Source organism: Emys orbicularis, chromosome 1 (genome assembly GCF_028017835.1).
Source record: "Emys orbicularis isolate rEmyOrb1 chromosome 1, rEmyOrb1.hap1, whole genome shotgun sequence".
NCBI classification, from domain to species: domain Eukaryota; kingdom Metazoa; phylum Chordata; order Testudines; family Emydidae; genus Emys; species Emys orbicularis.
The window spans coordinates 8,838,177-8,909,328 of NC_088683.1; the positions used below are offsets into that span (position 1 = coordinate 8,838,177).

A 71,152-nucleotide genomic window follows, 5' to 3' on the forward strand; every position below is an offset into this window, starting at 1 on the left:
TTATTAAATTGCTTGTCTGTGTGCACACTTGGATCCTCATGTCGGCGGTGCATATTCTTGCCGGGAGCGCTTGTCTCAGTTGCATTGTCCATGTGGGGCATTGTGGGATGGCTCCTGAAATCCAGTAACTGTCGATGTAAGTAACGCAGTGTCGACACTGACGCTGCGTCGACCTCGCCACGTCGACCATGACTCTGCGCTGCTCAGGGAGACGGTGTTATTAAGTCAGCACAGAGAGGCACTTATGCCAGCAGGATTCAAATTTAAGTGAAGACACTTCCGCAGCTCGGTGGACGCAGTGTAGACATACCCTGTGAGTATTCCAGGAGTGAAAGTGGAGCAATTTAGAGAGGAAGGAATTTTTAGGCAGCCTGTTTGAAACTTTGTCTTTTGTTTGTTTGACTCATATTTAGCTTTATTAAGGGGAGAAAGGAAGCCTTTGATAACCATTCATCTTCCTCCCTCCTTCAGTTAAGGTGAGAGAACTAACAAGGAGCAGCCTGTGAGTCATCCACAGATCCTTCTGCAATAGCCGGGACAGCCAGTTCTTTCCAAGTTACAAGAACAAGCAGAGGAAACCACACCTCTTTCAGGCCCTCTTTGCACAATCCTAATGAAGCAAGAAAGATCACAAGCCCTAGTACAGCGGTTCTCAAATGGTGGGTTGGGACCCCAAAGTGGGTCGTGACCAATATTTCCTCTAATTTTTCCCATGCCTGTGCAGAATGGATTTTGCTATGTGCACCAATATGGAGGTGATATGTGGCGGGGGTGGGGCCCAGAGGTTCGGAGTCTGGGCGGGGGCTCAGGGCTGGGGCAGAGGGTTGGGGGGTGGGGGGTGAGGGCTCCGGCTGGGGATGCGGGCTCTGGGGTGGGGCCGGGGATGAGGGGTTTGGGGTGTGGGCTCCGGGGTGGGGTCGGGGATGAGGGGTTTGGGGGGTGGGCTCTGGGGTGGGGCCGGGTCTGGGGCCAGGGCTGGGGGAGAGGCGCCTCTCCCCGTCACAGCACCTGTGGGACTGGGGGAGTCCTCCTCTCTCCCCACCATAGCCCTGGAGCTGGGAGGGAGAGGCATCTCTCTCTGTCTCAGCCCCGGGGCTGGGGGAGTTAAGTTCGTGGCCTTGGAAGTTTGATCATCTGCTTCCAGGCCCTCTCAGAGGTCCAGAGAGGCCCAGGCCACTTCCAGCTTTTGAGATCCCCTAGCCATAATAAAAATTAAAAATGACGACACATAAAAACAAAATAAGGGACCAAAATAAGGCAATAAAATGTAACAATTCTCTACCTCTCAACACGCACTTGATCCAGCACCAACCACTAGTAGTGGTTTGTTTATATAATCAGCTGATCGGAGAGGACACGTTCATCAAGATCTAATCTTGTGCCATCAGAACCGATATATTTTTATTAATATGTATGAACATTTTAAACTCTTTAATATGACAAAATCTGTGTCTTTTACCAAAACACCTCTCTTATTTGCTTAAATTTGCAGCTCTAAGCTGAAAGAGTGGGTCACATTTTGGTCCGATAGGGATGCGCATAAAAACAAGTTGCAACACTTACCCAATGCCAAAAAATTAACAAGTGTCTAAATTTGAGACTCTTGTTGAGCTTGAGGCCCAGGCCAAATGGTCCTCCTGGCCCCCCCTCTCATTGGCCCTGTCTGCTTCCTAATCCGTGTGGGGTAGTGGTGGAGTGGTCTTTAGAGGCTGCCGAGCCTCACAAAGAAGTGGGGGGATTGGAAAAGACTGAGAGGCAGTTGCAGATAAGAGGCAGCAGCCGGGAGAGAAAGGTAGATAGGAGTTGTGAGACCCTGTTATAGCTGGAAAGGAGCTGGAGGGAACCTATCACGTTTTATTTCTCAAAGGGCTCCATGAAACCTAGGGCCAGCCCTATCTAGAGTATTTCTATAGCGTCCATCACTGAAGCTTGTGAGCCTTGCCCCGAAATGCTTCTCATGCAGGGAGGGGTCTTCCTTATTGACTTGACCCGTGCAGTTTGGTTCAGCATAGTGCTAGGTTTCGAGCAGAGATGGGCCTGACTCAGTCAAATCCCCAGATCCAGCCTTCCAGCACCAGATCTAGGTTTCCAGGCTAAACCTCTCTCTATAGTCTCAGATCCAAACACTGAATGAACCAAAACACCTTCTCAGGTGGGGAAGTTCAGATTTGCATTTATAAAGCCCCCAGGTCAGGACTGTTTGTATCTGGGGTTTTAGTTCAGGCCCCATCTCTAATTTTTTTTTTTTTTTAAAAAGCAAAATAATATAGAGCTCATTTGCATTCCTCATTCAGTCACTCACAACTGGTCCTGTTCTAATGCAGCGCATGGATCCCTTTATACTGTTCCCCCAGTGCTTCAAATGAGGTGTAGATTCCTGAGGTGCTTTATAGGAGTCACTCTGACAACCAACCATTGGCTTGAGTGGAGCTTCTGGGCATCAGAGGAGGATTGGGAGCTGGTCGCTCACTCAGAACTGCCCGCTACAGTTGCTGGTGATCATTTTGTGGGTAGCGACCTACGGGCTGGGACCCTCTGGTTTAGTACAACAGACAGAGCTGTGTATAAAGAGCGACATTCCCACTCGCCTCTACCTTTATTGTTATGTGCATAGGGAAAGAAACAAGTCCTCTACCCAAGGAGCGGGGAAAGACACACAATGAAAAGCAGAGGACTTAGTTTGTCTATCACGTCCCCTTCCCCAAAGATCCACTATCTATCTTGCTGACAGGAAATACCAACCGGCCACTGCTACCTCTCCCCACTTTCTCCATAAAGCCATCCAATTTCCCTGTATGATTCTGATCCTGCAGGCCTCAGAATACACTTGGAATTTTGCCAGATTACAGTCTGAATTTGGTCCAAGTAAGACCTGTAGGTTTATTGGTGTGGGGGGTGGGGGTGGGGAGAGGTTGGGGGGGGGTCAGAATTGTTTTGTTTTTACCTATGCAGAGCAAGCCCCTCTGAAATAAAGCTGGTAAATAAAACATTCAAGAATCTTCTCCAGCAAGGGTTGTGAGCAGGCAGTTTCATTTAGACCAGTGGTTCTCAAACTTTTGTACTGGTGACCCCTTTCACATAGCAAGCCTCTGAGTGCGACCCCCCCTTATAAATTAAAAACACTTTTAAATATATTTAACACCACGATAAATGCTGGAGGCAAGCAGGGTTTGGGGTGGAGGCTGACAGCTTGCGACCCCTCCATGTAATCACCTCGCAACCCCCTCAGGGGTCCCAACCCCCAGTTGGAGAACTGTGCTGCGTGTTTACCACCTGTTTTCTGAGCATCCAGATCAGCTACAGATTTATTGCAAAGGACGGAGTCCAGATGAGTATTCCTTCTTGAGGAATAGTTTATTCCTTCCTCCCCCAAGCATCCTGCTTATCACATGCGTGATGTGTGTCTAGCTAGCTATGCACAACATATTTTAAATGCATAAATACTTGTTTGTCAAGATTCCTTCTTGCCTCTGCTCCTTGAGAAAGGCCAGCCTGTTCCATTACATCTGCCTGGAACACACCTCACTTCGGGTTTGCTGTAAATAGTATTGTACTTTGATTGCCAATATGCTATTTTCTTCACTCAAAGTGCCACATACGTGTCCAATGCTATTTAACAGTTAAGACTTCCAGTTTTCAGTTTCTGGTTTTATTCATTTCTGGTGTCTATTTCTGGCCGCCTGGTCACTTCCTTGGCAAATCGGCTTTTTAATTTGTTGTGAAAACATAGATTTCAGCAGAAATGGTTTGTTTCAGCAGCAGAGAAATAAGTTCAGGCCCCATTTAAAACAAAAAACTCGTAAGAGCTCTTTTTAAACAGTGTTCTTATCTGGGTTCTCATACTGCAAAAAATCACGCACCACTTCCTGTTGCCACCAAGACGTGAGCCAAAGAGGACATGAATATGAGGTGACACAGGTTGCCTTTTACAGTGGCCGGCATGTGAATTCTGCTTAAAGGCCCTTTGCCGTTTTCTGTGTTTTTTTCAGTACTTATTGTTTAAAAGTAGATTCTTGAAAAGTTTCAATCTGGGTTGGTTAACCAATTGTTTTCAGTTTGAAGCAAAACCCAGCATCTCTAACAACACAGTATGTAGTGTTTACTTAACACTTTCTAACCATTACCTTAGCACTCCTTACTAGGCATGAGATCAGAACTTGGCTACACTTGCGAGTTAGAGCGCATTAAAGCAGCCCAGTGCGCTCTAACTCACGACGCGTCCACACTGGCAAGGCACGGAGAGTGCTCTGACTCTGCGGCTAGAGCCCTCCTGGTACTCCACCTCGGCGAGTGGAATAACGTTTGATGCGCCCCCGCTGGAGCACCGCGGCGCCAGTGCGGACGCCCTGGTCTGTTAATGCGCTCTGATCAGCCTCCAGAAGTGTCCCACAATGCCTATTCTAGCCACTCTGGTCATCAGTTTGAACTCTACTGCCCTGCCCTCAGGTGACCAACTGTCAGACCCGCCCTTTAAATTCTCTGGGAATTTTGAAAATCCCCTTCCTGTTTGCTCAGCCCGGCGTGGAGTGCTCTCAGCGAATCTTTCCAGGTGACCATGCCTCCACGCGCCAGACGATCCCCAGTATGGAGCAATGGCGAGGTGTTGGACCTCATCAGTGTTTGCGGGGAGGAAGCTGTCCAGTCCCAGCTGCGCTCCAGCCGTAGGAATAACGATATCTTCGGGCAGATATCAAGGGACATGATGGAAAGGGGTCATGACCGGGACGCACTGCAGTGCAGGGTTAAAGTGAAGGAGCTATGGAATGCCTACGGCAAAGCCCGCGAGGCAAACCGCTGCTCCGGTGCTGCCCCCACGACATGCCGTTTCTACAAAGAGCTGGATGCAATACCTTGGGGCGACCCCACCTCCACTCCGAGTACCACCATGGACACTTCAGAGCCCAGTTCAACAAGGCAGGAGGAGGAGGAGGAAAGCGGGAGCGATGGTGCTGAGGAGGAGGAGGACACCTGGAATCCCTGGAGCCATGCAGCCAGGAGCTGTTCTCAAGCCAGGAGGAAGGCAGCCAGTCGCAGCGGCCGGTGCTTGGGGAAGGACAAACACCAGAGGAGGTTCCCGGTAAGCAGCTTTTATTTTGGGAAGGAAGTTATTCGGTGCGGGCTCTTGGGGCGAGGGAGGTTAGGGCTGCATGCATGCCTAGATGCGGAATAGGGCATTGATGTGCTCTCTCACATCGCGGTAATCGGCCTCGGTGATCTCTTCAAAGGTCTCAGCCAGAACTTGGGCAATGCGCTTGCGCAGATTTCTTGGGAGAGCCACTGTGGTCCTTGTCCCGGTCAGGCTAACATGTCCGCACCACTGTGCCGTGAGGGGTGGGGGACCATTGCTGCACACAGGCAAGCTGCATATGGGCCAGGGCGGAAGCCGCATTGCTTCCCAGGTCACCCTAAGCAGCGAGATATCGTCCAGGATGAACTCCTGTGGAAAATGTGGAGACAGTGTTCAGTATAGGGGCTCCCTGCAGCTGTTGGCTCTCCCTAAGGCACAGAAACCCAGAGGACAGTACAGCCGTGAAACAATCAGTCCCCCTTGACCCTGTGCTTACTCACCATTTTGGGGCTCCCATGGGTTATGTGCGCTCGCTTTGGGACGGGCAAATTATGCTATTGTGTAGACTGTGCTTGCCCTCCTTAAGTACGGGGGAATCATTGCTCTGTCTGGTGTGAACAATGATGCTTCTGTTAAGTGTTGCATTTTGCCTTTACAGATGCAACCTTGAGATCTCAGCCATCCGTGTTATCACCGGCCGAAAGACTGGAAAGACTCAGGAAGAGGCCACGTAGAAGCAAAGAAGACATGCTGCATGAAGTAATGCAGCAGTCACTTAACAAGAATCTAAAAGCGCAGGAGTGGAGAGAGAGTGAACCTTTCCGGGCCAGTCCGCGTTAATGTCAATGAAACGCCCACGGTGATCCACAAGCACCTGGAGAACCATAGAGAAATAGCCCTTCCGATTAACGTACTTGGAGGTTAGGTGGGCTGGTGCCAGAATTGGAATATGCATCCCATCTATCGCCCCTCTGCAGTTAGGGAAACCCATTTGTGCAAAGCCAGCCACAATGTCATGCACGTTACCCAGAGTCACGGTTCTTCTGAGCAGGATGCGATTAATGGCCCTGCAAACTTGCATCAATATGATTCCAACCAGGGCCGGCTCCAGGCACCAGCCAAGCAAGCTCATGCTTGGGTCGGCAGATTCTAAGGGGCGGCATTCCGTCCAATCCTAGGGCAGCACAGTTGCCCTATTTTGTTGTTGTTGTTGTTTTTTGCTTTGCCTCTGGGTCTGGCCGCCCTGCGCCCTGGGTTTTTGTTTTTGTTTTTTGGGTGTTTTTTTGGCTTTGCCTCCGGGTCCGGCTGCCCTGCGCCCAGGTTTTTTTGTTTGTTTTTTGGGGTTTTTTTGGCTTTGCCTCCGGGTCCGGCCGCCCTGCGCCTTTTTTTTTTTTTGCTTGGGGTGGCAAAAAAGTCAGAGCCAGCCCTGATTCCAATGGTCGACTTTCCCACTCCAAACTGGTTAGCGACCGATCGGTAGCTGTCTGGAGTTGCCAGCTTCCAGATTGCAATAGCCACCCACTTCTCCACCATCATAGCATCTCTCAGTCTCGTGTCCTTGCACCGCAGGGTGGGGGCGAGCTCCTCACAGTCCCATGAAAGTGGCTTTTCTCATCCGAAAGTTCTGCAGACATGCTCGTCATCCCAGATTTGCATGACAATGTGATCCAACCACTCAGTGCTTGTTTCCCGAGCCCCAAAGCGGCGTTCCACGGTGGTGAGCATGTCCATGAATGCCACAAGCAATCTTGTGTCATACGCGTTACTCGAGTCGATATCATCGTCACTGTCAGTTTGGATCTTAAGGAGTAACTCAACTGCCAAACGTGACGTGCTGGCGAGACTCGTCAGCATATTCCTCAGCAGTTCGGACTCCATTCCCACAGACCGAAAGGGAAGACAGAGCGCGCAGCATAAAAAAAACATTGAAAGATGGTGCCACATGTGGATGGAAGCAGAGGGATTGCTGGGATGCGAACCGATGCATCACGGGGCGTTGGGACAGGACCCAGAATGCCCCCACCCCCTTCCCACAAGCCACAGCGCCAGAATGGGAAGAGATGCTCTGTGGGATAGCTGCCCATAATGCACCGCTCCCAATGCTGCTGCAAGTGCTGCAAATGTGGCCACGCCAGTGCACTTGCAGCTATCAGTGTGGACAGACTGCAGCGCTTTCCCTACTGCGCTCTCCGAAGGCTGGTTTAATTCAAAGTGCTCTACATCTGCAAGTGTAGCCAAGCCTTAAGAGGTGACTCAAATTCCTTCCATAACACAAGCCCCATACACTGATGAGGCCACAATGAAATGCTGCCCACATTAGATTATTCAAATGTTAATACGCTTGTCCACTTCTTTCTTGTGAGCTTTGATCAGCAGTGAAAAGTTAACAAAGTTAACATTTAAATTGCCATCATTAAGCTTCAGTGTTAATATCAAATTGAGGTAAATGAGAGCAATTCACACTCCTCTCTGAGCTCATTCAGGCTGCCTGCAGACTCAGGCAGACAATGCCACACCAGTGTCTATTATGAAAGGCTAGAGCAGTGGTTCTCAACCTATTTATCATTGTGGGCCACATATGCATTATGTGGGCCACGTCCACACAATATATATACTACCTGTATGGCCCTGAGGATGTCACATGGGCCAAAGCTGTGTGTTGATTTGGTCACAGGTGGCCTGTGGGCCATAGGTTGAGAACCACTGGGCTAGAGATTTTTTTTTTTAATGAAAGTTTCGACTGTGGCCCATAAGATGGAAGCCTCCAGCGAGAAATGCTTGTGCTTGAAGGACTCAATCCAAAGCTGCTCAGCACCTTGGAGGATCAAGTCCCCAGCTGCCATGAAGCAACCCAACCCGTCCACTGATTTTCAAATACCTCCATGAGCCAGGTACCATAAGTAGGTAATATCCTCATTTTACTGAGGAGGCCCCCATTGGGTCAGACTAATGGTCCATCTAGCCCAGTACCCTGTCTTTGGACTCATTTTGACGGATAATACTGATGTTTATTTTTAAGTTTTTCTTTCAAAAAAAGATTTTTATTTATTTAAATTTTCATAATTGTGGGAAATTATGGAAGGGCCAGAAAATGGAGGGGGTGGGGTTTTGACAATAACTATTTAATGACAGTAGATGTTGATGCCCAAAAAGTTAAAGTTTTATAACTGTTAAACCATAAACTGTGAATTTCACAGGTCAAAAATATACCAAGTAAATATCCTTAAATCAAACTCTAAGTTCTCAAGCATCATTTTTCTTACTTTGCCTGTTTGTAAATTTTGATTATTATGGACAGAAATATTTGTGTTGGTCTGTGTGTGTACGGTGAAATCAATGTTTACCGACATTTACCAGTAAAAATCTAGTCCTTCCAAGCCTACATATAGGGATACAAATTTTAAAGTAACTAAACATCTGCTTGTAACTGTTACTGACCTAATCAGACTCAATCCAACACAGTGTTCATCTCTTCGTTTTACTCTGACTTCCTCATTTCATTTTTTAAAAACAGTTGCCACCTACAGTAGTGTCAGCAATTTGCATCCTCCAAATATATGTATTTTTAAATAATACAGCGTTTCAGTGGGTAGCGTCCTGCCATCAAATCCATAACAGACAATCATACACATGGGCATAAAGCAACAATTCCAAACATACTGTGCAACCCTACCCTATGCAGATCCTTGAAGCACTGAAACTATTAGAATCTATTAATTTTGAGCTGGCAAGAGCAAACCAGAGGTTTCAGAGAAACAAGTAGAGACTGTGCTGATGCTTTTTTCATATACATGGTAGAGTATGTGAGAGCTGCTGCAGGTCCATAGTAGAGCTGGTGGGGAATTTTCCATTAGAATGATTGTCCGACAGAAGAAATCACTTTCTGCAAAGTCAAAATTTTTCCACGGGAGAATTGCCATTTTGGTGGAAAATTTGGATTTGTCCATTGGAAAATGGTTCCCAACTCTGCAGTTCCCCCACCTCTTGGTGGCCTGCCAGCCAGGCTGCTGAGCAGTCAGGACTTCCAGGCCCACAGGGCAAGTTGCCAGGCTGCAGGAGCTATCCGGCTCCCTGGCTCTGTGGCAGCCTGCCAGGTGGGCAGCTGGGGAGTCAGTGACCCTGAGACGTATGTTTCATTTTGGAAACATTGCAATATTCCTGCTTCTGGGAATGTTTTAGTGTTTCCAGAACAAAAGATTGCAGGACTTCAATTCTGTGAAAAATGTTGAGGTTTTGGTTTCTCATCCTGACTCAGGATGAAAATGTTTCCAAAAACTCCGTTTTTAGTCCTTTCTTTCCCAGCCAGCTCTACTCCACTGTCTGTCCACTCCGTGTTTGTATCCTGCCACCATCACCACAGCAAGCGGCGCACCTTGCAAACTGTACAACACGCACACAGGATCCCTGTTTCTCTTTGTCCATTCCCCAAAGGGAGGGGGCGTTTTATTAATAGATTAATAGATTCTAGGACTGGAAGGGACCTCGAGAGGTCATCGAGTCCAGTCCCCTGCCCTCATGGCAGGACCAAATACTGTCTAGACCATCCCTGATAGACATTTATCTAACCTACTCTTAAATATCTCCAGAGATGGAGATTCCACAATCTCCCTAGGCAATTTATTCCAGTGTTTAACCACCCTGACAGTTAGGAACTTTTTCCTAATGTCCAACCTAGACCTCCCTTGCTGCAGTTTAAGCCCATTGCTTCTTGTTCTATCCTTAGAGACTAAGGTGAACAAGTTTTCTGCCTCCTCCTTATGACACCCTTTTAGATACCTGTTTTGTTTTGACTGGTCTTTGGGGGAAAGCTAGGATGAAGCAATAGGTTTCACATTTCTTTCTGAAAGGCTCCTCTTTTTCCTAGGGCCCTTGGGGGAAAGTTTCATCTTTTATCCTGCTGTGGATGGAAGGTGGAAACAGGTGCACCCCAACTTGCAATCTGAATTCATTTCAGACATAACACACAAACCAAGGGAATAAAAGCACAAAAGGTAAGGTGAGGTGAGGTGATGGGTGTGTGTGTGTGTGTGTGTGGAAGAGCTAGGACAAAGTTTGCAAAAATATGGTAGTGCAGCCATGTGGAAAAACCCTGCACTGGCCCCTTACCCCAACAGAACAACTAACTTCAGAGACTGAACTACTTTCGTCAATTTCTTTCTTTCTTTGTGTCTTTCACTTGCTGTTCTAACTCCCTTACTCCTCGCTTGAATTTTCCAGTGATTTGGGGGTGGGGATCAGTCAGGGAAGAGGAAGAGTGTTATGGGGTGGGGGATGGATTGTAATACAAGGACGACACAAAATAGCTGGTAATAGTCTCTTTCTTTCCCAAGCTGGGACCCAGACCCGGATCCGAATGACAAAAGGTTAATTAAGAACATGGTCACATGACAGGGATTAGTACCCACTCAGTCCAAGTGGCTGTTACCTCTGAAAAGGAGCTTTGTTAAGGTGGCAGTGATTTGAGTGCATATTACCTACTGAGAAAGTTAGAGTTTAAAAAACTATCCTCCAAACATTAGTTACCCAGGAAAGGCAGAGTCCAGGTTGCACGTCTCAAACAGGGCACCGAGACTGCCTGAACCATATCCCCATAGAGACACCAACCAACCACGGGCCTGGTTTGCCACTGCCAGCCACGCAGTGTAGACATTCATACCAGTGCAAACTGAATATCAAACAGGGAGATCTTCAAAGGTATTTAGCCACGTAACTCCCATTGGTTTCAGTGGAAATTAGGGCCTGGGGCTGTCTCTAACTCTGGGCCCGCAGCACCTTCCATGCTGGGACCCTGACTGCAGCTGGGGCTTCCAGCTGTCACCCTAATACAAATCACTGATCATGACCATAATTAAAAAGAACCCAGGAGTCCTGGCTTCCGGCTCTGTGCTGCAGGCGGGGCTGGGTGAGTGTTTTGGATTGGTTCCCAGCGGGGATCTGTGCCATGCCGCCACTGCAGGGTGCATTACTCCGCAGGGAGGTCTGCAGCTCGGCCCGCGGCCGGTGTGGCCAGCTGGCCTCAGCGATAACAACACCGCACCCCGTGCAAAGCGCCTGGGCAGCAACACAAAACTACAAGTCCCAGAGGCCTTTGCGGCGGCCCTTTGGCCCCTCCCTCGGCTCTGACGCAGGCAGGCTGGGCAGAGAGGTCAGCGAAGCCCCCCAACGCAGGAGCCGCACGCGCGGTGGTCGGGGTCCGGGTCCGCGAGCGGGGGGGGGGGGAATCAGCCCCCGCCCCTCAGTGAGCAGGGGCTGCTGGGACTTGTAGTTCGGGGCAGGGCCAGCCGCGGGCCATGGAAGGGTCGCTGGCCAGCGGCTCCAGGCTGGGGGAGATCGGTGAGTGAGTCCTGCTCCCAGTGAGGGGGGAGATTTTTGGGGGGAGCTCTACTCCCAGTGGAGGGGAAAAGGGTGATTTGGGGGCAGGGGGCTTGTTCCCCAGGATAATGGGGGGAACAATGGGGGGGCGCCTGTTTCCATTAGGGGGGTGGTCCCTGCTATCCAGGAGTGGGGGTGCCTGCTTCTGGGGAGGAAGGGGGAGTGATTTGGGGAGGCCCTGCTCCCTGGGGAAGGAGGGAGAGGAGCCATTGGGGGCCGGGGCTCTGCTCCCTAGAGAGGGCCGGGGTGTCTAGGGAGGAATTTGTGGAGCCCCAAGTAGACGTGTGGGGGTAGGGGAGAGAGCTCCTGCCCCCATGACACGACCTCCTGCAAGACAGGGCTATTCGGAGCAGAATAAAGGACATTGTACGCCCAGGTGCTGCTGCATCTATCACACGCTGCAGATGGATGGTATGCACCTGCTCCGGGGTGCGGTGGCAGGAGTCGTGGGACAGGTGCAGCAATCTGCAGGGACTCGGGTGTGTAGGCAGCAGGTCGGGTGCCGCTGGAGTCCGATAGAGCGGCTGCATTGCACCATTCGGAGCGTCAGCGCTGCCGTGTAGTCGTGCACGTAAGACTACAGTGTGCAGGATTGGTTTTCCAGGTGCTGAACGGTCTGATCTGTGCCACAAGAATAATCGCCTTTAAACACAGGCAGCTTGCTTGTCTTCCTTGCCTCCCGAATGGCCCATCTCCCCGCTTTCTCACCTCCAGTCCTGCTGCTAGCAAGAGAGGGCTGCTCATTAGCAAACAGCCTGCCCTCTCCTGGGCCAGTTTCCCCTGTCCCTTACAGTGATGTAAATCGGGATTAATGCCATGAAACACAAAATATCTTTGCTCCAAGTGGGGGTGAGGAAATGGAGGTCCCAAAAGACTACAGCGTATAAGTGTGCTGTGAAAACACCAACCCTTAATAACAGAAAAGAAGAACCAAGGACTGGGGCAATAATGCACACAAGGTGCAAATGCATCATATTGCTCCTTTTTGCTGCAATGTTCATGACTTTGCAGCTTTGCATTTAGCAGAGGTGCTTCAATCCAGTAGCAGCTACAGCTGGAAATTTTTACGGGGGGTCCAGCCTTTTCCGTGACGTGGGCACCTCCACGGGCAACATGCAGACCAGACAACATCTGTGCGGCACGTCCTCACGTGTACGGGCTGTGCAAGGTCAGGCTGTGCGGTGGATGCCGTTTTGTGGCCTGCAGAGGTGCCGTGCAACTGCATTTGCGGCCCATGTCCCTGAAAAGGTTGGAGCAGCCTGATACACATTCATTAGAACCCCCTGCGAGGCAGGCTTGCCACTTACCTCACCTTAAATCTCTTCCACCTGCCTGCCCACCCCTGGCACCATGGAGCGGTTGCTTCTCAGGGGCTGTGTGGAAGGATATTCCAGCATGGGGCTGATAGAATGGCCTGTCTGTTGGTGCCCTGGTAGTGGCCTTTATGCACACAGCTCCATGCAGGTTATTTCTGCCCTTAGCAGCAGTAATCTGTGGAGGGGCCATATGTGACGATGCTTGGAGATGAGCAAGACTTGCATGAAAACACAGCAGCAGCTGACTGAAGACAAAATTCATATGAATGCTACTGGCTTGTTTTGCGAGGATTCGGGGGGGGTGTCGTCCCTGTTTGCATGGAGGCAGAATGCGCCCTGTTAAAAGGCATCACATCTAGATTGAAAGAGCCCAAGGCTGTTCTGCGTTCGTCACTCACTCTGTAAGCAAAATATACTTACATGGAGACAGTGCCGCCTTTGTTTCATGCAGCAACCGTTTTAATAACAGCAATACTGTGTCGTCAGAGAGCATGTTCACACAAGGATTGCAACACGTTTGACAAATAGCAATGAAACTCTGTGCAATGAAACCCCCCTGGATTCCAGCTTTTATACATGGGGTCCCGGTAGCACACAGAAGTGAAAGTGACTTACCCAGGTCTACACATTGAGTCATTAGCAGAGGTGGGACCAGAACCCCAAACTCTTAGTTTCCTATTCAAGCCACTAGCCCATGCTTGTGCCTCTCCCAGTAAAGCGCGTTGTCTCCAGCCCACAGACTCTCATTCACAGTCTCTCCTTTCTCCCCAGGCTTCTGGGCTGAGAGGACGCCTGTTCACGAAGCGGCCAGGAGGGGAGAGATCCTGCAGCTGCAGCAGCTGATAGCGAATGGTGCCTGCGTAAACCTGGTCACCTACGACTCTATCACCCCCTTGCATGAGGCGAGCCTGCGAGGTCAGACGCAGTGTGTGAAGCTCTTACTTGCAGCAGGGGCCCAGGTTTGTGATAAATTCGAGTGTCCCCTCCCCCTCCCCCCTAGCCTTTTGCTCTTGATTATCCTTCTAATGGGGAAGTATATAGTGCTACAAATCCAATTAAATAAGTGACATTATGTCTCCCGAAGAGAATAATTTTTTAGCTGCACCGTCCTTGCTATGGGCCAAGCCTTTGCTGAAATCAGTGGGACGTGAGGTGCTTATAGTGTCACGGGAGAGTCTTGCCCTTCTGGATCAGTGCACGTCAGCTGTGCTATCCAAAGTGATCACTAAGGCGTGGTCTACACTGGGGGGGAGGAGGGGGGATCGATCTAAGATACGCAACTTCAGTTACGAGAATAGCGTAGCTGAAGTCGACGTATCTTAGATCGAATTAAAATTACTTACTTCGTGTCCTCGCAGCGCGGGATCGACGGCCGCCGCTCCCCCGTCGACTTTGCTTCCGCCTCTCGCCGAGCTGCAGTTCAGCAGTCGATGGGAGAGCGATCGGGGATTGATTTATCGTGTCTACACTACACACGATAAATCGATCCCCGATAGATCGATCGCTACCCACCAATCCGGTGGGTAGTGTAGACGTACCCTAAGCGGTCTAGGGAGCAGCAGGAAAAGCATCTGGAGTGGATTCTCTGGCAGGTTTTGTATTTTATTGCTACGTTCCCTTTAATACTTCCCTTAGCTCTGTTCTGGGAACAAAAGATCTGGTTAACCTTAGAGCGACGGGACCATACTCAAGCTAGGTTGGTGACAATATCCACCGGCTGGTTCCTGCCTTCTGCAGGGTTAGAGAGTGTGTGTTAAAGACCTAGGTAAGAGAGCACTGGCATACAGCTGCCCCTGAGTCAATACTATCTTTCTGCCTTCTAGGTGGATGCCAGGAACATAGATGGCAGCACTCCGCTCTGTGACGCTTGTGCTTCGGGCAGTATTGAATGTGTGAGAGTGCTCCTGTCCCATGGAGCGAAGGTGAATCCTCCGCTCTACACGGCGTCCCCTCTCCATGAAGCCTGCATGAATGGTGAGCCCTCGAGATCCTACTTGTATATTCATCGGGCACTCACACCCATGGCAGCTGCAAAGGGCCTGAAATAACCGTAAGAGTCTGTTGTTCATCAGACTGTAACAGCTGGAAAGCATCTCCTGTCATCTCTTTTTGTTAAGATTAGTTGTGTGGTGTTAAGGCCCATTGTGTCAGCAGAGATCCCGCTGAATGAAAAACTTTGCAGGACTGGGCAAGTAAAGACATTGTAGGTGTGAGGCAGTTGGACACCGTGTGACGGACACAATAGAAAATCTTAGCTAGGTAGGACAACAACTTCCATTATTTGTTAATGTAGCCCGGGAGGAGTCCCTCCCTACGTTGGGCCCACCCCATGGCCTCTCCGTTTGTTACACTCCCATCAAAATCAGATTTGAGTCGCGGGAAGGTTGATCTTCCGGTGAAGGTGCTGGACTGGAACTCAAGACCAGCGACCAGTTCCCAGATCTGGCATAGACTCCCCGGGTGACCTTGGTCACGTCTCTTATTTCCTCTGTGCCTCACTTTCCCCCTCTGTACATTGGGTGTGATAACACTTCCTTCACCCGCCCTTTGCCTGTCCTGTTAGATGGTCTGATGTTAGAGGCAGGGGTTGTCTCCCACTGTGAGGTCAGTGGGGACTCTCAGGTGCTTAGCACTTTTGAAAGCCTGGTGGGTGCTTAACTAGATAATGTTAGGCTCTTAATTTTTGAAATCCTTGGCATGAGCACTCTTATGAAGGTTCAGCCCGGTTAGATGACTCAGTCCATCCCCCTTGAAGCATATTCTGCCAATGTTTAGTCCAGTCTAGCTTCAAAGGACTCAAGCAACGGGGCTTCCACCTCTTCCTATGGATGACCGTGCCACTGCCCAATAGATTTAGCCCAACGGGGGAAAAATACACCCAAGCCTTTGTACTTTGCACTTAATGTCCCAAATGTTAATGACACTCATAGGGTAGGTCTACGCAGCATGGGCTAGCCTACCCGGGTTAGCTAGATCCAACCAGCGTGGATAACAGTACCAGTGAAGACAGCGTAACATGGGCTTCAGCCCAGGTAGTAAAAGCTTGGTGTAGACCCTGGGTACATCCTTGGGTCACAATCCAGCTCTGATGATGCCTGCACTGTGGTGTCTTCAGTGCTATTGTTACTGTACTAGCTGGATTCAAGCTAGCTTCTGCAGCATACACGTACTCTTAGGCCAAGCTGCTACAAAGCACGTGGAAGTTCCCCTCAAAGCCAGGCTGTTTCTCACTGATCGGTTCTCTTTTCAAAGGGAGTTCGGAGTGCGTGCGGCTCCTGATCGATGTCGGTGCGAACCTGGAGGCCCACGATTGCCACTTCGGAACCCCTCTGCACGTAGCCTGTGCCCGAGAGCATCTGGATTGTGTGAAGTTACTGCTCAATGCCGGTACAGCACCCGGAGGTGTTGGTTTTGGTGTACGCAGTACCTAGTGGCAGTGTTTGTGCAACGCTCACCTCTTGTATCTGTTCTTGGGCTCAGAAGAGAAGTGTTTAGAAGTTTATTAATTCATGGAGCCATTGAAATGGACATGATTATGGATATTTCTGTCCTCAGAGTGTCTGCCAGACAAGAATAAATATATACACAAGGGCTTTCTTCTGGGCAAAGCAATGCACCTAGTTAGCCATTTTCGGAAGGCTTGCAGCGTAGGCAAATTAATATCCATGTCATAAACTCTCCTATTTAGTTCAGTGGCATTTAGCTGTTCCTATTCTGTTAATAACCAAACCATTCCAGCCTCCTAGAATAATGTTTCAACTCACTCTTAATAATGATGTTGGATCAATATTGGTAGATTTTTTTTTTTTAAGGTTGGAGATAGAGGAGAGCTGGAAAGAGAGACATATTGGGGTTTGACGTACAACAAAACATGAGGTCCCTGGTGTGATTTGATTGGAGTTACACCAGAGATGGATTCGGCCAGGGGATATTCAAGTAACATTGTATGTTCCAAGTTTCACATCCAGGTTCCCCGGCCGTGGGAACCAGAGCTAGTTCTGAACCAAATCACCAGAGCCAAACACCTCCGAACTTTGTTGATATTGGGACATGGATTCGGACTTTGTGTCTTGGGTCCATCCTTGTCAGGAAGTCATGTGACTCGCAGTATTCACCTATCAGTTCAATGGAAAGGGTAATAGGAAGAGGTGGGGGAGTGAGGACACCCTCTGGCTTGAGTTTATCTATTCACACTTTCTTAGCAGAAATGAGAATGAACAAGACTTGGTACATGGTTGATGGATGCTGAAGGGCACCTAGATCTCCAGATCGCAAAATTCCAGCATAACGAGATGTTTCTGTTAAAATGACCAGCACTTAAATAGCTAACAACGTTGACATCAGTAAGTTTAGGTTTGAACAACCCATTGAGAAGAACTGGGCAGTTCCTAGCTTGTTTCAGACTGTGTAGATTCAGTGGGATGCATAGGTTACATTCAGAAGCTTATTTTCATAGCTTTATCAGCTAAAAATCTCTCTGTAAGGAAAACATATGCCTGCAAAAATACATGGCGTGCTAGCTCTGACTACTGGCTCAAGCCCATTCTATACTTAAAACGTAGGTCAAAATAGCTACAGTGCTCAGGGGTGTGAAAAATCCATGTCCCTGAGTGCCGTAGCTATCTGACCTAACCCCCAGTGTAGACTCAGCGAGGTTGACAGACCTACCATCACTTGGGGAGATGGAATTCCTATAGCGATGGAAGAATCCCTTCTGTCACCATAGGGTGCGTCTACACTGCAGGGTTATGCCAATGTAGCTTCGGCGCCGTAGCTGTGCCGCGATAGTGTAGACAGTCCCTCGGTCTTTCAACTGATTGGTGGAACTTCATTTAGAGGCTTCACAGCAACTGAGTGGTAATTTTCTCAGGTAAGAGATGACTTAACCAGAGTAACGGCGGCTACATCGGGGCCTTCATAAACTCATTTTGTTTATGCTCCCAGGGGCAAATGTGAATGCAGCTAAACTTCACGAGACAGCCCTTCACCACGCAGCCAAAGTGAAAAATGCGGATCTGGTAGAGATGCTGGTTGAATTTGGAGGAAACATTTATGCCCAGGACAACCGAGGGAAGAAACCATCCGACTACACGTGTAGGAGCAGCCAGACTGCTCAGTGCTTGGAGTACTATGAAAGTAAGTGGGGCTCGGTCCCATCTCCCACAGCCATGCTAGAACTCATTTCCTCTTCAGCAGGCTGGGTCGTCATCATGGTCCTTTCCGGCCTGAAAATCTGTGCATCTTGTGGCTGCCATTTTCTCCCCATCTCATAATCTGCTTGTTCCTCGTGGAATTGGAAAAAGTTCAGAAAAGGGCAACAAAAATGATTGGGGGTATGGAACAGTTTCCATATGAGGAGAGATTAATAAGACTGGGACTTTTCAGCTTGGAAAAGAGACGACTAAGGGGGGATATGATAGAGGCCTATAAAATCATGACTGGTGTGGAGAAAGTAAATAAGGAAGTGTCATTTACTCCTTCTCATAACACAAGAACTAGGAGTCACCCAATGAAATTAACAGGCAGCAGGCTTAAAACAAACAAAAGGAAGTATTTTTTCACACAACGCACAGTCAACCTGTGGAACTCCTTGCCAGAGGATGTTGTGAAGGCTAAGACTATAACAGGGTTAAAAAAAGAACTAAATAAGTTCATGGAGGATAGGTCCATCAATGGCTATTAGCCAGGATGGGCAGGGATGGTGTCCCTAGCCTCTGTTTGTCAGAAGCTGGGAATGAGCGACAGGGGATGGATCACTTGACGATTACCTGTTCTGGTCATTCCCTCTGAAGCACCTGGCACTGGCCACTGTCGGAAGACAGGATACTGGGCTAGATGGACCTTTGCTCTGACCCAGTATGGCCGTTCTTATGTTCTTATTCTGTTCTCCTGTGTAACAGTCTTTCCTCTAGCTGGGAGACAAGGTGGGTGAGGTAATATCTTTTATTGGTAATATCTTCTGTTGGTGGAAGGGAGGCGCTTTTGAGCTTTGCTTAACTCTTCCTCTGGCCTGTGAAGCTAATGCGTTCCTTTGGTGCTCAGCTCACACTGAGCGGGGCAGCTCACGCCTCTTCATTGCTGTGTCTGTCACGTGTCAATTCTGTGACCCCTCTGGACCGGGAGTCTGGTGACCCGTCCCAAATGCTGAGTCTCTGCATGGGAACCCGGTGCTGTCCCACATCGAGCTTCCCATGAGAATAGGTTAAAGAGTGTAAGAGTGTGCACCACGAAGGGCGGAAGAAGAGGAAGTGTGTGTGTTTGTTTCAATCTGAAACACACCTGGATTGGGGCCTGGGAGGCACCTCCTCTAACATAAAAAAGTAGAAGAGACCTAAATGGAAACATTGTGATTTATTTAAAATCCAACATCTGATTCTTTGTTTGAATTCTCTCTCCAAGTGCAACTCTCCCATGCCCACCTTTAAAGGGAACAGATTAGCCTTTCTCTCATTAATATTATTCTCTCTCTCGCTTGCGACCCTAAGCAAGAGGGAATCGGCATTTCGCCCATCCCTAACCTTCCCACAAGATTACAAAGAAGTGGTATGGCCTGCTAGGGAGAGAGCACCTCAAGGTTCTTCCCCTGGAATCCAGTCTCAAAGAACAGGGTAAAGTTTCCTCCCACTTCTCCCAGCTGAACTGTGCCTCTGAGAGCCAGCCCCATGCAGTACTGTCATGCACTCAACAAAGAGAAGAGCCACTGGTCCAGTACTCGCACTCTGAATGATCCTGGAATGGTGCAGTAGGGAATGATGTTGTATTTTTGTGGGTGTGGCGAGCAGGAACTGCTGGCTGGGAGTGTGGGCGTGGTGGTGAGTGAGATTTGAAATTGAGCCGTTACCACTGCTTTTCCTTGCAATGCAACACCCGCCTGGAATCCTGTGAACTTTGTGGATCGCGTCGAGGCCCGGTGTAAGCAGAAACAGCCTCGTGACTTTGATGGGAGCTGTGCCGGCTGACCCCTAGACTGAGTTTGGCCTCCATCCACAGGCACCGACTTTTACTTTTCCCTGGGGGTGCTGTGCCCTGAGGCCCCGCCCTCACTCCGCCCCTTCTCGCAGGCCCCTCCCTCACTCCGCCTCCTCACCCAAGGCCCCACCCTCACTCCGCCTCTTCCCACCCGCTTTTCCCCCAGGCTCCCTCCCACCCACTGCTCACTGGTCTCCACTTTCCCCCAAGTCCCTCCCTGAGCTGCCCCTATCAGCTGATCGGCAGCACCACCGAACAGCTGTGGCTGGTGGGTGCTGAGCGCCTGCTATTTTTTTTCCATGGGTGCTCCAGCCCCAGAGAACCCACAGAATCGGCGCCTATGCCTCCGTCGGTCTGCGAAGCGTTCTGTGCTTGGTAGAATTAAGAGCCTTCCGCGGAACTGGCACAGTGATGCTGCTGATCTTTTTTTATCGTTTCAGAAACACCCCTGAGCTTGTCGCAGCTCTGCAGAGTTAGCCTGCGGAAAGCCACCGGCCAGCAAGGGCTGGCGAAGATTGCCAAGTTAAATATTCCTCTGTCATTAATGAAATACCTCTCGTACAACTGACCGAAAGAAGGTGACATTGCAGGACAATCTCGTTAGACCCCACAAGATGAAGTATCTTGTCTCTTTCTCTCTCTCTCCCTCCCTCCCCCATCCCAAAAGAAGTCCCTTTAATTTAAGTTAATTGATGTAAATACCATTTCTGAGGCAGCATATCCCCCCCCATCCCATCGTGTGACTGAGAGTTTTGACAAAGACAATAATTTAGATCTTGTGTAGATCCAGGCTTTTAGCTAGTAATTAGGGCTGTCAAGCGATTAATTAAAAATTAATTGCAATTAATCACAATTAATTTGTTTAATCGCGCTGTTAAACAGTAATAGAATACTATTTATTTAAAATTTTTTAGATATTTTCTACCTTTTCAAATATATTGATTTCAATTACAACACAGAATACAAAGTGTACAGTGCTCACTTTATATTTATTTTTTATTACAAATATTTGTACTGTAAAACCAAAAGAAATAGTATATTTCAATTCACCTAATACAAGTACTGTAGTGCAATCTCTTTATCATGAAAGTCAAACTTATAAATGTAGAATTATGTACAAAAAATAACTGCATTAAAAAATAAAACATCAAACGTTAGAGCCTACAAGTCCGTTCAGTCCTACTTCAGCCAATCGCTCAGACAAACAAATTTGGTTACAATTTGCAGGATATAATGCTGCCCTCTTCTTATTTACAATATCACCTGAAAGTGAGAACAGGTGTTCGCATGGCACTGTTATAGCCGGCGTTGCAAGATATTTATGTGCCAGATGCGCTAAAAATTCATATGTCCCTTCATGCTTCAACCACCATTCCAGTCCATGCTGATGACGGGTTCTGCTCGATAACAATCCAAAGCAGAGCGGGCCGACCCATGTTCATTTTCATCATCAGAGTCAGATGCCACCAGCAGAAGGTTGATTTTCTTTTTTGGTGGTTCGGGTTTTGTAGTTTCTGCATTGGAGTGTTGCTCTTTTAAGACTTCTGAAAGCATTCTCCACGCCTCGTCCCTTCAGATTTTGGACGGTACTTCAGATTCTTAAACCTTACGTCGAGTGCTGTAGCTATTTTTAGAAGTCTCACATTGGTACCTTCTTTGCGTTTTGTCAAATCTGCTGTGAAAGTGTTCTTAAAACAAACAACATGTGCTGGGTCATCATCCGAGACTGCTATAACATGAAATATATGGCAGAGTGCGGGTAAAACAGAGCAGGAGACATACAATTCTCCCCCAAGGAGTTCAGTCACACATTTAATTAACGCATTATTTTTTTAACGAGCGTCATCAGCATGGAAGCATGTCCTCTGGAATGGTGGCCGAAGCATGAAGGGGCATACAAATGTTTAGCATATCTGGCACGTAAATACCTTGCAACGCCGGCTACAAAAGTGCCATGTGAATGCCTGTTCTCCCTTTCAGGTGACATTGTAAATAAGAAGCAGGCAGCAGGATCTCCTGTAAATGTAAACAAACTTGTTTTTCTTAGCAATTGGCTGAACAAGAAGTAGGACTGAGTGGACTTGTTAGTCTCTAAAGTTTTACACTGTTTTGTTTTTGAGTGCAGTTATGTAACAAAAAAAATCTACATTTGTAAATTACACTTTCCTGATAGAGATTGCACTACAGTACTTGTATGAGGTGAATTGAAAAATACTATTTCTTTTTTATAGTGCAAATATTTGTAATAAAAAATAAATATAAAGTGAGTACTGTACACTTTGTATTCTGTGTTGTAACAGAAATCAATATATTTGAAAATGTAGAAAAACATCCAAAATATTTAATAAATTTCAATTGGTATTCTGTTGTTTAACAGTGCAATTAATTACGATGAATTTTTTTAATCGCGATTAATTTTTTTGAGTTAATCATGTGAGTTAACTGTGGTTAATCGACAGCCCTACTAGTAATCTTTTTACACTAGAGATCCTGCCAGACCGCTACCCCCATTGGCGTCTACTCTACAATGCCTTGTGTTCCTGAAGGGGTAATGGCTAATCACAAAGGCAGAAGGGGATAATTATCTGGGTGCCCTAATTAGACACAAATTTCACTTTTAGGCCAGAGGCTGTCAGCAGGCCCCCCAAGTCATGCAATGCAACCCTCCGCAGGCCTCATCCAAAGCCCGTCAAAATCCCTGGGTGTCTTTCCAGTGACTTCACTGGATCAGCCTTCATGATTTTGGAGGTGCGGCCTACTGAGAGAACAACCAATCCCAGCATGCAGTGCTCCATCTTGATCTGAGCAACCAGTCTGATGGCAGCTGCAGCCATCTCAATTTGATGTAAACGTAGTTGCAGCCCACCGGTTCTGGCAGGTGACCAGTGCAGCAGCGGTGTTGGGCAATATCTGGGCACCCCGTCTACAGGCCAGATTTTATCCTCAGAGGAGCACTTTGCACGACCACTGTACAGTCTGATAACAAATCCATTCGTGCACCAGTGACCAGAGGCGCCGACTTTGAGAGGTCCTGGGGGGTGCTTGACCCCCAACCCCCGCCCCTACTCCAACCCTTCCCCCAAGTCCCCACCCCCACCCTGCCTCTTCCCACCCTGTTCCCCCCTTTCTCCCCCCCCCCAGCGCCTCCTGCACGCCGCCGAACAGCTGATCACTGGCGGGCAGGAGGTGCAGGGGGAGGAGTTGATCAGTGGGGCCCGTCAGGGGGCAGGAGCTTCTGAGGGGGGGAGGAGGAGGAGCTGGCTGCCAGTGGGTGATGAACACCCACTTTTTTTTTTTTTTCCGTGGGTGCTCCAGCCCCGGAGCACCCACGGAGTTGGTGCCTATGCAGAGACACGGATGCACCGATGAGCTCTGAATAGGGTTTTCAGATTTTTCACTCTGAGGTGGCCTCTTGTTTCAGCTGCTCCTTTAGATGTTTGCACTGTCACAGCTACGGGGTCTGGTCCCCTGCCTTAGAGCTGCATATTGTCAGTGTTGAATTCCTCTGTTCTTTACAAACTGTCACAGCGTCCTTTTGATATTGAATCCTTCTGGGTGAGGTTAGATTAGAAGCAGAGCAAAAGTCTTAGTCTCCCTTAACATGTGAGATTTCACTGACCTGAAGGCAGCTGGCCACTTTAGTGGGTACCGGGGATCTAGTCTCCTTGATGCTTGTGTGGTAAGTCTTAGCACATTGAGATGAGAATAAAACCCGTCCTCTTCATGGTACTGGGGTCGTGGAACCTTCTAAGGGTGTCTAACATGGCCTAAAACTAGATCAGTGGTTCTCAAACGCTGTCACGTGGTGGACTGCCATTTAAAATCTTATACCTTATTGCCCCCCCCGGCCATCAACCTTAATCTTACACTTTCCCTGTTGCAACTGTAGTGCTATGCTACATGGGGGAAAATAGTATTAGGGCAGTGTTAAGGAGATGAGATGAAAATATTTTCAGTGTAAAGGTGACCTACAAATGATTTTTTTAAACTTTGGGTTCATGCCCCCCACTTTTTTTTTCCTGCTGCATGGTATATAAAGAGAGCCTGAAGGGTTTTTCTTGTATATATAATTCTGCTTGGATTTTTACATTGGAAATATCAAGTTTGCCAGGTTTTGCTGGAGAAACTTTGGGAGGTCTTAGAGAGGTGTTTTGTGGGCTCTTTTCCCTTAATTGGAGGGACAAGGGAGTTGAGTCTTTAACAAAAGCTTCCTGTATCCGAAATGTGAATTAGTCATTGGAGTTTGACAGGTGTCAAGAACACTAAACGAAAACCAAACTGTTTTTATCAGTCTGGCTCAAAATCCCTCCCCATCTCAGCAGCTCAGTTTTCACTCTCTTGTCCCATTTCACTAGTTCTCCGGTCACCACAGGTATTCCAGCTCCGACAGGACCGGAATTTCCAATATAAAAAAATCAAGCAGAAACAAACAAATCCCTTTCACGTCATCTTTATTTTCCCCTTTGCAGGTCACCTCTAGTGGGGGTGCCACTGCTTGGTTATGTGTCTCTTCTATTTTATCTGCGCTGTTCATTTCCTCTCCCTGGCCTTCTGGGAACTTGTCCTCGGCCTCTCTCATCCTATTTGATCATAGTCGAGTGTACGCCAAAAAAGGAGCCAATAAAGACTTCTCAATAGACCCAAGCTCCTTTGCAGAACCCAGCTGGGCACAGGGCTCCAAAGGAGATCTGTCAGGGATACCCAGATGTGCACAAAACACGCTTCTTAGGGGAAGGCGGGACTGCTGCTTGTTCCAGCCGTGCATGCTGCACCACTGTGATGCAAAGCAGCTCCCTGGACCGCCTGGAAGTGTTTTGAGAACCACTAAACTAGGAGACAATCTGTAGTTGTTGACCTGTTTGTAATAGTGCTGAGTCAGGCACTCTTAGAGATGGGCTCAGGGTGATAACCATTGGTGACCTACCTGTTTGAGATAGCATTGACCTGAAGAGGAAGGTGCTTGTACTCAGGAATCGCTAGGCGAGATTCTCTGGCCTGGGTTATGCAGAGGTCAGACTAGAGATGATCATAATAATGGTTCCTTCTGGGCTTGGAATCTATGAATCTACCTCCAGTTAGCAAGCGGCAGTAGGGCAAGCTAATTGAACCAATCCCAGGTAAACAAGAAGCTTCAGAAGATGTCTTTTTATTCCCCCAGCTCAGGATGGCCCCAAAACAAGGGGAAGTGAGATGGACTCAGAACTCCATCGTCCGTCACAGCCCGGTCCCTTCGCTAACTATCCGCTAGCGAGAGCGCCCTTGTCAGCTGCCTGAGCAACGACGGCACCAGGCGTAAAGAACAAGATAGAGACTGCCCGGCAGATGTCTGAGCTGGTCACCCTGACCTTGGGAGCTCTCGCTCATTGCCTGATACCTAGCCTGGCTGGCTGCATGTGATGGCAGCCTGCAATAATAGTACCTAGCTCTTTATAGAGGGCTTTTCAGTAGTAGATCTCAAAGTGCTTTAGCATTATCCCCATTTTACAGATGGGGGAACTGAGGCACAGAGGGGTGAAGGGACTTGCCCGAAATCACCCTGCAGCCTAGTGGCAGGGCCGGGAACACAACCCAAGTCTTCTGCGTATTCTACTGCCATTTCAACAATGGGTGAAGTGACTCCTGATTTGTAAAGAGCTTTGGGGCGAAAGATGCAAGCGAAATGTCCACTATTAAATCTTTTCCAAGTCTCCTTGGCTGGGTCTGTTTAGGTTACACCCGTAGCTTTAAAAACAACAAGAAGTCCGGTGGCATCTTAAAGATCAACGGATTTATTTGGGCATAAGTTTTCATGGGTAAAACACCTCCCTTCCTCAGATCTGAAGAAGTGGGTTTTTTACCCACGAAAGCTTATGCCCAAATAAATCTGTTAGTCTTTAAGGTGCCACCGGACTCCTTGTTGTTTTTGTGGACACAGACTAACACGGCCACCCCCTGATGCTTGACCCGTAGCTTTGTTTTCATGCAGGGTTTGATCATTTAACTTCCTTTGCTTTTGTTGGTGATTAGGAATGTGCAATCAAAGCGCACATCCAGTGCAAATAAAATCAACCCCCTAAAACCAGCTCTTGCTCTGTATGTCCCTTTCAACCCGTGCCAGGGAAGGAAGAGATGAATTTGCAAATGCAGCTCAGCTTTCCACTCCTCCTCCCCACTTCTGTGCCCCACTCCCTGCTCCACCCCACACTGCCTTGCAGAGCCGTCTTTACAGGGAGAGGCCTGAAGAAAACCCCTCCAATCCAAACACCACTTGTGCTTTGGGAAAGTCCAGCTCCAGATGTGGCTCAGCTCTGTCTCTCTTTTACAGTTAGCACCTCTTGAGAATCCTCCCGATTGTGTTGCTGGCTGCTGCTAGCCGGGTGTATTAGCATTGGCTTGCAGTGCAGGCATTTGATCACAGCAGCTTCCCTGTAACTATGTCAAGTTGGTCCAATGAAAACAAGGTGTTGCCTGGATTTTGTGCCTGTAAAAACCTTGCAGGACTGAGGAATTAACTGTTTGTAGCACAGCCCTGTTATTTTTCCAGTCTTGGGGCTTGCACAGGAAGGAGACTCAACCGCTGAATCTCATTGCTAGTTGTATTAAGACATTGAGAGCTCAGGTGGGAGAGGAGGTGTCAAATGCAAACAAGAATAATTGAAACCTTAGAATTCAGGTAAATGTGTACAAGCAGCCTCAACCAGCAAGTCCCCTTGCAGGCTTTGGGTGGTCATTGGATCTTGAAATCTGCCCTTGTCTAGAAATGCAAGACAAAGATGGAGGAACCTTTCTGAGGGAGGGGCGGTTGCTTGTGGGAGCATGATGGGGGATGGTGTTGGGTGGGGGGGGAACCGAGGGAAGAGACTCATGACCAGGGAAGTGTGGTTTGCACGTTCCTTCTCTATTGTAAAGAGCCAAGGTGTGTGTAGGGTGTAATATCTTCTATTGAACCAACTTCTGTGGGTGAGAGAGAGACGCATTTGAGCTACACGCAGCTCTTCTTCCGGTCTCTGCTGGAGTGAATAGGACCAGGCTCTTAAATAAGCCTAGGGCGAATTTCTGCCCTGAAGGGACACTGCAGTCAGTGCTAACCACTGCAGGACCGGGTGGCTGCCGGAGGATGGGGAGAATGTGATTGGAGCGTACTTTGCTCTTAGAGGCACAGAGAGCATGAAGGCTTGGCCTGTTGCACCAAACCGAGCGATTCGCCCTGCTGCAGAGGCGTATGATTGCTGCCCTCAGCACCTGCTCTGCTGGAATACACTGCTCAGCGTTCAGCGAGGGGGGGGGGGTGTATTGACAGAGACAAGCCAGGGCCCGATCAAAGCCGGCTGAAGTCGATGGGAATGTTGCTGGCGCTTCCAGCGGGCTTTGGAAAAACACGTGACTCATACAGCCGGGGGGACCCAGTGCAAAATGGAACCTTCCCCTCTCACGGGCTGCTCCGGTAGCCCACAGCTTCTCAAAGTCTCTTCCCTCGGTTCCCCCCCAACACCATCCCCCATCATGCTTCCACGAGCAACCTGCCCCTCCCTCAGAAAGGTTCTTCCATCTTTGTCTTGCATTTCTAGACAAGGGCAGATTTCAAGATCCAATGACCACCCAAAGCCTGCAAGGGGACTTGCTGGTTGAGGCTGCTTGTACACATTTACCTGAATTCTAAGGTTTCAATTATTCTTGTTTGCATTTGACACCTCCTCTCCCACCTGAGCTCTCAATGTCTTAATACAACTAGCAATGAGATTCAGCTGTTGAGTCTCCTTCCTGTGCAAGCCCCAAGACTGGAAAAATAACAGGGATCGCTCAGTGGTTTGAGCATTGGCCTGCTAAACCCAGGGTTGGGAGTTCAATCCTTGAGGGGGCCACTTAGGGATCTGGGGCAAAATTAGTACTTGGTCCTGCTAGAGAAGGTAGGGGACTGAACTCAATGACCTTGCAGGGTCCCTTCCAGCTCTATGAGATAGGTATATCTGCATTACAAGAAAAAAAGCATGAATGGATTCGGTCCTTGTGACCCCCTCCGGGAAGTATTCTCCCCATTTTAGCTGGGGAGTTGAGGCCCAATGAGATTAAGGCTCCTCAGAGGCATTTTGGCTCCTGCCTCAGTGTCAATGGGAGTTAGGTGCCTGGGTATCTTTGAGGCACAGGGCCCATGTGATGTGCCCAATGTCACAGAGTGGCTGAGGCAGGAATCGAACCCGAGCCCCAGTCTAGTGGCCTACCCGCTAGGCCGCCCTTCCTGCCTCCCAGCCCTCTAGGATGCTGAGCCTCCCAGGGGCTCGGTATTCTGGGGATCAAGGGTGCTCGTCATGTTGCAGAATTGAGCTCGCAGCCTCTTACGTGAGGGTTTCACTATAGCCTGAATTGTCTTGAAACAAGGCGGGACGCCTCCCCCCATGCCCGCCCCTATCGGTGGAGTTTGACTGTGTCTCTGCCAACAGGCTGGGCTGTAGGCTGAGCTCCCACTGGGATTTGTGGCAAATGCTCCCAGGGGAAACACATGACCTGTCCTGTCTGTCAGGTGCCGCTTCAATGGCCCGGTTCTGGAGCTTACACCCAATGTCCCCGTCAGACCAGGCTCCGAAGCAGTAACAAGCCTGCCCCACAGCCAGACCTACTGGGCGAAGCTGATTCCCAGCGGGTGCCGGCTTTGGATCAGACGTGTGCTGAGTCGTGACCAGACATGTGCGTGCCCTTATGTTCTTAACCCTCTGCATGCCACTGCAGGAACCAAGGCAGCATAATGCTCCCACTACAACGCCGCCTTTCCTCTGGCAGCGCTTGCTCGGCTCTGCAGCGCTGCTTCCTTTCCCCGTCCTCTCCTCCTTTCCCCCATCGCCTCTTTCACCTCCTCGCCCCCGGCCCCTCCAGATGCTCTGAAAGCTCCTCTGCTGTATAGGGCTGTATTGCTGCCCCTCCTCCCACCAGCCTGTCCAAAACACTCCTGCCCCCCTTCTCAAATTTCCTGTGCCCCCGGTCTGGGCCTCATGGGCCTTGTGCTCAGTAGGCCCCTGCCAGGCACACAAGCAATGAGTGTTTGCTGGGTCTGTGGCAGCACCTCCTCGGTGGGATTTGGGGCAGGGGGTTGTAACTTCCAGCCCAGCAGTTTGCCGATGGCCGCGGTCTCTCTGGCAAAGGGTCTCCGTGTAGCCCCCAGCCTGGGTTCAGTAAGTCGTGTGTGGCACATCTCAGGCTCTGCGTTATTATTTTGTTGCCTTGGTCTGTGGGGAATCTCCCATCCCTCACTGCCCCATGTCACCGAGTGATAATCAAACAGAATCAACCCATGTTAACCAAAGCTAGCTCTCCGGACCAACTCAGCAGCCATTTCCAAAGCCTCGGCTAATTGGTTCCAGGGCGCCGTCTGTCCTGTGGATTGTCCCCTTGGCTCAAGGAGCTTTTATTTTTCCGGCGCTCACTCTTAACTCAGTCCAGCTGGCAAAGCTTTTCTTTCTGAGTGTGTCCTGACATTTGCTGCTTTATCCCTTAAGCCAGTCTTCCAGTGAAAGAAATGTAGATGTACCCTGACTGGGCTGGGTTATACGCCTCATACGAGCTGCTGGGACCTGCTTTATAGCAGTGATGCATGCTCCTGAAATGTCCTGGCTGTTCATATTGTGCAGTATCCCATCGCAATTTGTGCAGTACCCCATCGCACTCTTCCAACTTGTCCAAAGTTTCCCTTCTGTTTGGGGTGCTCATGTACACAGAGTGGCCATTGCGTCTGAAACATGTTGCTACAACTCTGGCACTGTATCCTGTAGGAGAGGAAATCTTTACCTTTGCCACTGGCTTGCTGGGCGAGCTCGGGCTGGTTATGTCACTGCTCCGTGCCTCAGTTTCCCCAGCTGAGAAAGGATGTTATGATGCCTTGTTACTGCAGTGGCACTGACTTTCTTTGTAAAGGGCTTTGAGATCTATGGAGAAAAGCACTGTGTAAGAGCTAGGTATTATCATGCAAAGTCAAGAAAGCTGGAGAATGGAGACTGATGGTATCTAGCCAACATGAGGGTGAGGCGCCTGGGTGTACCAGGCCTCTCTCTCGGTGGGTTAAAATCAGTAACACTTCCATGGATGCTTTTAACTGTTTGCGTTTTGCACCTGATTTGTTTCAATCAAATACACAAAATAAAGAAGAAAAAGGGCCACCTGGACAAACGTTGCTAGCTCCAGGCTGAGCAATCTCCGTTGAAGAAAACCTTTCAAGTTTTCCAGATATGTATGTAATAGAACATCCTCTGATGTCAGTGCCGAAGAAGGTGTGATGTGTTTTTCAGTAGAAAAGCAAGAACTGAATTCATGATCTGCATGTTCAGGCGATGCGTGCATGGAGAGACTTACGTTAGTCTGGGCAAGCTGCCGGAGGAAAATATATAGCAAAGCTACTCCCAGCTGGCTAGACATGTAGCTTTAGATGTATCTTGCTGTAATAGAGCAGGGTCTAAACTAAACAACTGGACCCAAACACTCCCCAAAACTTTGGGGAAGTTTGGACACAGTTCTCTAGGCTAGGAGCAACCTCTGCTCACAGCGAATAGGGCTTACTACACGTGAGTCCCGTTGAGGTCGATGCATGAGAGTCAGTTTTTCTCAGTATGAGGTGGGATGGTTGAATATGATCCTGAGGTTGGACCTTGTTTTTGTATTAAATAAACATCTGGAAAGGTGGTTTTTTAAAAGCTGCTGCCAGGTTTTGTAGACATCAGAGTGGAAAAAACGTGTGGTTCTCCAAGGCCCCGGTGTCCCGTTTCCAAGGTCCTTACGGGTGCTTTATTATAGGAACAAAGAGAGTCTGCAGCCTGTGGTGCGAGGTTATGACGGGGGAGAGCTGGAACAGTTCCTGGACCGCTCCCCTAAGTGCTGCTGCGTTGTACAGCTGCCTGCCCTCTTAGTGCCAAGGCCACCCCTCTAGCAACACGGAGACAGACCCAGACACAGCTACTGAAACAATAGATTGGGGGGCTTGGGCTCTGCAGTTTTAACTCTTAGCAGAAAAGCCTGTGTGTGTGTGTGTGTGCAAGTGTGTGTGTGTGCGCGTGTATGTGTGTACATGCCCTTGTGTTTGTGTGTGTGTGTGTGTGTGTATGCGTGTGTGTGCAGCACATGTGCGTGCGTGTGTGTGGGTGCATTCATGTGTGCATGTATATGCATGTGTGCATGAATGTGTGCATGTGTATGTATGAGTGTGTGCGTGTGTGCATGTAAGTGTGTGCATGGGTATGAGAGTGTGCATGCACATGTGTGCGTGCATGTATATGCGTGTGTGCATGAGTGTGTGCGTGCATTCACATGCATGAGTGTGTGCATGGGTATGTGTATATGAGTGTGTGCATAGGTGTGTGTGTGCATATGAGTGAGTGAATGCATGTGCATGGCTGTGTTTGTGTGCATATGAGTGAATGTGTGTGTGTGTACAAATGTGTGCATGTGCGTCTGTGAGTGTGTCTGCGTGCATAGGCGTGTGTGTGTGTGTGTGTGTGTGTTGAGGGATCAGGAGGAAAATTCAGCCTGGGCTGGCTGGTCCCTATCGCCAGCCCCCTGCAGCTCTTCCTCCTCTCTCTCTCCCCTCAGGACCCTCCATCTCCTAGTTCCTAAGTCTTCCTCCCCTTACGGGCAGGCTCTGGCCCCTGGCCTACAATCCTGCCCCCACTCACTCCTGCCCCACACCCCTCCGGAACAGCCTCCCGTCCACACCCATTTCCCACCCTGTAGGGGGGGTCATCCATGGAGCTCCCCCCATTGCACCATAGAGGCAGGTGAGGCTGCTGCTGCCTCGCTCTAGGGAGTACCAGGCCCTAGAGGGGCTCTGCCCCGTTCAGTTGAGCATTGCGCTGCCTGTATGGTGGATGGGCCAGCGGCTGCTTGTGGGCTTCACGGAAACTGCCGGCAGCTCTGCCCAAATCCCTGCCCGACATGCAGCTTTTGTGCCTGTTCCCCCCAAATCACAGCTGTCAGGGTACCACCCCAGAGCTGGCTGCATTTGAGTAGCTGGTGAGTGAGCTCAGTGTACAGTCTGAGGGGCTGTGACAATGCGGTTCTGGCGGAACCCAACTGAGAGTGCCAACTCAGGACAAATTGCTCAAACAGGGCAGTTACAGCCCAAGGCTGGGGTTTTTTCCACCTCTAAGGCAAACCAAACCAGCCAGACTAAGAGGACTTCGGTCTCACCCCACTGGCTAACCGCAAGTCTCACAAGCAATCTCCTTAGACACTCCAGTTTCCCAGTATCACCACCAGTGCCACTCGTTATGGGGACAAATGGTTATGAAAACCAAGACCCCAGTAAAAGAAAAAGGTTCTCCTGATCCCAAAGGACCAAGCCCCAGACCCAGGTCAATATACAAATCAGATCTTACCCACAAATCACGCTGTTGCCAATCCTTTAGAATCTAAAATCTAAAGGTTTATTCATAAAAGGAAAAAGATAGAGATGAGAGTTAGAATCGGTTAAATGGGATCAATTACATACAGTAATGGCAAAGTTCTTGGTTCAGGCTTGCAGCAGCGATAGAATAAACTGCAGGTTCAAATCAAGTCTCTGGAATACATCCCCCGCTGGGATGGGTCCTCAGTCCTTTGTTCAAAGCTTCAGCTTGTAGCAAAGTTCCTCCAGAGGTATGAAGCAGGATTGAAGACAAGATGGAGATGAGGCATCCGCCTTATATAGTCTTTTCCAGGTCTAAGAACACCTCTTTGTTCTTACTGTGGAAAATTACAGCAAAATGGAGCCTGGAGTCACATGGGCCAGTCCCTGCATACTTTGCTGAGTCTCAAGGCATATTTGCCTTCTCTCAATGGGTCCATTGTATAGCTGATGGTCCTTAATGGGCCATCAAGCAGGCTAGGCAGAGCTAACACCAGCTTGTCTGGGATGTCACCCAGCAGCATAGCATAAGTTTGAAATACAGACAGTATAGAGCCAATATTCATAACTTCAACTACAAAATTGATACACACATATATACAGTCTAATCATAACCAGTAAACCATAACCTTGTCTTAGACACCCCATTTGACCCCCTTTATACAAGATTTGCGTGCCACTACAGGACCTTGGTTGCAACAATGATTTATATGGTCCCAGATTATATCAATAACGTCACACCCCCAACGCAAAATTGATGCAGGAAGGGATGACACAAACATCACTGACTGCATCCCAAGAGCTCCCCATCCTTGGGTTTGTCTCACTACAGCTAGTATTGGGGTTAGAAGCCATATCAGAGTATAACAGAAATGGTTTATCAAAATTATGTTCAACAACATGATTGAACCTCTTTACAAACTCAAGGTAAAACTTGGTTAGAACAATAGTGGATTGGATCTGCTCTTGCAGCATGGTTCCTGTATGTCTCATGTGATCTTGCCAAGAGCTAAAGAAAACAGCTACTTTATCCATACAAGCTCTGGCAAATGTTTGGAACCCAATTAACATTAAATCAATGTAGATATTAATGATGTTCATAGTACAGGAATCTTGGCATTTAGCCGTGAAAGCAATATGGTAGTGTGCCTCAGTTTCCCTTTTCATACAGCACATTAGGTCTGGAATGTCTTTTCTCCTGTGAAAAGTTCCAATACTGTTTACAGGCATCAACTGTGAAACATCAGTATAACAAGGCCTTTTAACATAAAGTGTGTTCTCATGTATTCCTTTTAACATGTTCAAGGGATTTTCCAAAAGATTAGGAACATTGTACATTCTTACAGTTCTTGGAAATAGCAACACATTAGTTACAAAATCACCATTAGCATTAACAACAAATCCATTGCAAGTGTCCATCTACAATCATGGTTGTCATGCCACACCTTTGGCTCAATACCATTGGAGTTTGGGCATTTTAGGGTTAACCTGTTGCTTCCCTTTGCAAAATTCAGTTTTCTCTTTCCTCCTTGTCCTGCAGGATCAAACCCTGATTTATCTTGCTTAACAGAATTCACTGGCTGATGGGGTGGGCTCTCTGTGCTAACAGCTATTAGCAAGTCCTTCCTCTCCCAGCCAGACAAGTAATTTGCATTACCACAGACAGGAGCCAGTCCACCAGTTTTCATATCCTTAACTGCTATCATTTCCAAGGCTGGACTCTGTCTTAAAGAGATACCACACAAATCCAAAGAGTCTGAGGGTGAGAGTTTGCTTGCTCTCCCCTGCATCCTCAAGCATTCGGCCATAAGACTGTTCTGCTTTGAAACACCAATAACCAAATCTGTCCTCAGACCCTGAGGCACAGACTGCTCACTTAACGACTTAGCATGGAGACAGTCCTGTCCCAACACCATTGTCTTCCCAACAAGCTGGCCACACACAGCCACTTGGTTATAGGGCTGCTTAACTTTCTTAACAGCTCTTACTCCATCTGAGACCTTCTCAAAGCTACCCACACTGGATCTTTCGAAAGGAAAGTCAGTGGATCCATTCACAACAGAAAATTTCTGGCTGTTAGGAACTGAAACTTCCTTGATTAAATCACTCTCACACCCTTCAGTTGCAGGGAACTGCTTGCACAGATTACCATGAGGATTCCTTTCCCCAGGAGCTTTTCTAAGCAGCAAATCACCCCTCACAGAAATTTTGCCCTTACCCTCTTCACCTAGGGCTTGCTCTAAAGGAACACTTCCCTGAGCAACAACAGACTTTTTTTGGGTCTTACTTACATCCAGGATCACCTTTGGCCCATCAGGCAGATTTCTACACAATCCCCTTTCAGGCCAACCCATAGACTTCCTAGATAAAAGGTTAGAAACATTTCCCTTCCCTTTGCCACACACAAGTTCAGGAATCTTTTCCTTCTTGCTACAAGTTTCCACACCATCAGTAGGTAACACAACCGAATCACCTTCATGCTCTCCTTGTGCCCTGGCTAGGGTATTACCCTGATTAGACAGAGTTGCTACACCCTTTACCAACCACACATTAGCAATAGGCAAAATATAAGCACCAGAATTGTCTGGTCTCTGGGATTTTGCTAAGACACTAACTGGATGCAACTTAGTTACAGTGCCATTCTCCCCAGCAGATACAGACTTAGGACCATTCCCTTCCTGGGCTTTAGTTGAATTCAGAACCAACTCTGAGACAACTGCACTATTCTCAACCATCACAGGCTGAAAGGCACCTTCTGTCTGCTCCACAGACAAAGAAGAGCTGGAGACACCTTTTTTACCAGACACACAGCTCGGGATTTCATTTCCCTTGTCCCAGCACACAGGGCTGTTCACAGACAACTGCTTGGAGACTGAGGTAGCTTCCTCCATAGGCAAGTCAATACCCCTGACAGATACAGGCACATTTCCTTCACTATCAGTATTCTCCACACAGGAAACAGGTAAGGTATAGGGACATTCATCTTCCACTATCCCTGCCTTCCCAAACTGCTGACTAGACAAAGCCATCAGCTCACAAGGCTGCCTTGGCTCCTCCAAACTTTTCCTGCCTTCCTCTCCTTTGTCCCAGCACACAGGGCTGATTACAGACAAAGACTGGGAGAGTGGGGCAGCTTCCTTATCAGGCACCTTGCCACTCCCAACAGATAAACTGCTCTTCTTACTACACTGAGCCACGGCCAGCAAATCACAGTTACCCTTTTCAGGTTCACTTTTACAAGCTGTACTAGCCACCAATGCATCACCCATCAAAAATCCACCCTTTCCTTCCTCAGTTAGGGCTTCCACCTGACCATCCACTTTAATCTGCTCCAGAGAAACATTTTCCTGCCCAGTAAGATTTTGCTGCTCTTGATTTAACTCCAGATTCACTTCTGAGACACTAGACCGACATTCAGAAACTTCATTTACAGACAAATAGCTCTTCTTAGACAAACCTTTGGAGCAACCCTCCCCAGGCAAATCATTGCCCACAATAGACAGAGGTTTAAGATCATTCCTGTCCTGTGACTGACTACCTGGACTGAACAAAGCTTTAACATTTTCCCCAATCAAAAGATCTTTAGGCAATAACTTCCTTACGCCAGCTATAACCTCATGCTTAGCACCATTCCATTCAAGGTGGATTCTGGCTAAAGGCACACGTACAGTAAACTCATAGAGGACTACAACATTCACACTCTGATTTGGTAAATAATCTTCCTCTTTGACAAGATCTGCTTTAACAAGAGTGATGTTAGAAGCCATCATTTGCCCTAAACAGCTTTTCCCATTGACTTTTACATTCTCTGTGAATTTTTCACTACCGCTCCCATACAGAGCATTGGCACAAGTTATGGAGCCACCCTCTACTGAACACACAGTAAAAGCATTTATATAAAAGGTGGCAGTGTTGGGGTACATTTGGTTACACCCAGACAACTGCTCAGAGCTATACAACATACCAGCATTGTTATAAACTGGACTTTCAAGAGGATACAATTTCTGCTTTTCTTCCCTTGCTTTTTGGACTTGGAGCTGAAGTCTTTGCACCTTTGCCTCAGCTTCTAGTTCCTGCAATCGAATTTCTGCCAGTCTTTGGCCTGGTCTACACTACGACTTTAATTCGGATTTAGCTGCCTTAATTCGAATTAACGCTTGACCCGTCCACACAACGAAGCCAGTTAATTCGAATTAAAGGGCCCTTTAATTCGATTTCTGTACTCCTCCTCGACGAGAGGAGTAGCGTCAAAATCGGTATTGTTAATCCGAATTAAGGTTAGTGTGGCCGCAATTCGATGTTATTGGCCTCCAGGAGCTATCCCACAGTGCACCATTGTGACCGCTCTGGCCAGCAATCTGAACTCGCATGCACTGGCCAGGTGGACAGGAAAAGCCCCGGGAACATTTGAATTTCATTTCCTGTTTGCACAGCGTGGAGAGCACAGGTGACCACAGAGAGCTCATCAGCACAGGTAACCATGCAGGCTGATAATCGAAAAAGAGCACCAGCATGGACCGTACAGGAGGTACTGGATTTGATCTCTATATGGGGAGAGGATTCAGTGCTAGCAGAACTGCGTTCGAAAAGACGAAATGCCAAAACTTATGAAAAAATTTCCAAGGGCATGATGGAGAGAGGCCACAATAGGGACACAGATCAGTGCCGCGTGAAAGTCAAGGAGCTCAGACAAGCCTATCAAAAAGCAAAGGAGGCAAACGGTCGCTCCGGGTCAGAGCCGCGGACATGCCGCTTCTACGCTGAGCTAAATGCATTTCTAGGGGGGGCCGCCACCACTACCCCACCTCTGACTGTGGATTCCGAGCTGGGGATAATCTCATCAGGTACACCTGATGATTCCGTGGAAGGGGAAGAGGAGGAGGAGGAGGACGAGCTGGCAGAGAGCACCCAGCTCTCCGTTCTCCCCAACAGCCAGGATCTGTTTCTCACCCTGACTGAAGTACCCTCCCAAGCCAGCACTCAAGACCATGACCCCATGGAAGGGACCTCAGGTGAGTTTACCTTTTAAAATATAAAACATGGTTTAAAAGCAAGCATTTTTAATGATTAATTTGCCCTGAGCACTTGGGATGCATTCGCAGCCAGTACAGCTACTGGAAAAGTCTGTTAACATGTCTGGGGATGGAGCGGAAATCCTCCAGGGACATCTCCATGAAGCTCTCCTGGAGGTACTCCAAAAGCCTTGCCACAAGGTTTCTGGGCAGTGCAGCCTTATTCCGTCCTCCATGGTAGGACACTTGACCACGCCATGCTAGTAGCAAGTAATCTGGTATCATTGCCTGACAGAGCCTGGCAGCGTATGGTCCCGGTGTTTGCTGGCATTCAAGCAACATCAGTTCTTTATCTTGCTGTGTAATCCTCAGGAGAGTGATATCGCTTAGGGTAACCTGGTTGAAATAAGGGAATTTAATTAAGGGGACAGAGGTGGCCGTTCCTACTGGGCTGTTTGCCTGTGGCTGAAAAGAAATCCTTCCCTGCATTTAGCCAAGTGCAAAGGGGGGGGGGAGGATTGGCCCAGAGCTTTTCGCGTTTTGCTAGCAGGGATCTTCCCTGATACCAGCCACGCGGTGGGGGGAGGGAGAAAGCACTCATCCCAGAGAATTCATGGCGGGTGGGGGGGGGGGTGTTAGTTTGGTTCCTGCAGGGATCTTCCCTGATACCAGCCACGCGGTGGGGGGAGGGAGAAAGCACTCATCCCAGAGAATTCATGGCGGGTGGGGGGGGGGGGTGTTAGTTTGGTTCCTGCAGGGATCTTCCCTGATACCAGCCACGCGGTGGGGGGAGGGAGAAAGCACTCATCCCAGAGAATTCATGGCGGGTGGGGGGGGGTGTTAGTTTGGTTCCTGCAGGGATCTTCCCTGATACCAGCCACGCGGTGGGGGGAGGGAGAAAGCACTCATCCCAGAGAATTCATGGCGGGTGGGGGGGGGGTGGTGTTAGTTTGGTTCCTGCAGGGATCTTCCCTGATACCAGCCACGCGGTGGGGGGAGGGAGAAAGCACTCATCCCAGAGAATTCATGGCGGGTGGGGGGGGGGGTGTTGTTAGTTTGGTTCCTGCAGGGATCTTCCCTGATACCAGCCACGCGGTGGGGGGAGGGAGAAAGCACTCATCCCAGAGAATTGGATGGGGGGGGGGTGTTAACCTTCAGCAGCAGAAAACAAGCTAACAGGAAAACTGCAGCACAACGGGCTTTGCTTGGTATGTGGGAAAGCAGGGCGCAGAAGCCTAAAGACAGTGGCTTACCATGGCAGCATGCAAGGTGAATTCTGTTGCCCGGACCTGCGTCTGTGATCTCTAGCAGCAAAGCCACAGGCACTCAATATTAAGAGGCAAAATGCGACCTTGCACAGAAATCACATGTGCTATGTAATGTGAATAGTATACACCGTGAAAGAGTATAAGCATTGTTCTGAAAAATGTATCTTTTAAAAAAATTCTCTCCTTTTTTCACTCCCTCCAGCAGGTGCAAATGTTTCAAGCCTCCCTCCTCCTTCCCGAAGGCTATCCCAGATAAGGCGTCGTAAAAAAAAGACGAGAGAAGAGATGTTTTCCGAAATCATGCAATCCACCAGGAATGAAAGAGCTCATCTGAATGAGTGGAAGGAGACGGTTTGCAAGTATAGGAAAGAAGCCAGTGACCGTGAGGACAGGAGGGACCAACGTGAGGACATGAGGGACCAACGTGAGGACAGAAGGGACCAACGTGAGGAGAGGAGAGACGCTCGAGATGAGAGGTGGCGGCAGGAAGATCAGAGGAGTCGGGAAGCAACGCTGGGGCTGCTGCGTGAGCAAACAGACATGCTCCGGCGTCTGGTGGAGCTTCAGGAACGGCTGCTGGAGAACAGAGTGCCGCTACAGCCCCTGTATAACCCCCCTACCTCCTCACCATGTTCCATAGCCTCCACACCCAGACGTGTAAGAACACGGGGGGGGGAGGCTCCGTACACCCTCCCATTCCACCCCAGTGGACAGCCCAAGCAAAAGGCTGCCATTTTTTTAACCTTTTTTTACTGGGCTTTTCCTTCCCGCAGATCCTCCTCCCAAACCCCACTCAGGTTCTGTGCCGCTACAGCCCCTGTATAACCCCCCTACCTCCTCACCATGTTCCATAGCCTCCTCACCCAGACGTTTAAGAACACGGGGGGGGGGAGGCTCCGTACACCCTCCCATTCCACCCCAGTGGACAGCCCAAGCAAAAGGCTGCCATTTTCTTAACCTTTTTTTACTGGGCTTTTCCTTCCCGCTGATCCTCCTCCCAAACCCCACTCAGGTTCTCTCCCTCTTTTTATAATCAATTAATAAAGAATAAATGATTTTTAAACAATGGTGACTTTATTTCCTTTGAAAGCAAGCTGGGGGAAGGGGGAGGGTGGGTTCCTTACAGAGAATGAGTCAATAAAGGGGGCGGGTTTTCAGGAAGGATAAACAAACATAAATTTCACACTGTAGCCTGGCCAGTCATGAAACTGGTTTTCAAAGCTTCCCTAATGCGCAGCGCTTCATCGTGTGCTCTTCTAATCGCCCTGGTGTCTGGCTGCGAGTAATCAGCAGCCAGGCGATTTGCCTCAGCCTCCCACCCTGCCATAAAGGTCTCCCCCTTGCTCTCACAGAGATTGTGAAGCACACAGCAAGCAGTAATAACAATGGGGATATTGGTTTGGCTGAGGTCTGAGCGAGTCAATAAGGATCGCCAGCGACCTTTTAAACGGCCAAATGCACATTCTACCACCATTCTGCACTTGCTCAGCCTGTAGTTGAACAACTCCTGACTCCTGTCCAGGCTGCCTGTGTATGGCTTCATGAGCCATGGCATTAAGGGGTAGGCTGGGTCCCCAAGAATAACAATTGGCATTTCAACATCCCCCACGGTTATTTTCTGGTCCGGAAAGTAAGTCCCTTGCTGCAGCCGTTTAAACAGATTGGTGTTCCTGAAGACGCGAGCGTCATGAACCCTTCCCGGCCAGCCCACATGGATGTTGGTGAAACGTCCCTTGTGATCCACAAGTGCTTGCAGCACCATTGAGAAGTACCCCTTGCGGTTTATGTACTGGGTACCCTGGTGCTCCGGTGCCAAGATAGGAATATGGGTTCCATCTATTGCCCCACCACAGTTAGGGAATCCCATTGCAGCAAAGCCATCCACTATGACCTGCACATTTCCCAGAGTCACTACCTTTCGTAGCAGCACCTCCGTGATTGCTTTGGCTACTTGCATCACAGCAGCCCCCACAGTAGATTTGCCCACTCCAAATTGATTCCCGACTGACCGGTAGCTGTCTGGCGTTGCAAGCTTCCACAGGGCTATCGCCACTCGCTTCTCAACTGTGAGGGCTGCTCTCATCTTGGTATTCTGGCGCTTCAGGGCAGGGGAAAGCAAGTCACAAAGTTCCATGAAAGTGCCCTTACGCATGCGAAAGTTTCTCAGCCACTGGGAATCGTCCCACACCTGCAACACTATGCGGTCCCACCAGTCTGTGCTTGTTTCCCGGGCCCAGAATCGGCGTTCCAAGCCTATAACCTGGCCCATTAACATCATAATCTCCAAAGCACCGGGGCCCGCGGTCTCAGAGAATTCTGTGTCCGTGTCCATGTCCTCATCACGCTGGTCGCTGCGCTGCAATCGCCGCCTCCTCCTCCTCGCCTCTTTTTTCTGGTCCTGTGTAAGCATAAACTCCACGAGAAAGCGTGAGGTGTTTATAATGTTCAAGACTGCGTTCTGGAGCACAACGGGATCCATGCTTGATGCAGAATGGAGTCTGCAGAGTTCACTCAGGAAAAAAGGCGCAAAATGGTTGTCTGCCGTTGCTTTCAGGGAGGGAGGGGGAGGCTGTACCCAGAACTACCTGCGACAATGTTTTTTGCCCCATCATGCACTGGGGTCTCAACCCAGAATTCCAAGGGGGGTGGAGACTGCGGGAACTATGGGATAGCTATGTAAAAGCTACCCACAATGCAACGCTCTGGAAATCGATGCTACTATGGTAGCTTGGACGCACACCACCGAATTAATGGTGCATAGTGTGGCCGAATACATTCGAATTTATAAAATCGGTTTCCTAAATTCGAATTATATAAATTCGGATTAATCCTGTAGTGTAGACATACCCTTTGTTCATGCTCAAGTTGCAGTTTACTTGCTGCCTCTTGCATTTCAATTGCTTCTGCAGCTTCTGTGGCATCTCCTGCCTTCTGATCACTGGCCATTAACAGATCTCTCAGTTCTTGATTTGTAGCTTTCTTTCTAAAGCTTATCCCCTTTTCTGAACACAAATCTTTCAGGGCTTTTTTGTCAAGGCCCTCATATGCTCTTTGCTCAGCCCTTGCAACTGTTCTTTAACCAACCAAACTCTCAATCCCAAAATTCCAATTTGGATAGTGCGGGGTTCTGACCCAAAGCTTAATTGACCTGGTTCTGTGGATCCAAGCACGACTACGCCACTGTGACAATGCGGTTCTGGCGGAACCCAACTGAGAGTGCCAACTCAGGACAAATTGCTCAAACAGGGCAGTTACAGCCCAAGGCTGGGGTTTTTTCCACCTCTAAGGCAAACCAAACCAGCCAGACTAAGAGGACTTCGGTCTCACCCCACTGGCTAACCGCAAGTCTCACAAGCAATCTCCTTAGACACTCCAGTTTCCCAGTATCACCACCAGTGCCACTCGTTATGGGGACAAATGGTTATGAAAACCAAGACCCCAGTAAAAGAAAAAGGTTCTCCTGATCCCAAAGGACCAAGCCCCAGACCCAGGTCAATATACAAATCAGATCTTACCCACAAATCACGCTGTTGCCAATCCTTTAGAATCTAAAATCTAAAGGTTTATTCATAAAAGGAAAAAGATAGAGATGAGAGTTAGAATCGGTTAAATGGGATCAATTACATACAGTAATGGCAAAGTTCTTGGTTCAGGCTTGCAGCAGCGATAGAATAAACTGCAGGTTCAAATCAAGTCTCTGGAATACATCCCCCGCTGGGATGGGTCCTCAGTCCTTTGTTCAAAGCTTCAGCTTGTAGCAAAGTTCCTCCAGAGGTATGAAGCAGGACTGAAGACAAGATGGAGATGAGGCATCCGCCTTATATAGTCTTTTCCAGGTCTAAGAACACCTCTTTGTTCTTACTGTGGAAAATTACAGCAAAATGGAGCCTGGAGTCACATGGGCCAGTCCCTGCATACTTTGCTGAGTCTCAAGGCATATTTGCCTTCTCTCAATGGGTCCATTGTATAGCTGATGGTCCTTAATGGGCCATCAAGCAGGCTAGGCAGAGCTAACACCAGCTTGTCTGGGATGTCACCCAGCAGCATAGCATAAGTTTGAAATACAGACAGTATAGAGCCAATATTCATAACTTCAACTACAAAATTGATACACACATATAGACAGTCTAATCATAACCAGTAAACCATAACCTTGTCTTAGACACCCCATTTGACCCCCTTTATACAAGATTTGCGTGCCACTACAGGACCTTGGTTGCAACAATGATCTATATGGTCCCAGATTATATCAATAACGTCACAGGGGCACTTGGGGATCCCCTTGGCCAAAAAGCCCCGTCTAAATTGATCATCACAGCATGTTTGCTAAAAGAGGGGCATCCTGGCTTCTATCTCCTGCTCCCATCAAGAGCCATTTCTTTGCACACACAGTCTGCTTTTCCCGGAAATTTTTGATTTTTTCATCCAAAAATACAAATGCCTGAAAAATGAAGGATATCAATTTGGTTAGCCTGCCATGGTGCCTCATGGGAGCTCTTGTTTGGATTCCTCATGTCCCCATTCTCCTCTTTGGGCCAAGCACCCCAGCTGGACTACATCTCCCATGATGCACCATAGCTGAGGACTCTAGTGATGCAACCACCTCCCCTCAACAAGTGGGGAAACTGAGGTGCATCATGGGAAAAGCAGTCCAGCCAACCACTTTAGTTTTAAGGAAAAGCTTTATAAATTTATGAGTGGGATTGTATGACAGTCTTGCCTATGGTGGTTAAAGAACATAAGAATGGCCATAGTGGGTCAGACCAAAGGTCCATCTAGCTCAGTATCCTGTCTTCTGACAGTGGCCAGTGCCAGGTGCCCCAGAGGGAATGAACAGATCAGGTAATCATCAAGTGATCCATCCCCTGTTGTCCATTCCCAGCTTCTGGCAAACAGAGGCTAGGGACACCATCCCTGCCCATCCTGGCTAATAACCATTGATGGAGCTATCCTCCATGAATTTATCTAGTTCTTTTTTGAACCCTGTTATAGTCTTGGCCTTCACAACATCCTCTGGCAAGGAGTTCCACAGGTTGACTGTGTGTTGTGTGAAAAAAATACTTCCTTTAGTTTGTTTTAAACCTGCTGCCTATTAATTTCATTGGGTGACTCCTAGTTCTTGTGTTATGGTTCAGGGCTCAGCAGCCCTGGGGGTGGCTTCTGATTCAGAATCACAGTAATGTTGGGCTGGAAGGGACCTTGAAAAGTCATCAAGTCCATCCCCCTGCACTGCGGCAGATCCAAATAACCCTAGCCACCCCTGACAGGTGCTTGTCCAGCCTGTTCTTAAAAACCTCCCGTGATGGGGATTCCACAACCTCCCTTGGAAGCCTGTTCCAGAGCTTAACTACCCTTATAGTTAGGAAGTTTTCCCTAATATCTAATCTAAATTGCCCTTGCTGCAGATTAAGCCCATTTCAGCTTGCCCTTATGTCTTATGTTCCTAAAATCTCATGCTTCAGGGCTTCAGCCAGACATCTGTAGAGGTCAGGAAGGGAACTTTCTCCTCACAATGTGGTCTGGCTTTTGTGAGGAGAACATTTTCTCCTCATAGTGTATTCGGGCTTTAATGTTCTTCTTCTGAACCAACAGAGATGGCCATGGCTGGAGAGGAGACCCTAGACATGGTGGGCCGGCGCTCTGAGGTAGTACCAAGCATTCTCTTTCTCGGGTGTCTGGCTGATGGGTCCTGCTCATGTGCTCATGGTCTAACCGATCATCGTATTCAGGGTCAGGAAGGAATTTTCCCCTGAGTCAGATTGGCTGGGACCTTGGGGGGGAGGGGGGAGTTCACTTTCCTCTGCAGCATGGGCTGCGGGTCACTTGTGTATCTCATTTAATCAATTCCCTGCCATTGCAGGGCCCTCTGGCGTCGGTGCACCTTGGTGCTGCCTGTTCTCTGCCTGTGGCACAGAATAGCTCTGTCCTTAGAGGCAGGGGCAGAAGAATTGCGGGGATGGGGCAGCGGTCCATATTGAAACCCAAGCACCCCAGCACCAGATGGAGATACAGAGCCTGTATTCCTCTGGAGCCCCAGCACTTTCTACCCACGACATATTCTGCACCAAACGGCGCATTCCTCAGACCTGCGCCCCCTGTTCATTGCTGCCACACTGAGGGTGATGGACTGTGTGGCCGAAGCCATAATCAGTGCAGCCTTGTGAACTTGTGAAGGGCCGGGGTGTGGCGGGACTGAAAGAGCAACATTTGCTGCTTCTGGTTTATTAAAAAATATGTGAGACAGGAAAGAAGCAGCTGTTTCCCCTTCTTGTCTCTGCATGGGGCGCAGGGGGCGTCCGGGCAGCGGGGAGTGGAGGTGTCAGGGTGTCAGGGATAGGAAGGGGAGGGGTGGATGCTCTGCGTGAGGAGTAGGGGGAGATCGGGGTGTTAGGGATAGGAGACAGAGGGGGTGGGTGCTTTGCTTGGGCAGTGGGGGAGTTGGGGTGTCAGGGATGGAGGGGTAGGGGTAGGTGCACTGCCTGGGGCACTACAGACACTTGGCTGGGGCAGGCAGGGGCAGCTGGCTCCAGGCTGGGAAGGGGGGTCTCGGCGGTTCATGTCTCTGTCGCTGAGGGTAGCTGCTCCTGGCCCCAACCTGATCCCCCGCTTCCCCCCCCCAGTTTCTGCCTGCTCCTGGGTCAAGAGTGGCCACTCTAGCCCCAGCATGTCCTGTTGTCACCCAAGAACGAAGCATCAGGGTGAAAACATGGATCAGTTCCCGCACTATTTCCCTTATGAGGAGGCCGAGCCCCATCCCCTGTCCCGGTCCTGCGACCGCTGCTCTGAGGGCTGTAATGCCTTGGTCCAATCAGGCTTGTCTGAGCTCTGCATTAGTCCCATTTCGAACAGTCCTACATTAAGGTGAACGAGGACCTTTCAGTGTGCACCGGCATGGTCCATGCGGGCCAGTGAGCATGTGACGCCCTTGTGACACTCCCTAGTGCGGCCTAATGCACAGTGTAGACGAGCCCTAATTCTGGTTGTTGGGGTGGGTGAGAGGTTCTGCGTAGTGGTGGTGGCCGGTGAGATACAGAAGGTCAGATTAGCTGATCTAATGGTCCTTTCTGGCCTTAGACTCCATGCCTAGGGAGCCCAGCCTGTCCAGAAGAATGAGCCCATGAGGTGTCTGCTCTACGGCTCCCATGTGGTACCACCGCAGCATTTCTGAATCGAAATATTTCAGGATTTATTTTTTTGGGGGGGTGAAAAGTCAAAAATTTCTATTGGAAAAAATGATGGCCCATATTCCAACTAGCTTCAACCTCCAGCAGCCCTGAGGAGGCCAAATGCAGCTGCCCCCAACTTTTTAACAAAAGAAACATAAGCACAGCATTCATGTCCCTCACAGATTTTTTTTCTCCCTGCAGAATAATAGATTCTGCTGGGAAGGCACTGCAATTACACCTTTTGCCCACCAGGGGCTTCTGTGGTGCCAGAAGAGTGGGCAGCTGGCTCACCACTGGAGCAGCCAGCCATGGAGAGGGAGGGGGCACTTTGGCCTTGTCCCCCCCACTTCTACAATGGTTCCGGGGCCCTTGATCTGAGGGCCAATGTCCTTGATAGTGGAGGATGTTATAAGGGAGGCAAGTTCTGCAGTGTAGCTTTCTCTTCCTACCAGCAACACCTCTGCTTTGCCTGGGATCCCCTTAAGCGGCTTCTCTTCAGCCACATGCTGATCTCCGCCGAGCTCTGGGCAACCAGGGAAACTAAACTTTGTACAGGGTTTTCTTGGGTTGTAAAAATTCTTTGTGCTGTTTTTGAACTGTGTCTGCTCCAGGGTAACACACTGCATGCTTCAGAATAAAGCACGAGCCACCATAAAGATATGGAGGCTGGCCCAAGAATTTTACACAGCTTGTTTATTTCCTAAGTGGATGATTTAACATACCTAAGATGCTGTGTTTCTTCCACTCCATAAAAAAAACAAAAGGTATGCACAGTGCAGGGTCATTTGAGTCAACTTTTATAGCCAAGATTAGCCAGAATTCACGGAGTGGTTTTGATGATCATAAGTTAAATAAATGCACCACAAAAATCTTTAGCTAACAGTTGCTGCAATGACTAGTAGATAGAACCACTATACACATTGCCTCTGGTATTAACAGAAGACATCAATTTACAACAGTTGAGGCTCTGGCCCAATATATATGAGAAGAACAATTTAAAAAACCCCTAAGCATGACAAAGACAAGGACTGGCCGTGTTAGAGAGCTTGTGTAACTGTTCCCAGCCCATTATATCTTCCAGTAATGACAATACCCATGTGCAAATTTACCTTACAAACTGGAACGAAGATGCAGGTTAGCAAGGAGGGTAATTAACCAGTGGAACAATTTACCAAGGGCTCTGGTGGATTCACATCACTTAAAGATTTGAACTCAAGTCTTTCTAATAGATGCACACTAATTCAACCACAAGTGGTAGCGCTTGATGCAGAAATCACTGGGTAAAAATCTACGGCCTGTTACACAGGAGGTCAGACTAGATGATCACAACAGTCCCTTCTGGGCTCAGACTCTATGAATCTTACATGTTCTGACTGAAACCCTGACGTGTAACATAATATGACCTGAACGCTGATCATAACCTTCTCTTGAACGGTGTTTGGGCCACCATCACAAAAGAATTAAGCCTGGATGCAACTTTCCTTAGAAATTCCAGCTCAGAGAGCTCAAAGCCGACAGCGTTAGCCAGGGGCCACGTGAGCTCCTACATGGTGGTGGCACGGACAGCGGGTATAATAGGTAAGGGAAGGCATTGCCTCCCCTACCACAGCCGTTCCTGCCACCTGACACCTGGGCTGTGGTGCCCCTCACCCAGGGCTGGCTCCAGGCACCAGCTTACCAAGCAGGTGCTTGGGGCGGCCACTTCGGAGAGGGGCGGCACGTCCAGCTGTTCAGCGGCAATTCGGCGGACGGTCCCTCACTCCGCCTCGGAGCGAAGGACCTCCCGCCGAATTGCCGCCGCAGATCGCGATCGCGGCTTTTTTGTTGTTGTTGTTGTTGTTTGGCTGCTTGGGGCGGCCAAAACCCTGGAGCCGGCCCTGCCCTCACCCCGCCGCTTCCCCTCCCTGCTCTGACCCTTCCCCGAGGATCCCACGGGTTGCTGCTGCTGCCTGGAGTCTTCCTCCTCTCCTCTCCTCTCCTCCCCCCCATCCCCTTCCCCCCTCGGAGGTGTCTCTCCTCAACCCCCTCCTCGCGGAACGCGGGGCGGTGTGTGTGTGAGAATGCGAGTGGGGAGTCAGTGGCAGACGGGGGGAGTGAGGAGGCGAGCGAAGGGGATCCCTGAGTAACTTTACACAGTGAAAAAGCTTTCCAGAGACCTAGTAGCAAAGAGCACCGACACTGTTAAAGAGCCATTAAAGTGGTAATGAAGCCATGTAACAAGCATTTGCCAATCCCCAAGAAGCCTTTGGCCACATTCATCTGGCTTTTATATTGTAGGAAAACGTGTTACTGGGGTTAAAAACAGTTTCCAAATGACCCATCAGTTATTCTCTGTACCCAGCAGAAGTAACTGTTGACCTGGTTCAAGGAGGAGCTGACATAGCCAGTGAGTTTATTGCTTGATCTAGTCGTTTTATTCAAACCCAGTTTAAGTCAATGAGCCTGGCAGGGAATTCTGTGTAAGGAAGGTGATCAAACTACTGCCTGAACGCAGGCTGTCACTGACAAGCACTTTTTCAAAAGGAGAGATCCGGCTTCAGGTTGGCGCAGGTAGCCTGGCTTTTCGTCTCTCTCTGTACAGCGTATCCCAAACTCCCCACCACGCAGAAGAGAATCTATCTGGCAATTGAGCTATGCTTGTTGCCTGTTCAGTTCCCTTGGGGAATGTTGTTAGTGCTTTAAGGTGAAAGGGGAGAGGGTGTCACGGGGGGGAGGGAGGGGGCAGTAGCAGGGTGAGGAGGCGAGCAGCAGGTGGGCAAGTGGTAGGCGGGCAGGGGAGGACATGATCGGAAGGAGGGATCTCGGGGGGCGTGAAGAGGTGAGTGGCGAGTCAGTGGTGGGTGGGGGTGGGGCCTGGGGCAGAGCAGGGGTGGAGTGTGGGCAGGGCTGTGAGCGGAAGAGGCAGGACAAAGAACTTGCCTCCCCCAGGGGAAGTTTCACCCACCGCCCATGGGTGGTGGCCATTTTGTTTTTTCCCACAGTTCCATTAGCAAGCGCCAAAGGCCTCTGTTGGACTCCTAGTGAAGGCAGAGTGGGAAATGCCAGCCGACAAAAAGGAAAACACAGATTTTAGCAGGCCGCTCACGCTGGCCTGGCTGGAGAGAACGGACTGGGCGCTAGGTGCCTCAGACGCACCCCTTCTGTTGTGTATTTGGTTGCCGTGGTAATAGAACCTTGTGTTGCTATGGCAACTGAGTTAGATTATTAGGGGATAGCCCAGCCAGTTTCGGCTGGCTGCTACAAGGTTTACAGCTCTTTGTGTCTCCAGTGATATCTTCCTAAAACTGTTGCCCCCAAGGATATAACACCTTCCCAGCCCAACTTGTCTGTTAGGGAGCGAGGGAGCGTTCTTCAGACTTACCTACCACTTTCCATGCAGGGGACAACACCTAGCACTGACCTTACCTGGACCCACAGGTAGTCTCTCCTCACACCTGGGCTGGAGCTCTGCACCCTTGCCAGGTCCAGGGAGACAGAGTAACGATAGTGCGAGCAGGACTGCTCATGCCGGAGTAGGGGATGGATCACTTGATGATTACCTGTTCTGTTCATTCCCTCTGGGGCACCTGGCATTGGCCACTGTCTGAAGACAGGATACTGGGCTAGATGAACTTTTGTTCTGACCCACTAGGGCCATTCTTATGTTCTTAGGATTTAAGGATAGCCGGTGTGCCACCTCTAAGTGTCTGGGATGGGATTGTACTTGGGGCAGCTAGCCCCTTCTGCTGCTGTCGCTACACTTCTGTTTTCTGATCCGGTCTCCTCGAGCTGGAAATTACACCTTCTAGCTCCAGTGTAGACATCCCCTAAGCACCACAGGCGGTGTCTCCTCAGCCTGGGAGCTAGAGAGCCAGGGAGAACCAGAGGGTCCGTCCATGTCCAGCGGCCCCGGTAAAGAATCGCCTTTATGTTCATCATACCAGAATCCGTCTCTGCTGAGAGACACGCAGCAATATTTAGCAGACTTCAAAGGCGAAGTTAATTGTGAGGCTGAAGTTTGCTGCTTCTTGCTTACAAGGGACTAACAGGTTAGGCTGGCTCTGTGGTGATATGCCATTTATTGCATGACATTAGTCTTCTTGGTCCTGAGCCAATGGGGGGCGGGGGTGTTCATGGCAGAGTTAGCCCAGGCTTTTACCCAGGTGTTCCTACAGCCCTCCACCTTCCATCCACATACACAACCCACTCACCAGAGTTTAGTGGTGCTGTCAACCTGGGCCAGTGGAAATAGAGGTTGGAGCTTAGATGCTGCTTGCACTTAGACTGGTAATCCACCCCTTTGGATGCAGGCTAAATCACTATAATGCTGGTAGGCCTGCAATGCCTTCCCACAATTCCCCTGGGTGCCCAGAAGGACACACAAGTTCTCCCACTGGGAAAGAATCACAGAGCAGCTCGGCTAACTGCAGCACAAAGGACTATGGGATATGCCCCCAGAAGCCCTAGCAACACACACAGGTGAGTGCAGCCCTAGAGGGGACCCAGGAACCCTGGTAGGGCTTTGCAGTGTGGCTGCTGCTATCCAGACTAGGCTAACCTGCGTGCTGATCACTGGGGCTAATTTCAGTGAAGACATACCCATGGAGGAAGACACAGGTGCTGCCCGGAGAGAGCTGCCAGACAATATAGCTCAGATGCAGATCCCTTCTCTTCCCAAAGCATTGAAATGTTGCCTCAGAGCTGACCTAAGGTAATGTAACATGACTAGGGTCAGAACCCAGCACATTTAGCTACACAGTGCAGACTCTACCACTTGAGCTAAAAGAGTAACTCCATTAGCAAGCAGCAGTAGTAGGCTGTTGCACTCTAGTGGACCTGCTTCTAGTGGGGAGACAAGACCCATACGTAAAGAGCAACAAAGAGTCCTGTGGCACCTTATAGACTAACAGACGTATACGTATACATCTGTTAGTCTATAAGGTGCCACAGGACTCTCTGTTGCTTGTTATAGATCCAGACTAACACGGCTACCCCTCGGATACAAGACACATACGGTGAATTATCTAAACAATGAAAAGCGGAGGACAGCTTTTGCTTTTAAAAATTCCTTCAGAGAAGGGTCCTTAAAAATGATTCTCCTTCATCAAACAGGTGCTGTCACATTCAAGTCGATCTACAGATGCTTTTCAGTAGAGAGACCTTAGAATGAGCCATATGCTTATGTATCTACGAGGGGAACTTCAATCTAGCAGACAAAGATATAACCAGATCTAGTGGTTGGAAGCTGAAGCTAGAAAGATTCAGACCAGACTGGAAATAAGTGATAATAGGTAACCATTGGAACCATTTACCAAGGCTCATGATGGATTCTCATCACTGGCCAGTTTAAAATCAAGACTGGATTTTTTAAAAAAAGGTATCCCCTAATTCAGAAGGAATTATCGTGGTGCAGTTCTCTGGCCTGTGCTATACAGGAGGTCAGACTAGATGATCACAGTGGTTCCTCCTGGCTGTAGAATTTATGAACCTATGAATAAAAAGATCCCTTCCAAAACTACTGTAACAGGGAAGCCATTAAAAAGGGATTTAAGGATTTTGGCCACTAGGGGGCAGAGGTGCACCAAACTGCCTGCAAAACTGAGACTCAAGCCCTGGCATATCCAGTAGGGTGGCTGACTCAGGTCTGAGTTGGCCAGGCGGATTAGCTCAGGCAGGTTTGTTTCCAGCAGCCGGGCCTCACTCCCCCAGCCCTGTCTCAGGCCTTGCCCACACTGAGCTGGTTATTGGGACATCCCTTGGCAACCACAGAATTTAAGCCTGTGGAGGTGAGGAGCTTTGCAGACTGGATGGGCCGGACCGGACGTCCTGCGTAGCGTGGAATTTATACCTTGATTCATTGATTTCTGAGAGGCCCTTTCCACCCTGTAACTGACTCTATGCCGAGATTTTCCCAGATCATTTGCTTGGATGACAAATTCCCAGGAGGAAATCACTGTCCAGAAAACAGTTTGCATTGTGCAGCCCCAGGCACCTGCCTGGTCTGCCTCTCCTGTGACTTCATCTGTGCATGCGTCTCTTGCTTGTGAGTGGTCACTGATTCCCAACCTGCCTCAGGTCGCTGACTCTGCTCAGGGTAGCCAGTGGGGAGCAGCAGATCCCCCACAGGTGTTACCAAGTTAACCTCAACTGGTCTGTTGTAATAACCAATTTTCAGGATCCACCCTGGTTTTTAGTTTCTGGCCCTGGGCTGTTTGTTCCAAGCAGGAAGGCACAAACCCAGAGCAGAATGATTGTAAACTGCTGTTTATTCCAAACCACGCAGAATGAGGGGTACGATTCTTCACTCACCCATCCCAGGTTACACTGGGAAAATGCCACTGACTTCAGTGAGATTACGCCTGACTTATTCATAATAATCATACTTACATCAGTGTATTGCAGTAGCACTATGCCGCCTAAGGCAAAGTGGGTTTGGGCCACACTGATAAGACCCAGGAAAGGCTGCCTGCCCCAATGATCCTGGGCTTTGTTTAGCTGAATTCCTCCAGCTTTCTTTGCCTCGCGCCCCCATTAAGAACGGCCATACTGGGTCAGACCAAAGGTCCATCCAGCCCAGTATCCTGTCTACTGACAGTGGCCAATGCCAGGTGCCCCAGAGGAGTGAACCTAACAGGTAATGATCAAGTGATCTCTCTCCTGCCGTCCATCACCACCCTCTGACAATCAGAGGCTAGGGACATCATTCCTTACCCATCCTGGTTAACCGCCATTAATGGACTTAACCTCCATGAATTTATCCAGTTCTCTTTTAAACCCTGTTATAGTCCCTGCCTTCACAACCTCCTCAGGCAAGGAGTTCCACAGGTTGACTGTATGCTGTGTGAAGAAGAACTTCCGTTTATTTGTTTTAAAGCTGCTGCCCATTAATTTCATTTGGTGAACCCCAGTTCTTGTATTATGGGAACAGGTAAATAACTTTTCCTTATCTCCTTTCTCCACATCACTCATGATTTATACACCTCTATCATATCCCCCCTTAGTCTCCTCTTTTCCAAGCTGAAAAGTCCTAGTCTCTTTAATCTCTCCTCATATGGGACCCGTTCCAACCCCCTAATCATTTAGTTGCCCTTCATTTCCAATGAAAGAATGAATGCCGTTGAGATCAGTGGGCTCAGGCCAGGGCACAAATGGAGCAGCGTGGTGGTGCTTCATACAGTTGACATGCATTAGGCCAGTGGGTTGGGTGCTCAGGGCGTATAGGCTCTGCCACAGACCCCGTGTGTGACTTTGGGCCAGTCACTACAGCTCTCTGTGCCTCGGTTCCCCATCTGACACATGGGGATAGCGCTTCCTTGCACCCACCCTTTGTCTTGGCGATATAGACTAGGAGCTCTTCAAGGCAGGCGCGGTCTCTCACTATGTGTTTGTACAGCACCTGGCACTATGGGGTCTCGGTCTCATTTGGGCTCTCTGGGCGCTACTGTCACAATGATAAGGAAGAAGAAGATGGCGCCAGAGAGAGGCGCAGGCTCTTGGACTCACAGAGGTGACGTTGTGGGGCAGGACAGAGGGAAGTCAGGTGGCAGAGAAATGGAGAGGGCAGTAGAAAGGCCAGATTCTGATCTCCCTTACACTAGTCCAACTCCATTAACATGAAGGAAGTCACTCCTGACTGCCCTTGCCTCCAGGAGGTCTGACACGGGCTCAACACCTATGAGATGATTATGATGTGTTTGTTAAGTGACGTGCGCTCGGCGCTGTACAAAATACAAGCAGAGCCCAGTCCTTCCATGAGCTCTACACAGGCGGATCCCAGCGCCTGCATGGAGCCCCGCTGATGTCGGCTGGGCTCCCTGCAGGCCTCATTGCACTATATGGCCCAGCATGGAAATAAAGAGCAAATTTTTAATAGCGAGGGTGATTAACCATTGGAACAGCTTGCTGAGGGATTCTCTATCGTGTGGAGTCTTTTAGCAGGAGGTCTCCACTCTTGATTTAAAGAGACTCTAGCTCAACTAGAAGTGATGGACTCAGTGCAGGGACCACACAGGGAAATTCTCTGGCCTGGGGTATGCCAGTCAGACTAGATGATCACAGTGGACCCTTCTGGCCTTAAAAATCTGCGAGTGTGGTAGACTCAGCCTCTACAGCACCCTCTTGTGGCCCACCACGGCACTGTTTGCCCTGCCTCGGTTTCCCTCCATGTCTTCAGTACTCTGCAGGCACCAATATGGTCTGGTGCTGTAGCCCTCTGCCAGGGTATCAAGGTTCCAAAACAAATATCCCAAATTCAAAGAAGGCGGGGGCGGCATTCATCCATTCCAACCCTGGGCTGGGCCCAGCCCTTCCACTCAGGCACTTCCCTGGGCTCCCTCTCCTCCCTCCAGCTCCGCGAGGCCCTGACTGGCAGCAGTCCTGCGCCGCACCACCAAGCAAGGCCCTGGCACAGAACTCAAATCTTCCCGGGGGGAGGCTCTATCGGCCAGCAGTCCCGCTCCCTGGAGCTCCCTGGTCTTCTCTCACTGAGGGAGCGCCAGGGGTCTGCTCTGCTTCCCCATCAGCCTCCAACTGGGCTGGGTCCGCTCCTGCCTCCAGGCCTGATGCCTATGGCCGGTATAGCAGGGTGGGGCTGTTTGAGCCCACAGGCTCCTGTTATCCCCTTCTTAGCTAGTGTGGGGTCTGTACACCCCTCCCCCCCCCCCCATGCTCTGTGAAACATCTCTGAGTTGTTCGTTAGCCGCCATGGTTCCCATTCATATAGCAGTGTTCCATTCGAGGCTATGGTAACCAGACAGCAAATGTGAAAAATCGGGACAGGAGGTGGGGGGTATTAGGAGCCTATATAAGAAAAAAGACCCAAAAATCGGGACTGTCCCTATAAAAAAACTGGTCACCCTATTCGAGGCACTGCGCTCCGCCTCTCGGCACTGGCACCACGGTTACTGCTTTTACCCTGTTGATTTGGGGGCGTGTCAGTTCTTTCCACTGGCCCCACCTGGCAGCGTACGGGCCATGGAGCTCTGCCCGTCTACACCAGTTCACGCTCTGGTGCTGTATCAGCCAGGCCTTGCTTCTGCACCCGATTGCCAGGGATGCTGTGCTAATTAGCCAGCACAGAACTCGGGCCCGGATCCCCAAAGCTATTTTGGTGCCTATTGATTTCAGTGGGAGTTAGGTGTCTAAATACCCTTGAGGATCGGGGCCGTGGCGCTCCCAGTGCCCAATGGGGAAAGGCTGGTGTGTAGGCCCCACAAGGAACATGCCTGAATAGCTATTAAGGAAGAGGAGGGAGGTATGAGTTCAATCCTTGAGGGGGCCATTTAGAGATGTGGGGCAAAAATCTGCCTGGGAATTGGTCCTGCTTTAAGCAGGGGATTGGACTAGATGACCTCCTGAGGTCCCTTCCAACCCTGGTATTCTATGATTCTTGAGAAGTAGATCAGCCGTTTATAGTGATGGCCAAGTTTTATCTGCTCTTCCTCTCTCTTGTCCCACCCTGGCTCGCTGCCTGGCACTTGACCCCAGCGTTTCTCACGCAGCTGCCATGGGAACACTTTGAAACATTGCCAAATTTCCATTGATTTGCCCTCTGGCCTTTTAATACACATCAGTTTCTTCCCAAGGGGACCAGATGAATGTCTGGGTAGCATATGAACCGCATGTACCTGCCAGCGATTGAAAACCAGGGGGAAACTTTTATTGAAAGCCCTGTCATGAGCTATGAAATGGCTTGAAAGCTTTGAAGCTTCCTTGTCCCGTAGGGCTGGAGGGTGGCGGATGGCTCCTTGTGGATGGCTGTTGGAGATGTTTGGCTGAGAAGCTGCCATAGGGATGGATGAAACTGGCATCGATAGTAGAGCAGAGGTGGGGATGGCGACACAGTATCAGGCTACAGCAGACAAGTAAGGACAGGAGGGCCTTGATGGGGAAGAAAAGATGCGTGAGCTTGATGGGGGTGAAACGGGGGTAGCCAGTGGGAAGCATGAAAATGGAGGGGTGCTGTGGTTAGAGCGATGGATGTTGGCAGCTGTGTTCTGTGTGGAGCAGAGGGGAGTGATGTGGGAGCAAGGGAGTGAAAGAGGAGGAGGTTACAGTCTTGTCCAAATTCCACTGCCTACCTGCATGCTCTCTGCAATTTCAGTTCAATACATTAACCCTGTCAGGTAGTATATTGTTAAACAGCTATCGCCTGCCACCCCAGAACTGGCTGCATTTCTGTGCTGGGTGAAGAGCTTCCTGTGTGCAGTCTGTAGAGCACTCTTGGATCCTTCTGGGTGAGAGGTGCTACATACAGTAACTAAGTCACTGTTGCCATTCTCCTCTCTCTGTGTTCTTTGTACTCAGCTATGGGAGATGGAATCACAGTCTGTCTTGAACAGGAGGCATTTATTAAAGAAAACTGCAGGTAGAGCCACACAAACAGGCTTCCACACAGCTCGACCTCCAGCTTTGTCTCCCGTGTTTACCAGTGACCACCCGAAGCCTGGAACTCTGCACAACTCACAGAGCTATCTAGTGGCTATATCATGTAACTGCAAGCATATGGGTCAAGTGAGATCTGCTCAGTTCCCCCAAGCAATGACATACCTGCAGGCCTTTATCCTGAGGTGACAACTGAACTAACATGGATCACAAAGAATTACTGTGGCTCTCAGACTTTTACTACGGAAATCATTTAATGATGTGTCAAAGCCTGACCCTTAGAGGAGGTAACTAATGCCCACAATGAATGACGGGGCTCAGAGAGAAGGTGAAGTGAGAGTGTGCTAAGCACTTATTATTCGTGTATATATCACAGTAAATGTACACAGCGCTGTACAAAGGGACAGCAGTGCCAGAGAAGGTGCTTAAATACAACAGCAGGATGCACATCAGCGGTGGAAGGAGGAAGAAACCTTTGCTAGGCCAGAATGTCATTGGAATATGAACCAGACAATCTTATTTGGAAGGCCGGAGAGATGAATGCTTAACAAAGTTGCGTGCTGGGCAGCCACTTTGGGGCTCTGTTTCCAGACCCCACTGCAGCAATTACTCCTCCTTCTGCTCTTCATACACTGCTCATCTGATCGGTTTGATGGTGGCTTCCTTCCAGACATGTTCATGCTCCTCTGAGTGGAGTGCTGCCAATGTCGAAGCTCTTGAAGGAGCCGGAGTGCTGGCTTATTTTAATAGTTGGTAGCTGACATCTGGGAGGTATGCACGCTCTGCAACAGCTCTGCCCCTTTGTTACCCCATCCCCGCACAGAGCCTGTTTAGAGTGAGAATAAGCACCTCGTTTGTCACTGGTCTCCTTATGCCTTGTGTTGTGGGTTGCCCTCCTTAGAAGGTGGGGGTGGGCTAGTGATGTTAGTACAGGGGCTTGGAGACAGGGTCTGTGGGTTCTGCTCCTGGCTTGACTTCTGATTTGTTGCCTCTCTGTGCCTCAGTTTCCCCATGTGTAAAATGGGGATAACAATATTCACCTTTGTAAAGCTTTTGGATGGAAGGCGGTCTAAGTGAGAGCGCTGGCACAGACCCACAAAAATAACAGGAGTACTTGTGGCACCTTAGAGACTAACAAATTTATTAGAGCATAAGCTTTCGTGGGCTACAACCCACTTCTTCGGATGCATCCGAAGAAGTGGGTTGTAGCCCACGAAAGCTTATGCTCTAATAAATTTGTTAGTCTCTAAGGTGCCACAAGTACTCCTGTTATTTTTGCGGATACAGACTAACACGGCTGCTACTCTGAAACCTGGCACAGACCCAGTGCCCCTAGAATGAGCTACGTCGGGGAGCTACAGCTAAAAGAATGGGACTTACCAGGGAAAAATTTTCTGCAGGTTTTTGTTTCGTTTCTTTTTTTCTTTATTAGGTGATCTCTGGGGAGTAATGGCCCTGTCTGTTCAACTGGGACCTTTTCCTCACTAGGGGATTCAGCCATAGGTGCAGCTGCCCCAGAGCAAACCCCTAGTGTAGATGGGTTAAACTGCTATAAGCTGCAATTGGCACTGGTGCAGTTTAGCGCTGCTTGAATTAGCCTGTGGAACTCACTGCTACTGGAAGTCATAAACCAAGAATTTAGCAAGATGCAAAGAGGGACTGGACATTTATATGGCTAGCCAGAATTGACATAATAGGAGAAAAATGTTGGTAGGGATATTAAACCTCATGCTTTGGGGTTTAAGCCAAACTCTAATGATTAGAAACCAGGATGAGATTGAATGTGGGTGGCAGATTATTCCACATGCTATAAGGTTCTTATACCTTCCTCTGAAGCGTCTGGTATGGGCCTCTGTCGGAGACAGCAGATTAGCCAGTCTGGCAATACCTGTGCTAACACCAGGGTAAATTGCAGCTTGTCCTGTCTACCCAGGAACTATTCACTAGTGGCTGTCACCATTGCAAATTCCCGGAGTGCCCAAGGCCTGGGCCTGTCATGGAAACCCACAGCCGGCTAGCAGGCTCCTCCGACGAGGTGCCAGGAAATCCAGTTTGGGGGGCGAAACCCCCCTCAGCATGTTGACAACAATGACCATAGAAAAATGAAATGTTGTCAGCCAGCCAGGCAGTGCCAGAGCGCCGACGATACAGATGGCACGGTTTGCTTGCTGGCGGTGGAATTGCTTGCCTCAGTGTGTCTAATATCTAAGCCTGGGTCCCTGGGCAACGCCTCCTGCTCTGGTGTCATCTCCACCGGGTGCTGGACGCTCCCTCTGAAGACATCTGGGTTTGCCTTCCCCTCGCTGCTTGCTGTTTACATCAGAAAGCCCTGGGGAGTGATTGTCCCCCTCTCCCGCTTGGATTGGAAGCTCCTTGGGGCAGGGACTGGGTCTTTGTACGGGGCAGGACAAGGCATTTCAGGGCCGGCCTGGGAATGGGAAGGGGCAGGCTGGAGGAGGGAAGGCGCTAGCTGGGACGTTCTCTGCTCAGGCTGCTTGGCCCAGGGCCGAGAGGCAGTGCTGTGATCTACACCTAGAACCAAGGTGTAGAACTGGTCTCCAGTCTCCTGGCCTTTTAAAATAGCTCCCTCCTGCATTGGGCTCAGTACCCGCACAGGGCTGAACTGGGGCCTCTGCGTCTTGGGGTATGTCTACACTACGGGATTAATCCGAATTTATATAATTCGAATTTAGGAAACCGATTTTATAAATTCGAATGTATTCGGCCACACTAGGCACCATTAATTCGGTGGTGTGCGTCCAAGCTACCGTAGTAGCATCGATTTCCAGTGCGTTGCATTGTGGGTAGCCAATAACATTGAATTGCCAATAACATCGAATTGCGGCCACACTAACCTTAATTCGGATTAACAATACCGATTTTGACGCTACTCCTCTCGTTGAGGAGGAGTACAGAAATCGAATTAAAGGGCTCTTTAATTCGAATTAAATGGCTTCGTTGTGTGGACGGGTCAAGCGTTAATTCGAATTAAAGCAGCTAAATCCGAATTAAAGTCGTAGTGTAGACCAGGCCTTGGTTTCACTGTCTGTAAAACGGGACAATGATTCCGACTGTTTTTTTGCCATGAGCAAAAGCCAAAAATTAACCGTATTTAACATGCTGCATTCTTACTTCCTGGCCTTTTCTGTGGCGTTCCAGTGTGCTGGTAAAACCGTCGCCGCATTTCACCCCAGGACCAGCTGCATTTCGGTGGCAGATCCCTGTGTACGTTTGGCTCAGTTTGTCACGTGCCTTGGGCTCCTTCGAGCTGGACGGCGTTATAGAAATGTAAGAGGAGAGCGATGGCTTGGTGATGGCCTGATGACATAGGGCCAAATCCCCAGCTGGAGTAAACCAGCTGTCACTCCATTGACACCAATGGGCCAGATCCCCTCATGGTGTAAACCAGCCTAGCTCCATTGACACCGATGGGCCAGATCCCCTCATGGTGTAAATCAGAATAGTTCCTTGACACCAATGGGCCAGATCCCCACATGGTGTAAACCAGCCTAGCTCCATTGACACCGATGGGCCAGATCCCCTCATGGTGTAAATCAGAATAGTTCCTTGACACCAATGGGCCAGATCCCCACATGGTGTAAACCAGCCTAGCTCCATTGACACCGATGGGCCAGATCCCCTCATGGTGTAAATCAGAATAGTTCCTTGACACCAATGGGCCAGATCCCCACACGGTGTAAACCAGCTGTCACTCCATTGAAACCAATGGGCCAGATCCCCCACATGGTGTAAATCAGCCTAACTCCATTGACACCAATGGGCCAGATCCCCACATGGTGTAAATCAGCCTAGCTCCATTGAAACCAATGGGCCAGATCCCCACATGGTGTAAATCAGCCTAGCTGCATTGAACCAATGGGCCAGATCCCCCACATGGTGTAAATCAGCCTAGCTGCATTGAACCAATGGGCCAGATCCCCACATGGTGTAAATCAGCTGTCACCCTGTTGAAGTACTTGGACCGATCCCAGATGGTGTAAACCAGCCTAGCTCCATTGAAGTCAATGGGCCAGATCCCCACATGGTGTAAGTCACTGTACTGCCATTGAGGTCTTAGGGCCAGATCCGCAGCCGGTATAAATCAGTACAGATCCAGTGCAGGCCTTGGGCCAGATCCCCGGGTGGGATACACTTGCATAGTTCAATTGATGCCAACAAAGCTACCCCAGCTGACTGTCTGGCCCCAGTTTTTTCACAAGGCCCAGCGTAGCTATAAACCCCTTGGAGTGCAGAAGGTGTTGACAGGAGGCACATCTGGTATGTGCTTTTTGTAGCTCCATGTCCTGATGCATTTGGCAGGAACCCCTCAGTTCCAGACAGCCGTGGCTTGTCAGAGGAGTTCTCATGAATTTGTGATTCCCCCTAGAACCGTATGTTCCATTCGAACACTCGCCTCTTTTATCCTCGCTCAGGTTATAAATCCTGCTCAGATTAAGCATGAATCTCGGGAAAAAATGCTCCTAGGCCGTAAAACCTTCTGGTAGCTGCTTTTACTCACAGCAGTGTCCGGTTCCATTGAATTGAAAAATAAAAATTGCCCAGATGCCGGCGGCATAGTTATTTGGCTTCCTCGTGTCAAAGGCATAAAGGCTACGCAAATGTCAGGTTAGAAAGGAGATAGTTATGGCAGTGACGTATGTAACCTTTCCTTTCTCCCTTCAGCCCTAATATTTACCTGGCTTTGTTGAACCCGTCTCTCTGGGGAAATGGGGCTTTCAGTGGAACGGTAGCAGCGATGCATTGGGACATCCCATGGGGGAAAACAGAATTTAGCACTATCAGTGCAGGGTGAGTCGGATATCCTGAGGGTACAAACTCTCCGGCCTGCTCCGCAGACCCACACGCAGGAATTTCCTCTCCTCTGCATGACTGCCTGAAAAACCTTCCCCTGCTCCCAAGCTAGGAAACGTTTCAGCGCCTCGATGATAGCGATGCTCCTACCAACAAATCGGGTTTCCGGACACGCGACCGGCGCTCTCGAAGCTGACACATCAGCTCATTGGAAAGAACAACCCCAGCCCATATGGGGTGGGATCTGATTGTTCTGGAGGAGGATTGATTGTCTGGGTTGTAAACAGCGCGCAGGGCTGGCGAGTCTCTGTAAAGTCACGGGTCATAGGGGTTGGTATGAATGCAACAGGGGGAGACTCTGAGGCGTTCTGGCTGACAGGCCCAGAATTCCCCCAAGCACCACTGGAACGGGAGCTCAGCACCCTTTTACACGGAGCAGCCCATTCTCTGGTGGCTGGCGCAGAAGGAAGTGGAGTCATAATCTCACCCTGGCCCCAGCCCCACTGAAGAATCTCATGCTAGCACTAGGTTAGAACAGTCCCTTGTCCTCCCTGATGGGACAGTGGCCAGACCCTGCTTGGGGTGTAAGGGGAAGAAAGGTGTTTGGCACCCATTTCTGACACAGATCAGTGTGTGCCATTGCAGGACACACGCGTTCCAAAGGGATTGTAGCAAATGTGTAGAATTCTCTAATGACCTGGATAGTGCATACCGCTGCCTTCTGCTGGAGGGAATCGGAACTGCACAACTGTGCTTGCCACAGACTCTATACTGCTAGCAGCTAAGAACTGATTCTTCATTAGCTCAAGAGTAGCTTCATTACCTCTGCTTTCAAAGTATGCGCATCTGCGGTCTAGCCCTGCTGTTGCTCTGATGAGCTGTAGCGCACTCAGAGAAGTTTTTAGGCAGAGGTGGGCTTCTTAAAATGCTCTACGGTCAAGCCCAGACTGCTTTGCAAAACTTGGCGCGCGCCTGCTCTTTAGTGGTATGAAAAGAACCGTTACAAGAAACAAAGCCCAGTTGTCGTAACCTTTTCAAACAGACTGTTGTTTGTGGCCCTGAGCGCTGGTAAATTTACTGCTGCGACAGAAAGAAAAATGGAACTGATGTTTGCTTTCATATCAGGGTGATCCAGCTGGAGAGCTTTTCCAGACCCGGGAAATTAAAAACGATTCCAAATGAAATGCTTTCATCACTCCAGCAGCCGACACTGTGCAGCCTCAAAATGCTGTAATGCCTTTGGAGGTGTAATATATGCACTGCTAATCCTGAGCTGGCTATTCATAGAAACTGGAGGGGCTGGGTACGCCTGGTCTTTAAACCGAGTTACAAAATGTATTTAATGAACTCTGCTTTCAAACCGGTTCTGGCTCAACTGGTTTCTTGCAGAATGTGGTGCAGTCAAAGGCCCAACTGTCAGTGGTTTGAGCATTGGCCTACTAAACCCAGGGTTGTGAGTTCAATCCTTGAGGGGGCCACTTAGGGATCTGGGCCAAAATCAGTACTTGGTCCTGCTAGTGAAGGCAGGTGGCTGGACTCGATGACCTTCAAGGTCCCTTCCAGTTCTAGGAGATAGGTATATCTCAGTATATTATTATCTCCAAATTACAACTGACCAAAGTTTTCAAAAGCGGCCAATGACATGGGCGGCGGGTATCACAGGCCAGGGGAGGCTAAACCTCCCCAAGCAGCCAGGTATGGCCCCACACATGTTCTGCCCCAAGGCCCCCTCCTGTTTCCCGCTCTTCCCCCATGGCCCCAGCCCAAGCTGCTCCTCTTCCCTGAAGCGGGCGGGGGCAGGTGCTGGTGCTCGGGCTGGCCAGCACTGAGGCCGCCGGTGTTCTAGGGCTGGGGCACTGGGGCTGCCCACCGCCTGGCACTCTGGGGCTGGGGGCACTCAGGCGGGCCAGCTGGGGCGGCCCGGGGCTGGGGTCATGGGGCTGGTGGCTGGGGCTGGCCGGCAGCCTGGGGCCTGGGACTCAAGGCGGCTGGGGTGGGGCTCCTCTGGCCACGGTGGGGGGCTTGGGGCTCTGGAAGGGGTCAGGGAGTGGAAAGGGGGTGGAAGGGGGGAGGGGCAGGGCCTTGAGCAGAAGGGGCTGGGGAGGGGATAGCTTGATTTGCCAGGTGGGATGCTCAGCACTTTCTGAAACGTGGGTCCTGTTAAAGCGTCACAGGTCAGGCGTCCAAAACTCACTAGTCAAAGTCTTTGCCTGCACTGCACAAAAAGGTGCATCGCAGTGGGAAAGCCTAGACACGGGTAGTTTTTAACCTTGATGTAGCTAGTCAAAGTCAACCCTATCCCCCCCACAGGGGCTTTATCTGACTAGCGGTGATAACTAAAAACCACCGGGGTTTGTCTCCACGGGGATCTTACGCTGAGATCACTGAATCGCTGTGCAACACGCTTTTTGAAGGCGTAGCCGAGATGTGGGCCCCGTTGCGATGGAGCCCCGTGCTGCAGAAAATGGATGTGCTCACCAGCTGAACGTTTCACTCACGTGCTGGTGCTTGGGGAAGTGAGAGTAGAACCCTGGGCTGTCTGCTCCAAAACTGCAGACCTGGCTCACTTGCTCTTAAGGACATTACTGCTGCCTGCTGTAGTAGTATGTGGGGGGGATGGACAGAAGCTCTCTGCAAATGGGGATAGGAGTGGGGCAGTGAGGGGATGTAACTGAAACTCGGGGTAGCCACCTCCAGGCTGGGAAGGAAGGTTCTGAGGGTTCCTACCTGCTCCCCAGCTCAATCCTGAACCCTGCAGCAGCCCCTCCAGATCCCGCTCTCACCTCTGCCCCCCTGGGTATATGTGAGCCCCCATAATATTTCCATTGTGGGGTGCTAGCCATCCCCATGGTTCTACTGTCCCTGTAGTCCGAAGGCCCCATCCACTCTGGTGGCAACGTGACACAAAGACAGCACGTTGTGTCGTTTGCTCTGAACCCATTCTTGTGGCAGGGGTGCAGTCCCGCGGCAGCTGCTCTTCCTCCTGACACAACTAATCAGGTCACAGTCTTGCAGTGCATTTTGGGTGGAGCTGGGTTTTTATCCACAAACCTAAGCTGTGCTAAAGTCCAGCGTCGCAGCGTGGTTTGAGAAGAGGGTTGAGGCTGGGCGTGATCCATTCTTGCCTCTTTCCAAACAAACAAACTGTTTGGAGCCCTTCTCCAGGTAAAACACTCAGGGATTTCTTTACAAAGTTCAAGCCCACCAGATTGTGCAGCAGCTTTAACAGACTCAGCATGGGGAGAGACCTCCTTTGGCCTGGGCTCTACCAGCCAACAGTTCTTTCACGTTCTCTTCCCCCTTTCACACTTCCTTTCTGTGCCTTTGTGTCTTCTAAGTTAATGAGGCAATTAGCTTTGACCTCTCTCCAGCCTATCCTCAATCTCTCAATTTGGCGCAGTTCCCATATTCACGCACGTGGGGGCCAACTAATGGAAGTTTCAGTGATCGGAGTGCTGGATCAGCTGCTGTTGCCCAGATCTCTGTCCATGTTGATTTGGCCTCAGCTGGAGTATTGTGTCCAGTCCGGGTGTCACATTTCAGGAAAGATGTGGACAAATTGGAGAAAGTCCAGAGAAGAGCAACAAAAATGATTAAAGGTCTAGAAAACATGACTTATGAGGGAAGATTGAAAAATTTGGGTTTGTTTAGTCTGGAGAAGAGAAGACTGAGGGGGGACATGATAACAGTTTTCAAGTACATAAAAGGTTGTTACAAGGAGGAGGGAGAAAAATGGTTCTCGTTAACCTCTGCGGATAGAACAAGAAGCAATGGGCTTAAATTGCAGCAAGGGCAGTTTAGGTTGGACATCAGGAAAAACTTCCTAACCCTCAGAGTGGTTAAGCACTGGGATAAATTGCCTAGGGAGGTTGTGGAATCTCCATCATTGGAGATTTTTAAGAGCAGGTTAGAGAAACACCTGTCAGGGATGGTCTAGATAATACTTAGTCCTGCCATGAGTGCAGGGGACTGGACTAGATGACCTCTAGAGGTCCCTTCCAGGCCTCCGATTCTCTGATTTAGGCCGTTGGAACAGGTTTACAAACTGTTGCCATGTAAATATCAGAGACAAAACCCATAATCATTCCAGCAGTGAGCTTTTGTTTGGAGAAATGTTATACTGTAATGTCATCAGCTCTCTCTGTTTAGCCGTGTTACCATATTGCAGACAGAGCCTCCTCGCGCTGCCCAGGACGTGTCGTTTCTGGTGATTTTATTGAATGGAATGAAACGGCTGCAGACAGAGTTAAGCCCGGTCCCTTAACTCAGCTTGACGCCCCGTGCAGTTGGGGCCTAGTGCTTGAGATGCTCGAGCAATGCACAGAAGAGGAGTTCGCTTTTCATTCCTAGCCAGCTCTCTCTGTGCAAAGGGCACACGACCATGTGTTTATAATCACCTCCGCTGTTCCTGTGCAAAGCCCAGGGCTGGCTCTAGGCACCAGCAAAACAAGCTGGTGCTTGGGGCGGCACATTTTTAGGGGCGGCATGGCCGGCGCCAGAATGCTGCCCCTAAAAATGTGCCCCGGCCGCCCTAGCTCACCTCCGCTGCTGCTGCCGCTCGCGCTAAACTGCTCCCCAGCTGGCCGCATGGCTGCTCCGAAGGAGGTAGAATAGAGTGCAATGAGAGCCGCCCCACTCTTCCTCCAAGCTATAGGCGAAGGGTATAATAGGCCAGGGGAGACTAAGCCCCCCCGGTGCAGACGCCGCCGGTGGACACACTTGCGGGTTTTTGCTGTTTGCGCGGGGGAAGTTTTTGATTATTATTATGCCTCATGCAGGTTCCAGGGCAGCTGAGGCGGTGGTATGTGCTACATGGACTCCAGGGAGATTACTGATGAACCCAGGAAGCTGAATAACACATACTGCCTCCTCAGCTGTCCCAGAACCTGAATGACGCATATGAAAAGCTCGGGTTCTTCGGGAAGAGACAAGAGCTTTTCCCGCCGGGTGGCTTGGGGTCTCAGGAGGGGCGGTGCAAGGCAGCTGCGGCGGCTCTGGTTGGCCCAGGGCTTCCCCGGCTGTGGGGGGGCCTCAGGGCTCCAGTTTGCCCTGAGCTCCTCTAGCTGCGGGAGGGGGGACGACTTATGGTTCCTCCAGGTGTGGGGGGGTTCGGGGCTCAGGCTGCGGAAGGGGCGGGGCCTCAGGTGGATGGGGTGGGGCCGGGGGGGAGTGCCATCCCCCACCCATAATCTGTCCCTCATCCCTGCACTGACTTCAGTGCGTGTCAGGTTTCAGCCCCCCCAGAGTAGAGGTGAGGGGGCTCGTCTCCAAATCCCGCTGGATCGCAGTTGTTCTCTGCTAGCCCTGATAGAGGGTCAGCTCCCGTAGGTGAGGCTCAGAGGAGCATTGCTATCGCCCATGCTGCCTCCACAGATTCCTCCAGTGGTCTCCAGGCGAAGCGCCGCTGGCTTTGAGGCTTTGCCAGGGCCGGCTCTAGGATTTTTGCCACCCAAAGCAAAAACAATTTTGCCCCCCCCCCCCGTTTTTTAATTACCCCACCCCCGGCCCCGCCTCAACTTCGCCCCTTCCCCAAATCCCCAGCCCTGCCTCCTCCCCCCAGGCTCTCAAGCCTAGGAGGGAGGGGGAGAAGCGGCGCCCGCGCCGCGGCCACTCGGAGTCTCCCCCTCCCTCCCAGGCTCTCAAGCCTGGGAGGGAGGGGGAGCAGTGGCGCGCGAAACAGCTGTTTCGCGTGCCGCGGCCGCTCGGGATCTCCCCCTCCTTCCCAGGTTTGAGAGCCTGGGAGGGAGGGGGAGACTCCGAGTGGCCGCGGCGCGGGCGCCGCTTCTCCCCCTCCCTCCGAGGCTTGAGAGCCTGGGGGGAGGAGGCAGGGCTGGGGATTTGGGGAAGGGGCGGAGTTGAGGCGGGGCCGGGGGTGGGGTAATTAAAAAACGGGGGGGGGGGGGCGGCCAAAATTGTTTTTGCTTTGGGTGGCAAAAATCCTAGAGCCGGCCCTGGCAAAGCCTCAAAGCCAGTGGCGCTTCGCCTGGAGACCACTGGAGGAATCTGTGGAGGCAGCATGGGCGATAGCAATGCCTCACCTACGGGAGCTGACACTCTATCAGGGCTAGCAGAGAACAACTGCGATCCAGCGGGATTTGGAGACGAGCCCCCTCACCTCTACTCTGGGGGGGCTGAAACCTGACACGCACTGAAGTCAGTGCAGGGATGAGGGACAGATTATGGGTGGGGGATGGCGCTCCCCCCCGGCCCCACCCCATCCACCTGAGGCCCCGCCCCTTCTGCAGCCTGAGCCCCGAACCCCCCCACACCTGGAGGAACCATAAGTCGTCCCCCCTCCCGCAGCTAGAGGAGCTCAGGGCAAACTGGAGCCCTGAGGCCCCCCCACAGCCGGGGAAGCCCTGGGCCAGCCAGAGCCGCCGCAGCTGCCTTGCACCGCCCCTCCTGAGACCCCAAGCCACCCGGCGGGAAAAGCTCTTGTCTCTTCCCGAAGAACCCGAGCTTTTCATATGCGTCATTCAGTTTCTGGGACAGCTGAGGAGGCAGTATGTGTTATTCAGCTTCCTGGGTTCATCAGTAATCTCCCTGGAGTCCATGTAGCACATACCACCGCCTCAGCTGCCCTGGAACCTGCATGAGGCATAATAATAATCAAAAACTTCCCCCGCGCAAACAGCAAAAACCCGCAAGTGTGTCCACCGGCGGCGTCTGCACCGGGGGGGCTTAGTCTCCCCTGGCCTAATATACCCTCCGCCTATAGCTTGGAGGAAGAGTGGGGCGGCTCTCATTGCACTCTATTCTACCTCCTTCGGAGCAGCCATGCGGCCAGCTGGGGAGCAGTTTAGCTGCCTGCATGTGTTTTGTGAGCCACGTACCTTTGTTTTTCTGTATTCGCCACACTTGCTGCTGCAAACCACCCTGCAGATCGTACTCTCGTCCTTCGTTTCGGGGACACTCCGAGAAGGCTCCTTTCTCTCTCCTCTGCTCGCTGAAAGTCTGTCTACACTGCAATTAGACACTCAAGGCTGGCCTGTGCCAGCTGACTCGGGCTCGCGGGGCTCGGGCTAAGGGGCTGTTCAACTGTGGTATAGACATAACTTGCAGGCTCCTATGGCCTGGGCCCGAATGTCTACTCCCCAAGCCCCACGAGCCCAGGTTGAATTCTTTAACCAGGTGCTAGATTGTGCAATACAGTCAGTTGAAGAACGTTTCATGCAGCTCAAGGCACACAGCAATATATTTGGGATGTTGTATGTAGGGTGACCAGATGTCCTGATTTTATAGGGACAGTACTGATTTTTGGATCTTTTTCTTATATAGGCTCCTATTACCCCCCACCCCATCCTGATTTTTCACATTTGCTGTCTGGTTACCCTAGTTGTATGATATTCCAAAACTCCTCACTATACCTGAAGAAGACCTACACCAGCAATGCAGGGCACTAGAGACAGTGTTGACGCATGATGACATGCGCGATATTGATGCGGGTGATTTAGGTGATGAACTGAAAGCCCTTTCAAGATACATTTCAGCAGGATCAATTCCAAAGGCTGTTCTGGAATATATGTGCACAAATAAGGTGACCGCCCTCTTTCCAAATGCTTTTGTTGCTCTGCGTATACTTCTAACACTTCCTGTAGCAGTTGCTAGTGGAGAACGCAGCTTCTCCAAGCTGGAGTTAATAAAAACACATCTACGCTCCACAATGACATAGGAGAGGCTGGTCGGCCTTGCAACCATCTCAATAGAGCATGAGCTGGCCCAGACTGTGGACCTTCAGGAAGCAGTTCAAATCTTTGCAACCAAGAAGCAGGGCCGCCCAGAGGGGGGGGGCAAGTGGGGCAATTTGCCCCAGGCCCCCACGAGAATATAGGATTCTATAATATTGCAACTTTTTTTTTATGGAAGGGGCCCCCAAAATTGCTTTGCCCCAGGCCCCCTGAATCCTCTGGGTGGCCCTGCCAAGAAGGCACGGAAAGCACCACTTTGATTATTCAAACAGATAAAAATGCCAGTGTTTACTGTGCAGACAAGAAAAGTTACATTTGCTGTTCAGGCGTTTGAAAGTGAAGTGTTACTTAAAATTTTTGAACAAGGCATTTTAAGTTGTTAGTTCTCCTTTATTGGGGTAGGTAGCAGAGCAGTACCATGAGAGGAGTAGAACAGGAAGAAGGCAGAATTGAGACCTTTCAAATAATAATAATAATAATAAATGGAGATATCCCATCTCCTAGAACTGGAAGGGACCTTGAAAGGTCATCGAGTCCAGCCCCCTGCCTTCACTAGCAGGACCAAGTACTGATTTTGCCCCAGATCCCCAAGTGGCCCCCTCAAGGATTGAACTCACAATCCTGGGTTTAGCAGGCCAATGCTCAAACCACTGAGCTATCCCTCCCCCCCAAAGTTTTGGCCCAAGGGAGGGGGCATGGGGGGCGTCATTTGAGCTCCCCGCCTCAGGTGCCAAAATGTTGTGGGCCGGCCCTGCCGTCTCTCTACATTAGCTACAAGTTTAAAGCCTCAGCAATCCCTTTGATGTGTGGCCTGGAGCAGGCCGGCGGTCGACACGTCTGCCTGGCTTTCACGAAGCTATTGAAAGGTTGAGGGGCTGAGTGCGCAGCAGCCTCTATCGTGATGTTTCTGCAGAGGGCTATTCTTTTGTCCCACTTTTCTGTGCACTCCTGTCTTGCAAGGGACGTAACCTGGACTGGCAGACAGTCGAGGGTCGTGGAAGACAGCAGTTCAAGGCTGCAGGGAGTGCATCACTTCAGCGCTGGGTGAAAACAACATCAAAGCTGTGATGTGTCATTCAGTGGCAGAGCCTCTGCTCAGCGCCAAGAATCAGTCAATCTGTGCAAACTTGGTCACAGCTTTGTGCTGAACACCCCTGCCTGTGGGAAGGGTTGGAATCACACTTCCGGGTCCAAACTCACCTCTGTGCATTGGATCTACATCATTATTATTTGCACGACCCACCTGGATGCACCTAGAAGCATCAAGCCACGGTCAGAGCCCTCTTGTGTCAGGTGCTGTACACACAAGAGTTTCCAGTCAAAACAGATGAAGGCTGTGAGAGAGGATGTGTCAATAGCCCCATCTGCAAGAAGGAGAACTGAGGCACAGGGAGATGGAGGCCAGGTCTACCCTACAGACCTATATTGGTGGTATAATTATGTTGCTCAGGGTTGTGAAAAATCCACACCCCTGTGTATCTCAAAAAAGAGAGATTGGAATTGGAAAAGATTCAGAAAATGGCAACAAAAATGATTAGGGGTCTGGAACGGCTTCCGTCTGAGGCGAGATAAATAAGACTGGAATTTTCAGCTTGGAAAAGAGACGACTAAGGGGTGATATGAGGTCTATAAAATCATGACTGGTGTGGAGAAAGTAAATAAGGAAGTGTTATTTGCTCCTTCTCATAACACAAGAACTAAGTGTCATCCAATGAAATTAACAGGCAGCAGGTTTAAAACAAACAAGAGGAAGCATTTCTTCACACAACGCACAGTCAATCTGTGGAATTCTTTGCCAGGGGATGTTGTGAAGGCCAAGTCTATAACAGGGTTCAAAAAAGAACTAGATAAGTTCATGGAGGTTAGGTCCATCAATGGCTATTAGCCAGGATGGGCAGGGAAGGTGTCCCTAGCCTCTGCTGGCCAGAAGCTGGGAATGAGGGACAGGGGATGGATCACTGGACGATTACCTGTTCTGTTCATTCCCTCTGGGGCACCTGGCACTGGCCACTGTCAGAAGACAGGATACTGGGCTAGATGCATAGGCGCCAACTTTCCCCGGCGCCAGTGGGTGCTCGCGTCCCCCCCCCGCCCCGGCCCTGCCCTGACTCCACCCTTTCCCTGCCCCTGCCCGCCCCCATTCTACCCCCTTCCCCAAAGTCCCCGCCCCAACTCCGCCCCCTCCCTGCCCCTATTGGACCCCTTCCGCAAATCCCCGCCCTGGCCCCACCTCTTCCCCAAGCTTGCCGCGTTCTCCCTGCTCCCCCTCCCTCCTAGCTGCACAAAACAGCTGTTTTGCGGCGAGAAGCACTGGGAGCTAGAGGGGAAAAGCGGGCACGTGGCGCGCTCAGGGGAGGAGGCAGAGGTGGAGGTGGAGGTGAGCTGGGCGGGGGGGCAGGGAGCTGCCGGTGGGTGCTGAGCACCCACCAATTTTTCCCCATGGGTGCTCCAGCCCCGGAGCATCCAAGGAGTCGGCGCCTATGACTAGATGGACCTTTGTTCTGACCCAGTATGGCTGTTCTTATGTTCTTATGCTGATGGGAGAGCTTCTCCCATTGACATTGCTACCATCTCTCGGGGAGATGGATTAACTTCGCTGACAGGAGAAGCTCTCCCATTGAGACGAAGGGGTGCCGTGACGCAGCATGAGCTCCGTTTGGCCTATTGCAGGATAATTCATCCACCCTCGTTCCAGACCAGCTCATGTCAGTTCAATGGAAAAACGGAGCAAGCATTTGGTTACATGGAACTGTAGCATTCTGGGCTAGGGAGAGCTCTT

The 71,152-nt window shown here is 50.0% G+C and overlaps 1 protein-coding gene across 2 annotated transcripts; it reads left to right on the forward strand.

Moving 5' to 3' along the window:
* Nucleotides 1–11,322: 11,322 nt before the first annotated feature.
* Nucleotides 11,323–25,469, forward strand: ASB13 (ankyrin repeat and SOCS box containing 13). 2 transcript variants are annotated; one of them, XM_065411589.1, is made up of 7 exons: nucleotides 11,323–11,401; nucleotides 13,528–13,715; nucleotides 14,580–14,730; nucleotides 16,009–16,143; nucleotides 17,701–17,892; nucleotides 20,166–20,303; nucleotides 24,884–25,469. In XM_065411589.1, exons 1-6 carry the CDS (start codon nucleotides 11,359–11,361, stop codon nucleotides 20,291–20,293), a joined length of 837 nt encoding a protein of 278 aa, XP_065267661.1. In that variant the 5' UTR covers nucleotides 11,323–11,358; the 3' UTR covers nucleotides 20,294–20,303; nucleotides 24,884–25,469. The 2 variants fall into 2 exon arrangements, with proteins under 2 accessions (XP_065267661.1, XP_065267669.1); XM_065411597.1 differs by having other exon boundaries at nucleotides 24,889–25,469.
* Nucleotides 25,470–71,152: the final 45,683 nt, after the last annotated feature.

Coding starts and splice junctions, on each gene's coding strand:
- ASB13 (XM_065411589.1), top strand. CDS start 11,359: ATGGAAGGGTCGCTGGCCAGCGGCTCCAGGCTGGGGGAGATCG. Junction 13,716..14,579: donor TACTTGCAGCAGGGGCCCAG/GTTTGTGATAAA, acceptor TCTGCCTTCTAG/GTGGATGCCAGGAACATAGA. Junction 17,893..20,165: donor GTGCTTGGAGTACTATGAAA/GTAAGTGGGGCT, acceptor TTATCGTTTCAG/AAACACCCCTGAGCTTGTCG.